This window comes from Sapajus apella, unplaced genomic scaffold, assembly GCF_009761245.1.
Source record: "Sapajus apella isolate SASKATOON/1434 unplaced genomic scaffold, GSC_monkey_1.0 scaffold68, whole genome shotgun sequence".
Lineage (NCBI taxonomy): Eukaryota > Metazoa > Chordata > Mammalia > Primates > Cebidae > Sapajus > Sapajus apella.
Genome location: NW_022437008.1, coordinates 8026569 through 8098657, shown reverse-complemented (window position 1 = coordinate 8098657; position 72089 = coordinate 8026569). Strand labels below are relative to the sequence as shown.

The window sequence follows — 72089 nt, the reverse complement described above, 5'->3', positions numbered from 1 at the left end:
GGGTTTCACCATGTTGACCAGGATGGTCTCGATCTCTTGACCTCGTGATCCACCCACCTTGGCCTCCCAAAGTGCTGGGATTACAGGCTTGAGCCACTGCGCCTGGTGGAAGGGAAGAATTTAAGAGAACAAATCCATGGTAAGTCACTGACCTCATCAACCAAGGAATCTGAGATGAGGCCTGCCGTGAACGATACTGGTGACCACCAACCTGATGCGGGGTCTGCCTGTTGACTCTATCCCAGCTTGTACAGAAGTGGATTGCACAGAATTACTGCAACCACCAGCATTACAGGGTTTCGAAGACTTTTATTCTGCATTTAAGAGGCTTACAGGAAATCTCCAGGCAGTTAAGCTGAGGGGCTGAGTGTGCCTCTCAGCTGGCTGGAAGCCAGTCATTGGGAGGGTCGTTCTAATTCCTGGGATATGCAGTCATACAGTCAGGAAGCAGCCCTGACCCCGCTAAGGTCAGTGTCATGGCCAACTACCCTGAGCTCAATTTAGAGACATAACTATGGCAACGACTGTGCCCAATCGGTTATTAGAGGAGATTTATTGACGGATATGCTTGAATAGCAGAGCCATTAATTGCAATTACCAGACAAGACACCTTGTTCATCCCGGGGAACTGAATGCCAAAATGCCCTAACAACTTTAAAATCCCATTTGCTCTTGGGCGCTCTGCTGGTGCCCTGCCCGCACCTGCCCAGCTTCCCAATCCTGAGAAGGATAGAATAAGGGGCTGAGCCTGACATGACACTAGCTGGAAAAATCCACAATCCTGGGTCCTAAAGTCCGAGGCAGAGGAAACTTCAAGGCCCTTCACAGAGGTGAGGGAAGCATGAGCCATCCCACTCTACCCAATGCTGCTTCTCCAGGTTATGTTCTCATACTGCTATAAAGGCATACCTGAGACTGGGTAATTTACAAAGAAAGTAGGTTTCATTGGCTTATGGCTCTGCAGGCTGTTCAGGCTTCTGCTTCTGGGGAGGCCTCAGGAAACTTACAATTGTGGTGGAAGATGAAGGGGAAGCAGCCATGTCTTACATAGCAGGAGCAGAAGGAAGAGAGCGGGCCAGGTGCAATGGCTCACAATTATAATCCCAGCACTTTGAGAGGTTGAGGCGGGCAGATCACTTGAGGCCAGGAGTTCAAGATCAGACTGTCAAAAATGACGAAACCCTGTCTCTACTAAAAACACAAAAACTAGCTGGGCAAGACAGCAAGACTCCATTTGAAGAAGAAGAAGAAGAAAGTGAAGGGGAAAGTGCCACACACTTTCTTTTTTTTTTTTTTTTTGAGATGGAGTCTTGCTCTGTTGTCCAGGCTGGAGTGTGCAATGGCACGATCTCGGCTCACTGCATCCCTCACCTCCCAGGTTTAAGTGATTCTCCTGCCTCAGCCTCTTGAGTAGCTGAGATTACAGGCATGTACCACCACACCTGGCTAAATTTTTTGTATTTTTAGTAGAGATGGGGTTTCACCATGTTGGCTGACCTTGGGTGATCTGCCCACCTCAGCCTCCCAAAGTGCTGAGATTATAGGCGTGAGTCGCTGCACCCAGCCCAAAGTGCCACACACTTTTAAACAAGGAGACAGCACTGGGGGATGGTGCTAAACCATTAGGTACCACCCCTATAATCCAATCACCTCCCACCAGGCCCCACTTCCAACACTGAGGATTGCAATTGAACATGAGATATGGGTGAGGACACAGAGCCAAACCATATCAGGTCTCACCAACAGCACTGAAATACCTTCTGCCTTTGCTCTGCCAATCCACACCTGTCATTTCCTTTGAGATGCTCTGGGTCCCTGTGTGGCCTTGCTGTGTTTGGTGATGTTCGCCCCAAGCTTCAATCACTTTGTGGTCTCCTGAGCCTGGAACAGTCAATCCCTGGATACCAGCCTTCTGGTCTTCCTCAGGGCACCCTCCTCTGAACACCCCATTTCTCTAAAACAGGAACCTCCACCTCCCTCATGTATCTTCTGTCACTTCACTCTGCTCTAATTTCTTCCAACACTGAAATTCCACTTTGCATTGGTCTGCCTGTTTATTTCTGTCTCTTTCACTAGATTCTAAGGTCCAGGACAGCAGAAATTTGGTCTGTTCCTTCCACCACTGTATCCTTGGCACCAAGTACAGCATCTGGCACACAGCTGCTACTCAAGAAATATTTGTTTGGTTTGATTTTTCTCTGTTGTGTTCTTGCTTTTGAGATAGGATCTCATTCTGTCACCCAGGCTAGAATGCAGCAACATGACCATAACTCACTGCAGCCTTGAACTCCTGGCCTCATGCAATCCTTCCACCTCTACCTCCAAAAGTCTGGGATTAGAGGCACGAGCCACTGCACCTCAAGAGAAATATTTGTTGCATGAATGAATGGACTTGGTACATTGTGAAGTTGTGCTTACCTTCTCTATCCAACTAGATCATGGCTTCTGTGAAAGCGGGGATTCTCTCCCTGCTCATCTCTTCTTCCTCAGCACTGTGCACACCTCAGATGCTTTAAAACTTAAGCAAGTAGGGCCAAATGTGGTGGCTCATGCCTGTAATATCAGCACTTTGGGAGGCCAAGGCAGGCAGATCACCTGAAATCAAAAGTTTGACATCAGTCTCGCCAACATGGTGAAACCCTGTCTTTACTAAAAATACAAAAAACAAAAACTGGCCATTTGTGGTGGTGTGCACCTGTAATCCCAGCTACTCAGGGGGCTGAGGCAGGAGAATGGCTTGAACCTGTGAGGTGGAGGTTGCAGTGAGCAGAGATGGTGCCACCATACTCCAGCCTGGGCAAGACAGTGAGACTCCATCTCAAAAAAAAAAAAAAAAAAACAACAACAAACAAAAAATGCAAGCAAGTGAATGACATTGTGAACCACAAACCCTATCCACACATCAGAATAAGAAAAAGCACACATTCCACCTCCTTTCTAAGGAATAATAAGAGCTAACATTTAAAGAATGCTTTCCCTAGGGAGAGCTGTAAGTACTCTCCGAGGCACTCATTCTTAAAATTCACAGGACAATACTGAAAGGCGGGGAATAGAATTCTCTGCTGGTGAAAGGTAAGGACTTGGGGTTACACAGCTAGTAAGTGACAGTGACGGACATAGGTGCAGGAACTCTAGACCGAATCTGTGCCCTTAAACCCCGTGCCAGACTTTCTCTTTCTCCTGACTTGAAAACTAGGATATATTCAAAAACAGCCGGGCGCGGTGGCTCAAGCCTGTAATCCCAGCACTTTGGGAGGCCGAGGCGGGTGGATCACGAGGTCAAGAGATCGAGACCATCCTGGTCAACATGGTGAAACCCCGTCTCTACTAAAAATACAAAAAAAAATCAGCTGGGCATGGTGGTGCGTGCCTGTAATCCCAGCTACTCAGGAGGCTGAGGCAGGAGAATTGCCTGAACCCAGGAGGCGGAGGTTGCGGTGAGCCGAGATCGCGCCATTGCACTCCAGCCTGGGTAACATGAGTGAAACTCCGTCACAAACTTTAGCAGTATCAAAAGGCGTGAAAGATTTTCAAAAACAATTAGAAAAACATCCCAAGAGAGGGCTTTGGGTGCTAACCCTATTCTCCCTTGAGTTTACTTTTTATTTTTTCTTTCTAAGTAGATTGCAAGTTACAAATCCCTGCTCCAAATTAAAATGTCCATGATAATCTCTCCCTTACAGGTAAAACTTCAAGACTATGCTTAACCTGCAGTTAGTGAGGTACATGAAGGTCTTTCCAAGAGACAGTTGAATGCAGCTCTTCCCCGGGCTGTAAGAACACAATCCCAGATTAAATTGGCAGAGCAAAGGCGGGAGCAGGCAGTGACAGCTTGGACTCTCTGCCAAGGGTGTAGAGTACAAGAATTTTCAGTTAACATAGATGAACTTCACTGATGCAAAACTGGCCCCACCAGGTGTTCCTGTGATTTACATCATTTCAGTGTTAACCTGCAGGGGGGCCTTTGCTAAATGAGACCCCTTAAATAACTGGAATTTTCTATACTTAACACTGATGCCCACTAATGTTAATTAAGTATTCACTGAAATCAAAATTTCTGGTTGGTCGTGGTGGCTCATGCCTGTAATCCCAGCATTTGGGGAGGCTGAGGCAGGCAGGTCACTTGAGCCCAGGAGTTCAAGACCAGCCTGGGCAACATGACAAAACCCCACTCTACTAAAAATACAAAAATTTAATCAGGCGTGATGATGCACTCTTGTGGTCCCAGCTACTTGGGAGGCTGAGGTGGGAGGATTGTTTGAGCCTGGGAGGTGGAGGTCACAGTGAGCCAAGATCACACCACTGCACTCCAGCCTGGGCAATAGAATGAGACCCTCTCTCAAAAAAAAAAAAAAAAAAAATCAAGATTTCCTCAGTGGATCCTACAACCCACATAAACATAACCCTTGATAATCCATGGTGCCTACCATCCAGTTCTCTATTTTGCACAGTTTAACGGGGCAATGTGCTATTGGGTAGATGGACCGGAAGCACTACAAGAATCTCAGTCCTTTGAGACAATCTCCATTATATTCCTCATTCATTCATTTATTCCTGCTGGATCTTTATTATTATCTACTAGTACCATGCGAGATGCTGATACAACATTGTGGATGACCCCACAGAATCCACAGTCTACAGAAGGGGGTCGCCATTCATCCCCTCACTACACAGATAAACTGCAGCTATAGCAAGGGGCACTTGGTGTTAAGAGAGGGTAAAGAGATTTTAATCTGCTCACAGAGGTCAATGAAAGAGTCCTTGAGAAAACAGCTCTTTTGTTAAGAGCTGAAGGACGAGTAAGAGAATGAATGGGGAGGGGGGGCGTGATGGCTCACGCCTGTAATCCCAGCACTTTGGGTGGCCGAGGTGGGTGGATCACAAGCTCAGGAGTTCAAGATCAGCCTAGCCAACATGGTGAAACTCTGTCTCTACTAAAGATACAAAAAATTAGCCAGGCGTGGTGGTGGGCACCCATAATTCCAGCTACTTGGGAGGCTGAGGCAGGAGAATCCCTTGTACCCAGGAGGCAGAGGTTGCAGTGAGCCAAGATACCGCCATTACACTCTAGCCTGGGTGACAGGGCGAGACTTCTCTCCAAAAAAAAAAAAGAGAGAGAGAGAGAGAAGAAACGGGGAGTGGGGACAGATGGGGAGGACACGGAGCTTGGCGCAGCTGGAAAACCGAAGTGTACATTGGTGAGGATGGGCAGGTGCGATGGGGCTAAGGCTGGGGCAGTGCCCAGGAACAACAGGCTGGACCTCAAAGACCAGCTAAAGGCCTGAATCTTTAGGAACAGCTACTGGGGACATTTAGGCTCCTTCAGAAAGGGAAAGATTCGAGGACTATGTAGAAGGTGAAACTGACAACCTGCTACGCATCCGTTCTGCATACTACTTGCTGAGGCAGAAGACTGGACAAACACACTGAAGACAGAAAAAGAAAAGTCAACAGCAAGGGCTGAAATGAAAAGGACTTCCTGTCCATCTCAAGGACAACAGAAAAGTGAACACTGAGGGCACACATCTCCAGAATGGTACAGTCAGTCCAAGATTCGCTACTCTCAGCTAACTGCAAATGTACACTTCTGCAAATGGCCCAGAAATGAACCTCAGAGCTTATAACAATGAGAGTCGGCCAATCTGCAACCATGGAGATGGGTTCTATTTTGCACTGCTCTCACTAAAACAAAACAGAAATCTAGGCAGGGCATGGTGGTGGCTCACGTCTGTAAACCCAGCACTTCGGGAGGCCAAGGCGAGCAGATCACTCGAGGTAAGGAGTTCAAGGCCAGCCTGGCAAACATGGTGAAACCCCATCTGTACTAAAAACACACACACACACACACACACACACACACACACACAAAATGAGCCAGGCATGACGGCACATGCCTGTAATCCCAGCTACTCCAGAGGCTGAGGCAGGAGAATTGATTGAACTCAGGAGGCGGAGGTTGCAGTGAGCTGAGATCGTACCACTGCCCTCCAGCCTGGGTGACAAAGTGAGACTCAGTCTCAAAAAACAAAACAAAACAAACAACAAATCTATAATGTAGCTATTATTCTTGTGGTGACATCAACATTATTATGCAATCATAGAGCAGGATACTGGTTTTAGTCTGCACAAAAATCACAGAATGTCCATGCTGGGAGGAACCTTAGACATCATCTGAATATGTGTGCACTTTTCCAGTATGCTCACAGATGTTTCCACTTAGAGTTTATCTTCTGTTAACATGAATTTGGTGTCCTCTAATTAAACTGTGTGTTTTTCATGTGGGCTAACCCATGTACACTGCCTTTCAAGTTACCCTTATTCCCATCTAAGCACCAGTGGAACACACACACACACACACACACACACACACACACACACACACACACACACACACACCTGTACTCAGAGGAATTTAATCAACACTGTTAGTGGATTGACTTACTGACAACAGACCAAACGCTGCCTCTGAGACTGATGCTCAAAGCCATAAAGCCAAGAGATTTATTTAGTCTCCATTTAAAAGAATTGGATTCAGCTGAGCTCGGTGGCTCACGCCTATAGTCCCAACACTTTGGGAGGTGGAAGTGGGCGAATCACCTGAGGTTAGGAGTTCAAGACCAGCCTGGCCAACATGGCGAAACCCTGTCTCTACTAAAAATATAAAAATTAGCTGGCATGGTAGCAGGCATCTGTAATATCAGCTCTCGGGAGGCTGAGGCAGAAGAATCGCTTGAACCCAGGAGGCAGAGGTTGCAGTGAGCTGAGATCATACCACTGCACTCCAGCCTGGGCAACAGGGCAGAATCCGATAAAAGAATCTGATGAAAGAATCTGATAAAAATATAAGGGAGCCAGGCACAGTGGCTCCTGCCTGTAATCCCAGAACTCTGGGAGGCCGAGGCAGAAGGATTGCTGGAAATCAGGAGTTTGAGACTAGCATGGGCAACATAGCGAGACCCCCATCTCTATTAAAAAAAAAATAGCCAGGTGCAGTGGGGTGCACCTGTAGTCCTGGCTACTATGGAGGCTGAGGTGGGAGGCTCACTTGAGCCCAGGAGTTGGAGGCTGCAGTAGCTAGGGTCATGCCATTGCATTTCAGCCTGGGCCACAGAGAGAGGGACCTTGTGTCAAAAAAAAAAAACTAACAACAATAGGGGACAGATGAAATGAACGGCCAAAAACTTGTTCCATCAGCTCTTCCAAGGACGGGAAAACCAAAAAGGAGTTTGAATCTGAGGCCCCAGCCCCTCTCCGTGCCGGATGGCTGGTTCTGTCATTCGTGGGAAGAGTGGACCTACATTAAACAGGAAAGCTGAGAAGGGTGCCACATCCCGGGTTAAAAGGTCAGGGGAAATGAGTATCTCAAGCAAACTGAGAGGTGTTGCAATTTCAGAAGGAAAGTAATTTTCTTAGATGACAGCAGAAGCCACTTTCAGCTTTTCTTTCTTCGATCCATCAGCGTTGCCCTGGCCACCAACCAAGTTCACACAGTCCAAGCAGACATTCTGGATTGCATCAACATGTTAGCACTCTTCGTTTTCAAAATGTAGACCATATATAGCTAAGATTAAACCTGTAGCAAGCAGCCCCTAGATGTCATTGTTGCTTGTGAAATATCAACTCTTGAGTCTTGGAATTTTTACATCTGAAGAGATAGCAGTGTTCATCTGAATAAGCCCCTTAAATAATGCAAATTCAATTCACTTTCGGTTTTTCAAAGCCAAGTCCAAAGTCTTCTGGACTTCTTAACCAAAATGCAACTAAATCTTAGGGTGTTAGCACGCATTCAGTTGCCAACAGAATCCGCATTCAGGAAAAATAGGCTGAAAAACCCACGTAGTCGTATGTGACATTCCTAACGTGCTCACATCAAATTCCACGACATAAGCTGATTATAGAGTCGCTGGGCGATTCTGCCCTTCTTCTTTTCGTGTGTTGTCTGACTTCTGTGCCTGCCTCTGTCATCGGTGTCTGGAGCTCAGAGCCGTCTGTGCCTTATGAACAGCAGCTTCCAATCAAGGGCGAATGGAAGAGCAGAAGAACCCGCCCTGCTTCCAACAAGCCATCGAATGCGACATATTCTTTGTTCACAATGTCCTTCAACTCCATCTCTTCCTTCCATTGCATATCATTCCAGTCCTAGTCTTTGAAATACAACATTTTATTGTTTATTGATTGCTTCTATGAGTCAGGCATACATTCGGTTCTTTAAACTTTTCAACAGCCCTGTAAGGTAGGCAGGAAGTAACCCAGGCACAGAGAAGTACAGTAACTTGCCCAGGACACACAGCTAGCGAGTGCTAACAGGTTTTGAAGCACAGGGTAAATGAAAACCAGTCCACAGAATGGATTCTTAGGGCCTCTCTGTGACCAACTCCCTGTCTCTAACTGGATACCACGTTTATTCTCTTTCCAAGCCTCTGGCCCTTAATCTCACGCCCTATCTTCCCAAAAGGTGCTTTTGAGTAGCTCGTCCAATAAACTTTATGCCTGGGAGAGTGTCTGCTAAATGAAATCACTTTTTTCTTTGATTGTTCAGTGTTTACTGAATGTAGCTACATTTTAGGCCCTGTTCTAGGCCATGAGGGCAGGAAAGATATTGATGAACAAAACTGACAAGCTTCCCTGGGCTCTTGAAGCTCATTTCCCATCAGGGTAGACAGATGTTGAGGCGGTGATTACACACAGAATTCATGGCAGAAGAGTAAAGTTCACAAAGACACGGGAAATCACACAAGCAGAGCCCCTAACATGGGCCCTCCATCAGAAGGCCCTCAACAGACGTTTGCTGCCTGTCTGCCCGGCCCAGTCCCAGCCCCAACCTGCCTCTCTGGCCAGAGCTCTTCCTGATCCCCACACTGAGTCCTCCAAGCCAGGTAGAGGGGTCTCCACAATCCAGATAGATCCCCCGTGTCCATGTCCACCTCGTTCCTCCATTCAGGTTGCTCCATTTTCTTCCACGTACCAAGGTGACCATTCTTGAACTCAGCTAGCTTAGGTTTTGATTTCCATTACCTGGTCCTAGGGATGTCTCTGCAAGTGGCCTAGAGGCATGAGCTGAAGGAGGAGGCCTGATGTGAGAGGGATGGATGGATGGGAGCCTGGCCACCTACTCATGAAGCCTCATGCACCCCACAGCTCCACGCACGCCTAATTCTGGATGCGTCACTTACACCTGGTGGCAGATTTCGGCTGGGCCCTCCTGCCTGTGGCTTCATGGAGCTGATGATGAGGCCAGAAGGGGCGTGCAATTTGCTATCGGCAGTGTGGATGACATGATTTGGCTCGGTGTCCCCACCCAAACCTCATCTCAAATTGTAATCCCCATGTGTCAGAGAGGGTCCCGGTGGGGGTGACTGAATCATGAAGGCAGACTTCTCCCTTGCTGTTCTCATGATAGTGAGTGAGTTCTCACGAGATCTGGTCGTTCTCGAGTGTGTGGCACTTCCCCTCCCCTCACTCCCTCTCTCTCTCCTGCTCCAACCATGGTAAGATGTGCTTGTTTCCCCCCCACCTTCTGCCATGATTGTAAGTCTCCAGAGGCGTTTCAGTCATGCTTCCTGTTAAGCCTGCAGAACTATGAGTCAATTAAACCTCCTTTTTTCATAAGTTACCTAGTCTCAGGTAGCTCTTTAGGGCAACATGAGAACGGACTAATACGGTGAACTTTCTCTGGGTACGATATGCATTTTTCCTTTCCTTTCTCACTCATGTCTCTTTCTCAGTAAAAGAAACATCCCAGGCTTGCCACGGTGGCTCATGCCTGTAAGCCCAACACTTTGGGAGGCCAAGACGGGTTGATCACTTGAGGTCAGGAGTTCAAGACCAGCCTGGGCAATGTGGTAAAACCCTGTCTTTACTAAAAATAAAAAAATTAGCCGGGCATGGCGGCACATGCCTGTAACCCCAGCTATTTGGGAGGCTGAGGCAGGAGAATCATTGGAAACCGGGAGGCAGAGGTTGCAGTGAGCCGAGATTGGGCCACTGCACTCCAGCCTGGGCGACAGAGCAAGAGTCAGTGTCAATAAATGAATAAATGAATAAATAAATAAATAAGAAACCTCCCAGCAGGTCAAACACTATATCACGTTCCCTCTGCTTGGTCTTTCCCGGTATATGAGGAGCTCAAGCTGGGAATCTTAGAAGATACACTCCTTGCAACCTACAGTCATCCATTTACTGATGTCTTAAAGAAGCAAGAAGTGGAACTCGCAGCCAGTCAGTGATGATGCCAGCAGCTCCTCCTAGTCTATCACCTCAAGAGGAACTGTCAAAATAACAAATGACATATTTTTAAGTTGCAGGATTACCCCTTAGCTGGGCTCTCTTGGTTTGATTAGCAGTTACTTTTTCCTTTTAATGTCTTTCTTCATCTTCACCTCCTTCTTCTTTTCATTTTCTTCCTCTGCTCCACTCATCCATAAAGACCACTGCTTTCAGGAAACGGCTTCTCTAGGAAGAATTCAGCAGTATCCTATTACAATCGCATTGTCTTCTTGACAGGTATTACCTGTCAACAGGGGTTTGGGACAGAGCAGATAGCCCCCACCCAGCTCGGCGGAGCCACTCCCTGGCTCCTGGGTAGAGAAAAATGGCCAAAGGAGAGAGCTCTTTGGAGGCCTCAAAATCTCATTTTCATTCCCCTTGCAGAGAAGAGACTGACTTTATTGACAACGACGACTGAAAATTGCTTGAGCGTTCCAATAACCAGTCTGCGTTGAGGCAGAAAGACAGTCTGGCGGAGGCAAGCTCCCTGCTCCACCGCGAGCTCCGCCGAGCCACACTTTCCTGCAGCACCAGTCTGTGGCATATGCAGACTAGACTGAGAGGAGCCTCCTGTCGGCCTCAAAAGCAGCCCCCCTCCACCTCCACTCCCAGCCTGCTGCTGCGTTTCCTGGATCCCAATCGCAAATCAACATGAATGCGGGGAATCTCTGCCAGACACCAAACTCTCAGGCTGATTCAGGAGCTCGGGGTCAGGCCTAAGTCGGCTTGGACCGGGCACAGGCCCCACTTTCCACTGGAGTGCCCTGTGGCTTGGCTGCACGTTGCACGTGGGCCACTAGATGTCACCATTATTGACTCTTGTCCTTATACCAAGGTCCTGAGTCTAAGACAGGGTCCCAGGGCTAGGGGAACTCTGGGGAGAATTCCATCACAGTGTTGACTGCAGGGCTGCTATGTTCACTGTGTCTGAGTTCCTCGGTGGGCCTTTTCTAAATAAATTAGCATCTCAGACCCAAAACAACTGAGCTGCAAATTAAGCAAAGACCAGTGTTAGTTAACCAGAGCCAACCCTGACTTTCACAATGACGTCTGCTGACTTTTCTCCTCCTCTTCGTTGTCGTGGTTGGTCATGATGTACCTTTATCCTTCCGGTTTACTCGGGCCCCAATAAGAAATAAATTAATATGTATGCCTCATAGCACCAGGGATTTTAGATGTCAATGTGCTGTTGGAAAAACGTAGGTCTGTGGCTTTTAGCAGAGAATGAATGACAGATGGATAATTTATGATGGTCCTCGAGACCTGAACTATAATTATGAAGTATTTCTAGGTGCATATTCAGGATGCAAAGTGTGAAGAACCCAGAGCTAATGTTAATTTATTACTGACAGCTGTATATAATCATATAGCACGTCTTTTCATCTTACATTCCTTCTGACTTACATCAAGCAATCATTTCATTCATTAATAAAATCAAGTCTTGCCATTATTCTTAATGACGAAGTCCCATCCTGAACCCAGAGGACTCCTATCATTAAACTCCGTGCTTCCATATACCAGTCATCTGAAGCTCAATAAAAGGATAAATTGAACTTCTTATTTTACAAGCAAAGTGAAAACACCGGAAAGACGGAACCCACTTTCTCACAGTCCCACGAGCGCTAAGCAGCAAAGTCAGGGACAATTTTTGGGTTTATTTTTCTCAGCTCGTACTACCACATCCTTTTTTTCATTTTAGCTCTCTTGCCTCCTCTCACCCTTCCACAGTCTTTCCTTTTTTAAGGCAGTATGTTTTTTAAAGGTCATGATAAAAATTACAGCTTAAAGAAATACGGGCCGCACGTCTCGTCCAATTTTCTGTGCTGTGCCAAAGACTTACATGATTAATCCCTTCAAAAGAAATCTAATCTAATCTTATCACATCAAAGACGAGGCGTCCTTCATAAGTATTGTGGCTGGAAAGAAGTAGGTCTTCCTCCAGTTTCAACTGGTTCGATGTCTCATTCGGTTTGCAACCAATCATCACCTTGGCAACCTACTCGAGGCACTGTCTGTAGCTTTCCCAAAATGTAAGCAGTGCTCCAGTTCAACTTGTAAAGCACTATGCATCACCAGGCTCCCTGGTCACTTTAGGAGATACAGAGACTCATGATACTTGTAGAAGAAGCGAAACCTTTAACCTCATCGACTAATTAATGGCCCCAAAGTAAAATAACAAGGTGTCCATGGAGGGATTCAGTTACTGCGTCATCTCTCATCTGGAGGCGGAATAAGATTCCACCGAATAGGCGCTAGATAACTGAGTAAGCAGGTTTCCTATCTACAACACTACATCTTACTAGGACTGTTTAATTAAATCATGATAAATAACACTGTGGCAGGTGAGAGCTGCTGAGAAGAGTTTAGGTGAGATGTCCACAAGTTCAATGGAACTACATCTGAATGCCTTTGCATTCTTCTGACTTAAAAAAGTTGACTGTCATTTCCTGGAGAGTTCTTTTCTAAGAAACAGAAATACTGAGGTTCTGTGTTCCAGGCTTTTTGAAGTTTTCTTGGTTTTCCTTTCGGATTCTGCATTGTATACCTTCTCAGTCTTCAGGAATGAAGGTCTCGATTTTTTCATCATCATTTTTTTCTGCCTATAATGATTTCTTCCTAATGGCTCCGGCTGTTCCAGGTACATCAGCGTAGGGAGGGGGTATCAGTGGCTGTGTCATCCTGCAGTAACAAACGATTTCTCAGAGAACTAAAATTAGAATTACCATTCCACCAACAATCCCACTACTGGGTGTATACCCAAAGGAAGATAAATCATTCTACCAAAAAGACACCTGCACTCATATATTTACTGAAGCACTATTCACAATTGCAAAGACATGTAATCAACCAAAGTGCCCAACAACCGTAAAATGGATAAAGAAAATGCAGTACATAGCCGGGTGCAGTGGCTCACACCTGTAATCCCAGCACTTTCGGAGGCCAAGGCAGGTGGATCACCTGAGGTCAGGAGTTCGAGACCAGCCTAACCAATGTGGAAAAACCCTGTCTCTACTAAAAGGACAAAATTAGCTGGGCGTGGTGGTACGTGCCTGTAATCCCAAGTACTCGGGAGGCTGAGGCAGGAGAATTGCTTGCATCTGGGAGGTGGGGGTTGTGGTGAGCCGAGATCGATCGTGCCATTGCACTCCAGTCTGGGCAACAAGACTGAAATTCCGTCTCAAAAAAAAAAAAAGAAAGAAAAGGGAAGGGGGGGGAGGGGAGGGGAGGGGAGGGGAAGCTAGGATTCTTTGTGCCAATAGCCCATATTTCTTGTTTGTTCTCCCTTTGAACATTTTGTATTTCCGGTTTTCCTTGATTGTTTTTCCTTCCATCCTTCTATGCCAGCCTCCTGCTCAATCTCTCACCTTTCACTGAAAACAAAATTACTCAACATTTCATTTTTACTTCTTCATAGTTATTGGGTCTAATTGGAATAGCAGAATTATAACTTTGCTGCCGGGCGTGGTAGCTCACGCCTGTAATCCCAGCACTCTGGGAGGCCTAGGTGGGCAGATCACTTGAGGTCAGGAGTTCGAGACCAGTCTTGCCAACGTGATGAAGCCCTGTCTCTACTACAAATACAAAAATTAGCTGGACATGGTGGTGTATCCCTGTAATCCCAGCTCCTGGGGAGGCTGAGGCAGGAGAATAGCTTGAACCCAAAAGGTGGATTTGCAATGAGCCAAGATCGTCCCTCTGCACTCCAGGCTGGGTGACAAGAGTGAGACTCCAACTCAAAAAAAAAAAAAAAAAATCTAACTTTGCTGGTTTCCTAACCCCCAAATTCAGATGAATGTGTACCCTAATATACAGTAACAGGAATTATAAGCCTGTCTGATTCTAAATTTTGTTGGATCTTCCTCCCAGGACAGTGGACAGCCCAGCCAGCTGTAAAGGCCTCTCAAAGATCTGGAGTAGAGGTGTCTCACCACATTCCATTACAATGACCAGAACCTTCAGCTTTATTCCCTTGCTCATGTCCACAGCCCACCCGCTGAGTCCAGACCAGAGCACCATGCTGCATAGTTCCTAATATAGCAAAACTATTCAGCATTTTTGGTGAAATTGGCTGTAATGCTTCACCTATTCCCTTTTTCACTGTTAGCAGGCGAACCACCCCGGAATCTTTCACAAAACAGATCCGAATGACAAACACCGTGGTGCCCTTGGAGGGCTGAGGCTGTGTTACTGGGTCTGATCCTACAAACCTGAAAATTCTGAATCTCTCAAGCAACAAGATTTCCCAGAGTCAGCTCTGGCCCTTAACAGGCACCACTTAAAGCCGTGAGCCCGGCTAGGATCGCTACATTTTAGCCAAGAACACCTTAAAATGTACAGCCCTACCAAAAGAACTAATACAAATCCAGAAGCCAGGCTAAAGAAAAAAAAAAAAAAAAAGTCGATGTCCTTTGTTGAAAGCCAATTGCGGAGTGAGTGGGGTGGTGAGGCTAGCCCACAGCGGATTTAGGTGACGTGGGGAGATGCAAAAGTGAATACACGGTGACTTCTAAACGTAGACGTCTGAAAGGGGCCGTGAGGGCCAGGCAACTGGGCCCGAACCCCGCCCGGGAGCCGGGGTTTGCAAGAAGCTAAACCCGCTGGAGAACCTCCCTCTCGCAGGTCCAGCCCGGCCGGCCCGGAATGCCCGTGGGCGGGGCCTGAGCTTCGCCCCGCCCCTGCTGCCCGCCATTCGGGTCACCTGACCCACTCGCGGCTCACGTGATCCGTCCCCAGCGCCGCCATTTTGGAGCTCCGGATGAGGAGGGGGAAAGCGGGGGAAAAGAGGGAAAAGAGCCGGGAGAGAGGTGGGCAAGGACAAGGGCGAGGGCACGGCCGGGTCCTGGCTGGCCAAAGGAGGCTCGCGGAAGCAGCAGCCGCCGCCTGACCGCAGGTACCGCGTCCCGGGGCCGCCCCTCTGCCGGCTGTTAGCGCCGCCGCCAGCCATGTGCATCCTCCCCTCAGGCCTCTGCCGGCGCTTGCTTCCTCCTCTGCTGGCCGACCCCCGCCCGGTGCTAGCCACATGCCCCAAGTTCCGTGTCCCAGTTCTGTCGTCTGTGCAGCAAGGCCTGCGGAGACCCCGGGCTTGCCCTGCAGCTGGGGGTGGGGGGAACCTGCTGCTCCACGCATACTGTCACCAGCCCCGTGCGCCCGCAGGCCCGCCCGCAGGCGTTGCTTCCTTCTGCAGACGTGAGATCGCTTAGGCCAGCGGGGATGGAGTCAGCCACGATGTTCTCACAGCATCTTTTGATTTATTTCCCAAGCCCCCTCATTCCCCATCATCTTAGTCCTTTAGCCAGTGCGTGGTGTAGAAAAAGCTAGTAGAGAAACGCAGTGCTGGTCTTCGCATTTATTACCATCCTCTTCAATAGAATAAACATCTCCAGAGATCACGGAGACCACTGGGGAAAGTTCCCACCTCTTAAGACCTGGGGACACCGGAATGAATGGTTTGTTAGAAGGCCGGGGAGATTAATAAGGTGGAGGCTACTTTCCCAACCCCAAGGCGGTCTTTTTAAGTTTCTGCAGTGGGCTGTAATTTGCTGTCAGTCTGCGTCGCTCTTCTCAGGCGATTACTGGATTTATCACCTCTTTGGAGTTTGCACTTTCTCCAGTACTGCGCTCTCACTCAGTGTATGGGTTGCGTTATTGATTAAAAGAAAGCCTGGCCGGCCCTTCATTCCTTTACCTCACTAACTCGTTGAAAATTAACTTCAGGGGAGGCCTAAAGATGTTTTTTCTGCCCTGACAGTGAACTATTTTATTTAACCGTGATCGATAAGGTAGTTGCATTCTAGGTGAAAAGAATAAGCATTTTTTATCTTTTAGATTTATTCTAGCCAGTATAAGAAACAGTGGCAAAGAAATGTAGGACCAGAGTAGGAGACTGCATTGGAAGATACATAGGTCACACCACTGTGTCGTGTCTTTTTATGCTGCTCTTCTGCCTACTATGCTTGCAGAATTTGCAGAATCACTCGTTAGATTGTATTTTTAGTTTAGATTAAAATAGCTATGTGCAATTTATTGTTCCATTCTCATTAGAAAATGATGTCAGTAAAACCAATAGTGTTGAGTCCAATACGTAAATTCTGAGGTAAAACAAAATATACAATTATTGGGAGAAGTTTCCAGAGCTAATTTTTCCTAACTTCTGCAAAATCCTCAAGTCTGTTTGTTAGATAAATTATTTAAATTTGCATTATGTAATGAGATTGCATGAACATTCCTCTGAATTTCTTTTTACATGGAATATTGAGAAATTTTTCGCTGCCAAAAAAATTCATTACTTTGTTTCACCAAGAAAGAGAAATGTTTGATACTATATACTTTCGTTCTTGGTCACAGCTGGATTTTGAAGATTGATCCAAGGGACTGTATTAATTTCAGGAATTGATTTGAAAGACACTGGCTCTGCCACTTAACAGCCATGTAACCTTGGGTAAGTCACTTAAACCACACTGAGTGTTTCCTTATTTATAAGATTGTATAACACCCACGTAGCCCGTCCCAAAGAGTTACTAGGATCAGATACCACTAACATGTTTGATTCAGCCTAGCTGTAAGGAGCTGTTATTCCTTTCAGTATTTATATTTTATACATTTTTGTTCTCATTGAGAATTAAAAGGAGAATTGGTACATTAGAGAAAGCATGGTTTTAGAATCAGATTGGCCTGGATTCCTGTTCTTAAACCAGTTACCACTTTATGAGTCTCAGGTTCCTCATCTGCAAAAAAAAACAAAAACACCATAATTTGAGTATTACACAAAATCTACATAGGCATTGCTCCCTAGACTTGCACCTCATGGGCGAGGATTTCCTCAGTCATTTTTGTAGTCTCCAGCACCCTGGTTGGCACATTATAGGTGCTCAATAAATGATAGTAAATCTGAATATTGGTTAATGTTAGTTAGACCTTATGTCTTCATTGCAGCTGCCAAATTAGAATGTTCTCTCAGGCTATGTGCCAACTAAGAAACTCCAGACTATGAAACTCATATACTTGTGATATTTATACTCATTTTTTTCTTAGTGGTAATTAATAATTACCTTGAGCTCAGAAGATTTTAAATCAAACTATAGCCAATATAGTGAGGTAAATCTATAAATAATGTATAAGCAGCTTCCAGATAACTTTATAAACAGTTGATAATTCAGGGACCTGAAAGTTCATCTAGCTTCACCGTCTTGTTTTACATCTGACAATCTAAAACTCAGAGACAGTGACTTGCCTAAGGTCACACAGCTAATTGAGGGTACTTTAGGGGAGGGACCCTTGAGCTTACATCACCTGCCTGCCTTTGGCTGGAGCAAAATAAATGCGTCATATTTTAGAATCACGATAATCTGGAAGAATGGGGAATTTAGTGGCCATTACTTCTATAGCACATTTTTTTTTTTTTTTTTTTTTTTTCAGTTTTGGTATAGCACAAAATTTTGGAAAAAAACAAATTCTTATTCTGAAAGAGAAGGTTCTTTTGTATCATATTGTACTGTCTTTATATATACACAGAAAATTATAGCCTTTTCCCCAGGCCCACATGAATTGTTCAACTTGATTTTACTCATGATAACCATACTGCTGTAACTGTAAGGAACTAATTAGATACCCAGATAAACCAAATAGCAAATTATAAGGAAGTAAAGACAACTGAAATAATTTGGCTCTTAACTTTTCGTGAGAAAGATATTAATTAGAAGCGTTTGCCTGTGGAACACTGTTGTCAAGGAAAGATTTGAGAGACTTGGTGGAAAGGGTTATGGAACTTTTCTGGTTTGAGATACAACTTTTGTTTACTTATTTGTAACAGTTTAATATATTCAATCTAACATTGTTATGTCTGAGCATTCCAAACAAGGAATCTCCTGTTTTGCTAATGCTTGAAGTCTTCTTTCCTCCTAGTGAACTTTCCTATTCAGCCATATTGATCTTTTCACTCACCCCTAGATAGCATGCTTATTCTCACTTCTAAAAATATAGTAATGTCATGGCTGCTTTTCTTGTCACTGCTACCCTCGCGGCAACTTGTATCAGCAGTATTCCAAGGAAGCAAATGGCACGTTGAAATGAGGATAATTCAAGGAAGGCATATTTACAAAGATATTAATAATAAAGGTATTGGACTTAAATAAGCAAACCACAGCAGAATGCAGTTATCTGGAGCTGGCTGCATCAGGAGAGGGAGAGGTATCAGAATCAGAAGAAGGCTCTTGAAGAGCAACCTGCCTGGAGAGAAATAACCTCCTGTTGAGAAACACGGCCAATCCAAGGTGACCTAGAGATTGTGAACCAGGACAATGAATATTCTGATCTCACTCTGCTACCTCCCTCTGGTCTGTCTTCATTAGCTGACCTCAACCAGAAACCACAGGGCAGGGGAGCCTAGTGATGTAATCCCTCCTGAGACAAAACAGAATGGAGAGGAGGGTACAGTGAGCCTAGAGGGGAAGCAGATGATGTCTGACCTGCTGCCCATCCTTTGGGAACCAGTGGACATCTTACCTCTCCGTGAAGCTTTTGCTTACCTTGCTAGCCCAAAGGAGCTCTTCAGTCTCAGGATTTGGTCATTGACTGTTGCCTTTTCTTTTACCTTGCGTACCATTGCATTGTTAAAAGCTTTTACTTATTAACTTCCTAATGTTTGCCTTATCCACTCAACTCAGTTTTAAACTACAAGTATTAAGAATTTAAAATTTTTCTGTTTGTCTTGATACTTTGCCTTGCGCTTCGTACGTAACAATTTTTACACACACACACACACACACACACACACACATACACACATATTTGTATTTCTGCATTAGTGGTCTAAGTAAAATTTCTGTGCATGTACATAAGTAGAAAGAACAATGAATTCCTAGGTACTTGTCATTCAACTTCAATCACATAATTAGTCATTGTTACTTTATTCTCATTCTGTCCACCCCACCACTGCACTATCACCATGGTAGCTGTTTTAAAGCTGTGTTCATGTTGATCTCTTGGAGGCCAGGGAGAGTTTGCAGCTTGTCCTTGTTTATGTTGTCATTATTGAGCCACTGACGTTGTAGGTATACTCCTTATTTCATCTCTTGTTCAGATTTACTTCACTTGACATGCAGTCCCATATATATGTATTTTTGCATTAGTGGTCTAAGTAAAATTTTTGTGAAAATTTGAAGAGCTGGCCTTACAGTAACTTCCCCTCTGTGTGTACTTTATTATCAGCTATTTATCTAGCTTTTTTTTTTTTTTAACAGAGACTCGTTTTTATTAGATTAACCTGTGCATTGATTTTGCATGTGGACCCAAACTGGTTTTTCAGGTGTTTCTTGATGTATTTTATGTTGTCATATCTGTTTTATAGCTGCCATTACTGTATTTATCCCCAAATGTATGCAGCCTTTAAAATGAGACACTTACATAAATGTTCAGGGAAAATTGGAGCATCTGCTGCAAATTTCCATTAGCTCTTAATGCCTGAGCAGACACTGCTTTAAAAATCTGAATGTTTTGTCAGATTCTTTTGTATTAGTCTTTTTCTTGAGTTAAGATGAACTCCTCCTTCTCTTCATTTCACTCTCTTTTTAAGGTACACACTGAAATATCCACAGGGAGCAATTTGCACTGGTCTCTGTCACTTCTCTTATATCATTAAGTAGAAGAAAGATAACATGAGTCACCTTTGTAACCCTATGTGTGTGCAGAGTCTCTTGAACAAACAGTCGCTTGTTAACCTCCAGATGATTAGTCAGCCTACATGAGTGTTACATTTCATGGGGAAAGAGACCTTAGATCTACAGTAGAGAGCCATATCGTGTCCAGAAAATTGAATGTTTGAGGATTCCTATTATTAAACTTACTATTTAACCAATTTGCATTTAACCATTGAACTGAAAGAAATAAAGCCTTAAGTTAATCACCTTAAAGGGAAATCAGTAGTCACATGAAGAGCCACAGCTCCCCTTGGCCTAAAAATGCAGAATTCTAAGACAATAAAGCGACTTAGGAAGTCACAAAAGGGTTTTTCCAAGGAAACAGATAGTTCCCCCATTGGTCTTTTCTTTAATGATTTACAGCTGTGTATAGAAAGCTAAAAAACTTTCGTTCCTTCTACCTGAGAAAGATAAAACAGAACTAGTCTTTTGAGAGATTGTTTAAGGGAGAGGGCTGAAGGACCACGGGCCTTTGGGAGCCAGGGTAGGTGTCATGTTGGAATGGCCATGGAATGTCTATTCTGCTGTGAGGGCAGTTAGAGACAGTGGCAAAGAGAAAAGCTGATCCCATAGGGCAGAGTAGTAGGAAGAAGGGAAGACGTAGTACTGAAGAAGCCAAGAGTAAAGTGTTTGCGTTTTTGCCTCATGTGGACCTAGATCTAGAAAGCTGGCTTGCCAGAAGGAGTAGAAAATGAGGAAGAAAAGCCAAAGCTGCTGCCCAGAGTTGTGGGCGACCTGGCGCTGAGGCTGGTCAGAGCACTGTGTGGGGGAGAGGGGAGGGCGGGGCCTGGCAGGACATTAGGTATCATCTTGGCAGGGGCTGAACTGATTCAACCGTGCAGGGAAGAACAGCCATGATTCACCACCTAAAATAAGAATTCAGAGCCTGGGACTGAAGTTTAAGAATAGTGTGGTCTTTGGTCTATAGCTAGTGCCACTAAAAATTTTGTTGGCATTTATTGAATGTTGTGAGTAAGATTCCAGAATGCACCTAAAATGTGGAAAAACAAAACTTGTTGCTGGAAAAAAGCCTAAACTTAAAAATGTGATCCAAGTCAACAAATTAATCTCACTTTAAGCCAAAGGAAATGTTTGAAATGAAAGTACTGCCAGGAAATATAAAGAGTATTCTAGACTTAGGCAGAAAGATTTGTGGGTATTTTATGTTTAGTGACTTCCTTAGCCATAATGCATTATTACAGCAAACAGATAACCCCTTCTAAGGACTCTGTCATAATCTGGACCTAAAACAACTGGGATATCAATTGCTTCCTTCTCTGATGTCCCTTACCCTTTCGGGAAAAAAAAAAAAAAATATATATATATATATATATATATATGTGGATATGAGTAATAGTTGACCACTAATGTGACCTCTATAAAAAAACCACAGCATAATTTGTGGTTTATCTTCAGGAAGATAAAGGAAGTAAAAGTAGGAACTAGATCATTGCTTTTATTTAGTTTCGTATATATAGTACTTTCCCAATTTACTACGCCCTGTACATACTACATGACTGTAGTGTCACAGTTCCAGAGCTGTGGGGAGAAAAAAACAAATTTGAGATTTTAGCAATAAAACTGCAGCTGTATTTGGTATAAGAAATATACCAAAGAATTGTATCAGTCACTGGCTTTACAGAGTGATGTTTCACAGTAACTGGAGAGGGTTTCACATGTCTTGAGAATGGCCGTGCTCCTTTAATCAAGGAATAGGAGCCTCTCTTTCTTTCTTTTTCTTTCTTTCCCCTTCCTTCCTTCCTTCCTTCCTTCTTTTCTTTCTTTCTTTCTCCTTCATTCCTTCCTTTCTCTCTTTCTTTCTCCTTCCTTTCTTTCTTTCTTTCTTTCTTTCTTGACATTGTGCAAAAGGGAGGGAATACTTCTGGTCTTGCTGGATGCTGAGGGCAAAGAAAGTGCAGAAAAATGAAGAAAAAGATCATCATTTGCAAAGAAAAAAGTGATGGAGGGGGGTATCTTCATCATTAGTCTTGATAGAAGATTGCATTCTAAAGAGAAATTCTAGCCAACTTAAATCTATACTAGGGATAGCCAGGCGTGCAGATGTGGAGCTTCCAGCTTAGAAAATACTTAGACACTGAAATTTGCTTATATTTCCTAACTTACATGCCTATAACTATCCTGTAACCTGGTATTTTTGTTTCACATTATCCTTTTTAGATATGGAAGAAAGTAGCAGTGTTGCCATGTTGGTGCCAGATATTGGGGAACAGGAAGCTATATTGACTGCTGAAAGTATCATCAGTCCTTCACTGGAAATTGATGAACAAAGAAAAACTAAACCAGATCCATTAATCCATGTTATCCAGAAGTTAAGCAAGATAGTGGAACATGAGAAGTCACAAAAATGTCTTTTAATTGGAAAGAAACGCACACGTTCAAGTGCTGCAACACACTCTCTTGAAACCCAGGAGCTTTGTGAGATTCCAGCTAAAGTAACCCAGTCACCTGCTGCTGATACTAGAAGAACTGAGATGTCACAAACAAATTTTACCCCTGACACTCTTGCCCAGAATGAAGGGAAGGCCATGTCTTATCAGTGTAGCCTTTGTAAGTTTCTGTCATCATCTTTTTCTGTGTTAAAAGATCATATTAAGCAGCATGGTCAGCAGAACGAAGTGATACTAATGTGCTCGGAGTGCCATATTACATCTAGAAGCCAGGAGGAACTTGAAGCTCATGTGGTGAATGACCATGAAAATGATGCCAATAGCCACACCCAATCCAAAGCCCAACAGTGCGTAAGCCCCTCCAACTCTTTATGTCAGAAAACCACAGAAAGAAATAACGAAACCATTCCAGACGTCCCTGTAAGTGTGGACAATCTGCAGACTCAGACTGTCCAAACTGCATCTGTGGCAGAAATGGGCAGGAGGAAATGGTATGCATACGAACAGTACGGCATGTATCGATGCTTGTTTTGTAGTTATACTTGTGGCCAGCAGAGAATGTTGAAAACACACGCTTGGAAACATGCTGGGGAGGTTGATTGCTCCTATCCAATCTTTGAAAATGAAAATGAGCCCCTAGGCCTGCTGGATTCTTCAGCAGCCTCTGCGCCTGGTGGGGTCGACGCAGTGGTCATTGCTATTGGAGACAGCGAACTGAGTATCCACAATGGGCCATCAGTGCAAGTGCAGATTTGCAGCTCAGAACAGTTGTCATCTTCATCTCCTTTAGAACAGAGCACAGAAAGGGGAGTACACCTAAGTCAGTCAGTTACCCTGGACCCCAGTGAGGAAGAAATGCTGGAAGTGATTTCTGATGCAGAGGAGAATTTGATTGCTGATAGCCTCCTTTCATCGGCACAAAAAATCATCAGCAGCAGCCCTCATAAAAAAGGTCATGTTAACGTGATAGTGGAGCGATTGCCGAGTGCTGAAGAAACACTTTCACAGAAGCGCTTCCTCATGAACACTGAAATGGAAGAGGGAAAGGACCTAAGCCCAACAGAAACCCAGATTGGGCATGAAGGAACGGACGATGTTTATCATGCTGATAAATGTACTGTTGATATTGGGGGGTTGATCATAGGCTGGAGCAGTTCAGAGAAGAAAGATGAGTTAATGAATAAAGGCCTGGCTACTGATGAGAATGCCCCACCAGGCCGGAGAAGGACAAATTCTGAGTCTCTTCGACTGCATTCATTAGCTGCAGAAGCCCTCGTCACAATGCCTATAAGAGCTGCAGAGTTGACAAGAGCCAACCTGGGGCACTATGGGGATATAAACCTTTTAGATCCAGATCCTAGTCAAAGGCAAGTAGATAGTACGTTGGCAGCATATTCAAAAATGATGTCACCACTTAAAAACTCTTCAGATGGATTAACTAGTCTTAACCAAAGCAACTCCACCTTGGTAGCACTCCCAGAGGGTAGGCAGGAATTGTCAGACGGGCAGGTCAAGACAGGCATCAGCATGTCCCTACTCACCGTCATTGAAAAATTGAGAGAAAGGACAGACCAAAACGCTTCAGATGACGACATTTTAAAAGAGTTGCAGGACAACGCCCAGTGCCAACCCAACAGCGACACGAGTTTGTCCGGAAACAACGTGGTGGAATATATCCCGAATGCTGAACGACCCTACCGTTGCCGCCTGTGTCACTACACAAGTGGCAACAAGGGCTACATCAAGCAGCACTTACGAGTCCATCGACAGAGACAGCCTTATCAGTGTCCTATCTGCGAGCACATAGCTGACAACAGCAAAGATTTGGAGAGCCACATGATCCACCACTGTAAGACAAGAATATACCAGTGCAAGCAGTGTGAAGAATCCTTCCATTATAAGGTAAGCATTGGTTCAGGAAGTCTTTCAGAGGACCTTAGCATCTTAGAGTGAGAAGGGCACTTTGTAGATCTAGTCCAACCACCTCGTTTTATTGATAAGGAAACTGGGTCCCAGAAAAGTTTGATAATTTGTCTGACGGGGTCCCAACTTAATCAGTATTAAAGTTGGAACTGAAATCTCGATCTTCCAAATTTCTGCTGTAGAACCCTTTTCTCTGCCTGCTGTCTCCTTAACAGCCTGTGTGTTTTAATGTGTATAGTTTATTTAAAGTGTTGATTTTCTGTTGCATGAGAATTACCAGGGAGTGTACAGTAGAGTCACATCATATACACATTTGACTTACATGAATTTAACTGTACATCATCACGGCCAAAAAAAAAAATCATATTTTTCATCTTACATGGCCCCAAAATGCCAGGCATTCGCTTCGGCGTCTACACAGCCAATAGTGATTTGTATCATTGCAGATGGAAAAATGGGCTACACTGGACCTATGGCTGTGTTGTGGAAATAGAGCCATGCGTGTCGTGTTTTATGGGCAGGGTAAAGGACTTTCAAGAGTTATTTTGACTGTCTGATTTTCATCTTAATTGCTGACCTTACCAAAACCAATATCCTATATGACATGCTATTCTTTTATAAAGGAAACTTGGATTCATTGAGTCATTGGTTAAGAACTTTTCTTCTTCAATGGGCCAGGTGAATCCTTGAAAATGTTTTACAAATGTTACCCTAAGAGCTAACTAGGATGTAGAGTTTTTCCCTTAGATTAATGAGAGTTGGGGTCTAGCTGTGGTGAAAAGGTAATCAGGAATAAGAAAGCTCTGGAGTCGGAGGTTCACTGCTTCTCAGATTACACTCATGAAATTCCAAATAGCACATCCACATAGGCTGCAAAGGCGAGAAGTCTCCAGGAGTTTCTTTTGCTGCTGAGCTCTTGATTCATGGGAATGGAAGTAGAAGAGACAATCCAGTCTCTAATTGGAGGAGCACTTTTAGGTCTTCTACACATTTTGATATTTAAGTGAAAAATTAGGAGTCCGGTGATTACTGATTAGATTTATTTTTTTGAAGTTGCATTATTCTGAACACTCTGCTCGTTCCTCTCCTGGGCATGCCAGTGGTTCAGTAAACATGGACACACCATGCATAGTCACCTAGAAAGCAGTGACTTCCTTTCGGAGAATACGAAGAGAGGAACTGCCCTTTGCATGAGATTATGATTTGCTAATTTACTTCTTTCTATAAATTGTCAAATGTGTCAAATGATCTTTTAGCAGACTTAATTTTAAAATACGGTCATGTGTATTTAAAATACAGTAATGTTGTAGGTACTAGGCTATGAAAGCAATGAACCCATTCTTCTGCAGCCTCCTAAGATTTGGACATGTATATTTATTGAAAATTACATATTTCTTTTCATTTTTCAGAGTCAATTGAGGAATCATGAGAGAGAACAGCACAGTCTTCCAGATACCTTGTCAATAGCAACTTCTAATGAGCCAAGAATTTCCAGTGATACAGCCGATGGAAAATGTGTCCAGGAAGGTATCTATGTATTTTGTTATGCAGGCTGCAGTGACTCGCACATGAAGTAAAAGTGCCCTTAGTTGTCACAATTGGTTATTTTCAGGGCAAAAGCCTATATTCTCCTGTTTTTGTACCATGGATGCGAGTGAATCTGATCTCTGATTCTAAGGAAATGCCAAGTACTGAATGAAGCAGATGATTACTAGGTCCTAGGTGAGAAGCCGTAGATTAGTAAGGATTCATCTTCAGTTGTGTAGGTAGATACTGCAGTTGAAACTTAAGGGCCCCTTCGAAGGTGATGTACCAGCAAGGCAGAAAAGCTGCAGCATGGAAGCAGGCCTCCCCTCCCTCTCTCAGCACCAGTTGACCTACTGAGAACAGAGCTTTTGCAGATGGTGGGCCCCTACCCCAAACTTTAACTGGGCTTCCCGCTGTGATCTTACTCTTACCCAAGTATGACTGCCAGATTTCATCTGCATTATTTTAAAAAAAAAACACACAGAGATACACAAGATCTTTTTATGTACCAGTTAGGTAGCAGTCGACCGAGTTTCTGGTAATAGGAATATTAGAATTAAAAGATTTAATTAGAGTTCCATGAAAAGGCGGATGCCACATCCGGAGAATTAAGGATAAAGTGTACTAAGCTGTGCCGCTTTGCTTCAGCTCACTTAAATTGATATACTTTAAATGTCTCCAGTGTGGCACATAATGTTTATGGGAGATAAAACATATTGGGGTGACTTTCCTTTTTAGATTTGCTAAGAATTAAAGTTAGAAACGACTACAGAGTGAAATGTTTTACCATAATGTTTCATTAAATTATACCCCAGAAAGCATAACTGATTCTAGAATGTTTCTGAAAGAACTGATTTTGACACCACTGTAGCACCAAAATTCTCATGTCAAACAGATGTCATCCCTGTAAAACTCTCCAAAACAAAAGGAGTTTATGACATAGCATCTGTTTCTGCAGTAGATGGCTGAGCTAAAACAGTTTTGTTTCCTTTTTACAAAATATCCCTAAATGCCTCCTTTTATTTTAATTCATTATGTTTCCGTATCCCCTTTAAAGGAGGCATTAAAACGTTTGATATGATTGGACCATAAATCCCTAATGAAGGGATGAAGTAAATACTACTCAGTAGCACCACCTGCAGTTAATATCAGTGTTGGAGATGTCTTTTTTAGCACTGTCCTAAAAAGCAAGCATTTCAAACTATCCAAATGAGTTAACAGATTAAAATTCATAATTTTAATAAAAAGATTAAAGTGTCAGCTCAAAATTAAAATAACCACTTCAGATTTTACAGTGTGAGCGTATGTTCACTAATTTTATGTTGCAGCATCTTTTCTTTGTGGCTCATGCCTTTTTCTTAGGGTGAAATGTATGGATTTTTAAATTGCCTGCCCTGCCGCTTTTCTCCCACCTGGCTCTGTTTGCTTTTTTTCCCAGTACTATAGCAGTTCAGATGGCTGCATAGTTACACCTGGTTGGGTACTTTATTAATTCAGTATTAGATATTTTGAAATTTGGTTGTCAGGCCAAAGAATAAATTTTTAGCTCACAGAGAAAGTAATAATAATTCATGCTTTGTTAAAACTTCTTTAACCATTTAGTAAACTTATTAAACAAGAAGAGAGATATGTGCCTCTGTGATCCCCAGCCTCTGCCATTATGATAGCACAGATACCTTAGGGCGTGTTTTAGCTTGACATTTCCTTTACCAAAAGGCATGGCCTGCCTGTCTTGAGCTAGATACCGTGTTAGGTGCTGAGAGTACAGTGAAAGGCATCAATGCCCTTTAGGAACCCACCTCAGTGAAGAAGACAGAATGAGGCTGATGGGTATGTCAGCCAATGCCACAGGAGCTCAAATAAAGCCGCAAGCAAAGCCCTTTCATAGGGTGTTACTCCATGAAACCTAATTAAATTGTTTTTTTATTGGAAACCTATAATTTGCCAAGCCCTAGGATTCAGTCTAAACAAAACAGACAGATTCTTATCCTCAGGGAATAGACAGCTTCGTGACAGGGCAGAGATTTTACCCAGACATGCAGGTAAAGTACAGACTTTGCTAAAGGAAAAATATAGGACTTCCTAATATGCTGTGAGGTTCTAGCAGTTCCAGTTTGTAGATGAGAAAACTGAGACTTCAGGAGGCAAAATAATTTACCCATGATCATGCTGGTAGAAAGTGGCAGAGCGAGGACTAAGCCCAGATTTTTGAACTTTAAATCCAACATCCTTTCCATTGGAAACAGTTGCTTGACGTAGCACAGGCTCTCATTCTGTGCTATATTAAGTTTTTCCATCTGTCAGTTTTATTAGTTGTCATTGATCTGTAATATTTCTCACACAAAACCATTATCCAATATTTCACACTTCATTTTTTAGGGTTTTTTAAAAAACTGTATTTGGAACAGTGCCATTTATAATCAAGTCCAAGATTTTAACCTAGCAATTAAGAGCAATACTTGGATTATAATTATGATTAGTGTATATATTAATGCTATAGATTTATACCATGAAATTAGGACATTTTGTTCTGCCTGGCAGTAGTTATTAGCAAAAGAAAATTTCAATTTTAGGAAGTGTAAATTTAACTTAAGGATTTTCTTTGTTGAAATTTCAATGTGGGTTTTCTTTTGTGTAACACCACAAATTTTACTTTTATGCAGCGTATACAGGTGTTCTGCCTAAGCTTTCTTCCTGCCAAGAAACAGAGTTCTTCCTGCTCTGCCTTTTTCTTGAGCTTCCATGCTTGCTCTGTTTCTGAATATAAAGCAGTCAGAGTGTGAATAGCCTGTGGACTGTATGCTGACAGACAAGTACATGGAGCATTGACTGTCTTCAGGAAATCATTTTATATGAGCAAGTCACTCAACTTGTGTTGACATAAGCTTACCCCAACTTGAATTACTCAGACCTGTTGTTGCAGAGTGAGTTTAGTAGCATGGCTTCTTTTCATTGGATCCATGTTTCCTGCATTTCAAAGAGCTGCATATTCATGTCAGTCATAACCTTTGTCCCTGTCACCTGTCAGTTAACTAGATAGAATTATGCATTGCATAGCACTTAATAATTTGCAGCTGCTTTTCCTATCATGTTGCACTGGTAGCTGATATTTAGTGGTAAACAAAGAAAATGCACTGGGTGAAAAGGCCTTAGGCTTTTTTGGGGATAGAATGGGGTGGGGAGAGATTTCATGCTGTGTTGCCCAGGCTGGTCTCCAGCTCCTGGCTTCAAGTGATCCTCCCACCTTGGCCTCCCAGAGTGCTAGGATCACAGGCATGAGCCACCACACCCAGCCAGGCTTTTTATATTGAGTTTGTTATATATGCTTCATAGCTATACTTCATAATATTAGATTATAGTATTGTGGCTTCTTTGCAAATCAGTGTTTCTTTAAGACAGTATATCCAATATTGATTAGAGTAACGCCTGTTTAGTAATACAGATCAACAGGGTGTCTCTGATTAATTTAGCTCCTACACATTCAGCCTGAAGCAAGTTTGTTAGGATTTAGAATACTGTATATGGTTATGCAGAAATCATCTCAACCTATCTGTGTTTCTAGATCATAAGATGTTCAGTTTATATCTGCTGATAGCGTATATGCAGGAAAACCTGTAAAACCACTTCAGACTTGTTAAAACAGCGAGAAAGCCATGATTGAAATATTAATTCAACTGTCTGGTATAAATTTTCATTTACAATGGAATGTAAATGCTGTCATTTGAATCTTGTCAAAGTCTGCCACTAAAACTCTGAATTACCTTGTCTAGGAAATAAGTCTTCAGTCCAGAAACAGTATAGATGTGATGTGTGTGATTATACAAGTACAACTTACGTTGGTGTCAGAAACCACAGGCGAATCCATAACTCTGATAAGCCGTACAGGTAAGTGCTATGATTCTAGAATTTTGATGCTTGTATTAAAATGTGTTATAGTAAAGAAATAAAATGAAATAATTTAAAATGTATACCGCTTATTAAACACAGGTTAAGAATGAAGAAACTTTCACTAACTGGTTTTATTTTTTTTGGTTTTTTTATATATTTATTTATTTTTTGAGTTGGGGTCTTGCTGTATTGCCCAGGCTGGAGTGCAGTGGTGTGATCATAGCTCATTGCGACCTTGAACTCCTGGCCTCAAGGGATCCTCCACATTGGCCTCCCAAAGTGCTGGTATTGCAGGGATGAGCCACTGCACCTCACTAGTTTTATAAGTCTTGTTTCGTTTGTTAAGGAGTGTGAACTTTAAGCTTTAGTCTTAGGACAGTAGGCATTTTGTCTAGTTGATATATAGGAAGTTGTCTATATCTGTCAGTTTTATGTTTTTATTTCATATGGGTATAAATTTCATAGCAATTTTTAGTGCCTTATAGTGCATTTCAGTAATTTGGCAGTAAAGTACTCAGTATTCCAGCAAAAGATCGTTAAAACTTAAAAGCAGTAAACTTTCCTATGAAAGAGTCCATTTTTCAAAATTAAGCTAGTATGTATAGAATAAGTCATTTAATTTTGTTACTTGATTTTTCCCAAAAGCAAATTCAAATATGTATTTCAGAAAATACAGGCATTCGCAGTCAATTCAGATGAGCTGATAAATAAAAATCATTCTTTCTTAAATAAACTTTGCCTCTTAAGAGTAAATTGCTTGTTGTTTATGTAGAGTCAATGTAGATGTTTTACAGAGTTGGTCCAGCTGTCACTGAACAGTTTATTCTGTTTGCAGCTACAATGGAACATCAGGTTCCGACATCAGACCTAACCTTGTTACTATGACTTGATAGTGCTAGGCCATGGGCATGAACTCTTTCACCCCCTTGTCAAAACTTTTCAGGTTTTAACTCTCTCCCCAGATTTATAGATATGATACAAGTAAGTATCAAAGATTATTCTGTTAATCTTACTGAAAACCTGACAGACTGTCATAAAAGGTCATTGTTTAATCCCATAGTGTGGTGATCTATGTATGGTTTTGAATAGTTAATATGTGCTTAATTTTCTAACCAGCAGGCTTACCTAGAATCACTCTTCAGACAGTACATCTGTTTGTAGAGTTTTTTTTTTTTTTTTTTTTTTTTGAGACAGAGTTTCACTCTTGTTCCCTAGGCTGGAGTGCAATGGCACAATCTCGTCTCGCTGCAAACTCTACCTTCCGGTTTCAAGTGATTCTTCTGACTCAGCCTCCTGAGTAGCTGGGATTACAGGCATCCGCCACCACGCCTGGCTAATTTTAGTATTTTTAGTAGAGACAGGGTTTCATCATGTTGGCCAGGCTGGTCTCGAACTCCTGACCTCATGATCTGCCCACCTTGGCCTCCCAGAGTGCTGGGATTACAGGCGTGAACCACTGCGCCCGGCCTGTAGAGTCTTAAAACTCTGTGGAAGGTGTTTGACCTCTCAGTACTCAGTGTCTCTGTTTATTATTTTTTTTTTTTTTTCATTTATTTTTCTTTTTTTGTTTTTTTTTTTTGAGACAGAGTCTCACTCTTTCGCCCAGGCTGGAGTGCAATGGTATGATCTCACTTCATGGCAACCTCCACCTCCCAGGCTCAAGTGATTCTCATGCCTCAGCCTCCCAAGTAGCTGGGACCACAGGCATGTGCCATGACTAGCTAATTAGAGACAGGGTTTCGCCAGGTGTTGAACTCCTGGCCTCAAGTGTCCGCCCGCCTCAGCCTCCCAAAGTGCTGAGATTACAGATACGAACCATCATGCCCAACCAGTCTATTTTTATTTCAAATATTTTCAAAACTAGAATCCCTAAGAAATTTGTTCACAGAGCATAATGAAGGCCGTTATTAACCATAACTCAGTGCCATAAATTACTAAATAAGGAATAGTAAGTGGAACTGAGTATATATCCATTCGTGATTTACACTGGGAAATGTTTAGGAGAATGTGATGGAAACAGGGAATACTACCTGATAGGAGGAGGAAGCTTTGCCTTTATATTTTTGGTATCCTTGAATTTAGGCATGCTGTGCCAGATTCATGTGATAGAGGTAACAAGAAAATAGCATTTCTCTGGGTCCAGAATTAGATTGTTCTTTCATTCAAGGATAAATATTTATTGAGCAAATATTATACTTCAGGGGCCGTGCTAGGTTCTTGGACTACAGTCATAACAAAACAGACATCTTTGCTCTCATGGAACTTGTAAACAAGCGGTGAGCAAGTAAACCCTCAAATACTTAGAATAAATGTCTGAAAAAGGTTGGTGATTCTGGTTTTGTAGAGGAAGGTTTTATATCTGCTTTATTAGATCTGTCTTGCAGCTTAAAGATTCATTTTGATAGCTGTCAGTGTCTCAGGGATGTTTTCTTACGTTCTTAAAATATTCAGACTCAGGATTTGTTGCAGTTGTCCTGGGGTCTTCCTACCAGTGGGCAACATCATATGAGAATCCTCTTTGTGTAACATCAAAGAAGTCTCAGTCTGTTATTTTCCAAATTTATTCACACTCCACTTTGTCACTGGGTTTGGTGTGTTTATGCCTTAGAAAAAAATTTCGTCATACCTCCCTCTTTGCACTTATTATCAGTTTTTCCTCATACCTCTTATTTTCTAATCTCGTGGCTCTCCTTTTAACCTTTAAATACTCACCATCCTTTGTCTTCATGGGATTTGTGGTCATAGAGCATTATGGATTAACATGTTCTATACCAGGATGTTTCAAGGACTTGCTCCTCATTGTCCTATACCGTGTGCCTTAAGCTGAGCCGGTAAGCATAGGCTTCATAATGTCTGACTTAATCCAAGGATCACAGGAGTTTTTCTGGCTCATTTCATGTCTGCTTCATTCAGTTTCGTTACCTAGTGCACTTACGGTCAGAGTCTGGACTTGGTTTCTCAGAGTTCCTGCCATACCCTATGCATTTCTCATTCCCTACATTTCGTTATGAAACATGCTTACAATTAGTGAATTGAATTCTTACAGAACTAGAAGGCCCTTTGCACAACTTCTAAACTTTGTACAAGGGCACAAAAGGTTTATTTTACTGTGGCTGTTACATCATAGGTTTTCTGTAGTGGTGAAACCTGTTCCTTTCTCTTGCCTTTATTTTCATGCTGTCATTCCAGTCCTTCAGTAACCCCATTTTTGTGGTCTGAGCAGTACAGCTTCATGGATCCCTGATTCTGGGGGCAGATAGTCCTGGGATTGAATCTGAGCTCTCTCACTTGTGGGATTTGTGACCTTGGGCAAACTGTTTCACCTCTCTGTGCTTGGTTTTGTCATCAACAGAATGAGGATATTAAGCTTATGAAGATGAAATGAAATACCATATAAGGTACCAGCACATAATAAACAGCCAGTAAGTGGTAGCTGTCTGGTAGTTACTGGGTCCAGCTTTTACCTTCTCAATAATTCATTATCTAACCAAAGAAAAGTACTAAAAGGCTATGACCTCTAAACACTAGGGAAACAAAGAATTAATTCTGTCCTAGGGTAGGCAGACAAAGCTCATTTTACAGGAAAGATGCAGGGCCCAGGCAGAATGCTGTCACTGTTGAGGTCCCTGTGCTATGTCTGGCTGCTTTGGAGTCAGTCTAGTGCCTTGGGAGCATCCCAGGCCTGGACCACACATTTCCTGTGCCCCACTGGTGACCTTGGGAATGTTGTGCCACAGTAAGCCTCTTTCCTCATATGAAACTGAGGTGAATACTTCCCCACTCATAAGGCTTTGTGAAGATTAAGTGAGATTATAATTATGAAGCACCCAGCGTGTTACTGGGTGCATGGAAGGGGCTTGTTCCCTTTTTCTGCTCATGAAGTTGTCAGGTCATCTCAGAAACCCTGTTCTTACCCCGAAGGAAAAGAGCCATTTTCCGTTCCTATGGAAGGACCAGGAAAGATTAAAATGACATCATTCCATCCCAGTCCCTACCACTGCAGCTATTAATAACTTTGTTTTTATTCTGTGTAAACCATACACCAATTATAGTTACACCTGACATTTCTTTTTTCTTTTTTAAATTTTGTTTTTCCATAAGTTATTGAGGTCCAGGTGATGTTTGGTTACTTGAGTAAGTTCTTGAGTGGTGATTTATGAGAACCTGGTGCACCCATGACCCGAGCAGTATATATTGCACCTTATTTGTTGTATTTTATCCCTTGTCCACCTCCCTCCCCCAAGTCCCCAAAGTCCATTGTATCATTCTTACGCCTTTGCGTCCTCGTAGCTTAGCTCCCATGTATCAGTGAGAACATACAATGTTTGGTTTTCCATTCCTGAGTTCCTTCTCTTAGAATAATAGTCTCTAGTCTCATCCAGGTTGCTGTGAATGCTGTTAATTCATTCCTTCTTATGGCTGAGTAGTATAACATTGTACATATATATATACCAGAGTTTCTGTATCCTCTCATTGATTGATGAGCATTTGAGTTGGTTCCACGATTTTGCTATTGTGAATTGTGCTGCTGTAAGCATGCATGTGCAAGTATCTTTTTCAAATAATGACTTCTTGTCCTCTGGGTATATCCCCAGGAGTGGGATTGCTAGATCAAATGGTAGTTCTACTTTTAGTTCTTTAAGGAATCTCCACACTGTTTTCTATAGTGGCTGTGGTAGTTTACATTCCGCAGCAGTGTAGAAGTGTTGCCTGATCGCCGCATCCACACCACATCTACTGTTGTTTGATTCTTTGATTGTGGCCATTATTACAGGAGTAAGGTATCACACTGTGATTTTGATTTGCATTTCTCTGATTATTAGTGATGTGGCATTTGATTTGCATTTCCCTCATCATTTAGTGATTTTTTTCATATGTTTGTTGGCCATTTGTATATCTCTTTTTGAGAATTGTCAGTTCGTGTCCTTAGCCCACTTTTTGATGGGATTGTTTTTTTTTTTCCTGCTGATTTGTTTTTGTTGTAGATTCTGGATATTAGTCCTTTTTCACATGTACAAATCGTGAAGATTTTCTCCCACTATGTGGGTTGTCTGTTTGCTCTGACTGGTCCTTTTGCCATGCAAAAGCTCTTTAGTTTAATGAGGTACCAGCTATTTATCTTTGGTTTTATTGCAATTGCTTTTGGGTTTTTGGTCATGAAATCCTTGCCTAACCCATGTCTAGAAGGTTTTTCCAAACTTATCTCCTAGAATTTTTTTTTTTTAATGGAGTCTTGCTCTGTCGCCCAGGGTGGAGTGCAGTGGTGCGATTTCAGCTCATTGCAACCTCCACCTCCCAGGTTCAAGCAATTCCCCTGCCTCAGCCCCCTGAGTAGCTGGGATTACAGGTGCACACAACCACTCCTGGCTAATTTTTGTATTTTTAGTAGAGAGGGAGTTTCACCATTTGGCCATGCTGGTCTCGAACTCCTGACCTTGTGTTCCACCCGCCTCGGCCTCCCAAAGCGCTGAGACTACAGACATGAGCCACCGTGCCAGACCATCTTCTTGAATTTTTATAGTTTCAGGTCTTAGGTTTAAGCCTTTAATCCATCTGGTGTTGATTTTTGTATAAGGTGAGAGATTATACCTGACATTTATAACATTGACCCCAAAGTTTTACTGAAAAGTTCCACTCAAAAGTTTTCATATTATTAGATGGTCCTTGGTTTAGTTGAATGTTGCAGTATTGGACCTGCCCTGACTGACATCTCCCACTACCACTTTTGTAGAGAACAAGATGGGAGAACAAAGCATTGTCCTGAGGGAATCAGTTTATTTCTAACCATGTGGCATGGAACTCATTTTCCCTTAGAAACATAGCTATACTGTGCTTAGGTTCTGAAACTACGCTGTGGCGGGGGACAGCATGATGTCAAGGAGAAGTACATGGGCTTTGGGATAAAGTACTCCACACGCTGCCTGGCGCATAGTAGGTGCTTAGTAAATATTGACTGATAGTTGTCCACATCCCTCAGTTTTTTCCATCTATAAAATGGGTCTGATTCTATAAGTTTTTTATGTAAGTTTTATTCTTGAAAATAAATATGTAGTGGTATTATTATGCTTTTTCTTTCTTAAATAGAATAGCTGCCCAATGTTAAGTTGAATTTTTTTAATGCCCAGTCCAAAAACACCCATTTTTCCCTAATTGTTGCAAAATATACTTTTAGAGGTAGCTTTTTCATATCGAGAACCAAACAAGGTCCAGCCACTGTATTAAGAGAGTCTCTTAAGTCTCCCTCTCTCCCTCCCTCCCTCTAAATTTTTTTAATAGATTTTGTAATTGATATTAGCATAGCTCCTGAAAATTGCGTAAATCCCAAAGGTACAGCTGATGAATAATCACGAATTAAACCTCTGCTTGTACCACAAGCCATTATCAGCCCTCAGCAACACCCCTTCTTGGGCCGTCCTGTCATTAACCACCCCTCCCCTCTTTCTGATAACCACTGTATTGACTTCTAACATTATCAATTAGTTTTTCCTGGTTTTGAACTTAATAAAAATGGAATCAACAGTACATATTCTACTTTATGTTTAGATTTTTTCACTCAACGTGTGTGTGTGTGCATGTATATATAATTCAACATAGCACAAATGCATTTCATTGCTGTATAGCATTCTATTACCACAATGTTTTCAATCTGCTGTGGATAGACAGTTGGGTTATTGCAAGGTTTTCCTCCCTGATATGAATTGATACCATTTTGAACATTCTTTTACATGTTTTTGGGCGCATATATGAAATGAGTGCATTTCCATTGGGTTTATACCTAGGAGTGGAATTTCTTGATAATTGGACCTTTATATATGTTCAGCTTTGGTAGACAGTGTCAACAGTTTTCCCAAATGGTTGTACCCATTCATATCCTCACCAGCACTTTGTGTTGTCAGTCTTTAATCTTTATCAATTTGGTAGATGTATAGCAGTGTATTATTGTGGTTTCGTTTGTGGTTTCCTTGCTAATTTATGAGGTTGAGCATCATTGCATTTGTTTATGGGCTATTGCCCACTTTTTTGGATTGTCTATTAGTTAGCATTATTATAAGGGAATACCTGAGGCTGGGTAATTTATAAAGAAGAGGTTTATTGGACTCATGGTTCTGCAAGCTGTCCTCTGCTTCTGGTGAGGGCCTCAGGAGGCTTCCAGTCATGACAGAGGTGAAGCGGGAGCAGATGTGTCACATTGTGAGACACGGAGCAAGAGAGAGGGAAGGAGGTACCAGGATCTTGTTAACAGTCATATCTTGCAGTAACAGAGAAAGAACTCATTATTCATGAATGGCTACACCAAGCCATTCATAAGGGATCTGTCCCTATGACCCAGTCACCTCTCCCCGGGCTTTACCTCCAACATTGCGGATCAAATTTGGACATGAGATTTGGAAGGACAACTATCCAAACTGTATCATCTGCTGTTTTCTTACCAAATTATGTATTCTTAGTACAAGGCTTTTGTGAGCATATTGCCAATGTCATCTAAACTATGGCTTGCTTTTCTATTTTCTTAATGATGTATTTTGATGAACAGACATTTCTAGTTTAATATAGTCAAATGCATTAATCTTTTCTTTGTGTTTAGGACTTTTGTGTCTTTATATTCTGAAATTGGTTTTGATTTTTTGAAAGTCTGTTGAGTAAGGTAGACGATGGATGATACAGAAATAAGAATGTGTGCTGGGATGGTACATCAACTGTGTGTGCTTAGGTATTACTGAGCCTGGTTTACTAATATGGCACTCAAGCTAAAAAAAAAAAAAAAAATCTAACAGAAAGCATTCCAGAAAGGCTTTCATCAGTGGGAATGCCAGTTTGCAATGGAAATGATAAGGTTGCCTCTCAGTGTGGTCAGTCATTGTATGGGATTTATATAAATGTAAGTATATTAGAAATGATGGTAATAGCTGATATTTTTGAGAAGATTGTTTGCGGGCCAGGTGGCGTGCTGAGCACTCAATATGTGTCAGCTCAGTCCTCACAGCAGCCCTGTACTTAGGAATATTACTACCCCAGTTTTGTAGATGTGGAAACAGAGGCTGGGCCAGCTCAAATAAGTTTCCCCATGTCTAACAAGTGGCAGAACTGGGGCTTGAACCCTTGCTCCTAAAACTGTGCCATCCTGCCTGCTTGTGCTACACCAGGAAGATCTCTTTATGAAGTGTACTGCTGCTGCATGCCAGCCCACCTCACATCAGGGTGTGAAACAGCAGCGATTTCATTATGCTCAGGGATTCTGTGGGTCAGTCAGCAATTTGGAAAGGACATAGTAGAGATGGCTTGTCTCTGTCGATACAGTCTGGGGTCTCATCAGGGAAGGCTTGAAGGCTGGGGGTGACCCAGACAGCTGAGAGCTGCAGTCTCGGAAGGCTGCCTCATCATAGGCTGGTGGCTGTGCTAGCTGTTGGTTGGGCCTCAGCTGGAACATATACATGGTTTCTCCTCGTGGATTTTGCAGGTCTGCTAGTTCCAGAAATGAGCTTCTTAGGTAAGAAGTAGGCAAAAGATGTGTTGCCTTTTATGTCCTAATCTTGGAAGTCACAGCCCATCACTTCCACAAGAGTTACAGGCTTCAGACTTTTTTCATCTGTAGGCATCTTGAGTCTTTAACCAGTGTGTTGGCTGGGGGAAAAACGTAAGTCTTTAAAAAGCCTGAATTTGTTTAAGGAAAATAGTGAAGGAGATAGTTTCATCAGGAGAAAAAAATGTATATTTTGTTTTGAAGAGATGAACTGAAAGAGTTTGTTTTTCCCAGTGGCATAAAGATCTCTCAGGTTCATCACAAAATTTGAAGTGGCTGTTTGCGGGGGTGAGGGCAGGCCTTGGTTATTTCTTTAAAAGCACAGAAAATGAATATTGTAAGATAAGCTCTATTGTAAAATTTCTGTTCAAGTCATTGTGTATGTGTTCAAACCAGACTCAGGTCATACCAAATCTTGTAGACATCCAGCTGCTTTCTTTCATCTATGCCCTCAAGGCAGTTGACCTAGAAACTAACCAAGTAAAGTCCCAGGCCAGGGAATGGGTGTTTATAAACCAGCATCCTTATCTCCTTTGGGTTCTGAGATGAGATAGCTGACTTACTAGCAGTAGGAGAAAGTCTGTAGAAAAATTCGGTCTCAGACTTTTTAGCTGAGTTGTAAGAAGCCTTAGGTTTCTACATTGGCTTTCTTTGGGTTGCCAAAGTAGCTTCCTTACACTGGGAAGAAATCATTTTTTATACAAATATGGGTAGGCTTTTATTGGTTAGCACAGAAATTATGCTGCTTTGGGCATTCCAAAGCCTGGGTCCAGCATCGGCCGTATTTGTAAGCCACTCTAGGAGTCCAGCGGTCACGCTGTTAGGGTGTTCACTTCTTTCCCCATGTCATGTGTATGACTTTGCCTTGATAGGCTTGAATAACTGAGTCCCAAATGGCCCTGTCATCAGGAGTAGCCAGCAGTTCCACCAAGGAAGCAAAGCAGAATCGTGACAGGTGGTGTGATAAATGCACTCATGCCGTGGCAGTTCTTTTGTCAGTGTGGTTTCGTTTTGGTGTAGACTTTTTTTGCCCAATGGATGGGGCAGGATGGGAAGGAGCAGTTTATCCTAAGTGGAAATATGGTCGTTGCTGGTCTGTTGTTGAGGCTGTTAGAAATGATTTGTTAGACATAGCCTCTGTTTCAAAACATATTTTTTTATGTTTTTGTTTTGTTTTTTAATAAATTCTGTTGTTTATATTGGAGGTTAATAATATGATGTAATAGGATATAGAGAGTAAAATGGTTGCTATAGTGAAGCAAATGAGCATATCATATATACTTTTTTGTGGCAAAAGCAGCTAAAATCTACTTAACAAAAATTCCTAATACAGCACAATTTGATTGTAGCCCTCGTGCTGTGCATTAGATCGCTAGACAAGTTCATCCTAAATACCTCCTGCTTTGTATTCTGGAATCTTTTCTCTCCTTCCCCACCCCAAGCCCCTGGTAACCACTCTTTCTCTCTCTCTCTTTCTCTCTCTCTCTCTCTCTCTGTGTATTTGACTTTTAAGTAAGATTGAGCAATATTTGTCTTTCTGTGTCTGGCTTATTTCACTTAGTATGAGACCTCCAGGCCCATCCGTGTTGTGGCAAAAGGCAGGATCTCCTTTTTTAAGGTGGAATGAGTGTGTGTGTGTGTGTGTGTGTGTGTGTGTGTGTGTGTGCGCGCGCGCGCGCGCGCGCACGCAAGCGCATGCACGCCACATTTTCTTTACCCATTTATCCATCAGTGGACACTTAGGTTGTTTCCATACCTTGGTTGTGAGGAATGCTGCACTGAGCATGGGAATACAGATACCTTCGTGAGCTGGCGATTTCGTCTCCTATGCAGAAGAGGACTTCTGCGTCATGTAGTAGTTCTATTTTTAATTTCTTTAGGAACTTCCATACTATTTTTCATGGCCTTACCAATCAACACGATAGTGTGATTTCCTTTTCGCTACACCCTTGTCAACATTTTTTCTCTCTTTTGTCTTTGATAATAGTCATCCTAACAGGTTATCATTTCATAGTAGTTTTAATTTGTATTCCCTGATGATTAGTGACGTTGCACACATTTCCATATCGCTGTTACAGTTTTTATGTCTTTGAAGAAATAATCTGTGCAGGTCCTTTGCCAGTTTTTTAAATGGGGTGATTTGTCCTTCTGCTATTGAGTTGTAAGTATTCTTCATAAATTTTGGATTTTAACCCCTTATCAGATACGTGGTTTGCAAATATTTTTTCGCAGTCCTTCGATTGCCCTTTCATTTTGTTGATTGTTTCGTTTGCTGTGTAGTTTTTTACTTTGATGTTGTCCGTTTATTTATTTGTGCTTTTGTAGCCTGAGCTTTTGGTGTCATATCCAAAAAATCATTGCCACAGCAGCGAGATTTTTCCCTGTATCCTCTTTAGGAATTTGGTGGTTTCTGGTATTCCATTCAGGTGTTTTATCCATTTTGAGTTGATTTTTGTGGATGGTGTAAGATACGTGTCCAATTTAATTGTTTTGCATGTGGATATCCAGTATTTCCAGCACCATTTATTGAAGAGACTGTTCTCTCTCCATTATGTCCTCTTGGTGCCCTTGTCAAATGTTGATTGACTATGTATGTTTAGATTTATTACTGGGCCCTTTATCCTGTTCTATGGATCTGCGTTTCTGTTTTTATGCCCTTACCATACTGTCAATACATACTTTCTATCATTTCTCCTTTTTCTTTGTGCTACATATACAGATCAGAGACTTAAAAATGGCTGTGCCCCATAGCCCAGGAACTTTTTACCTCTGGAAAGAAGGGAAGGCAGTCGAGGTCAGGCACACAGGGGATCTTAAATGTATATTGGTCATGTTCTGTGTCCCAACTAGGAGTGTTCATTCTTTATTATTCTTAAGGAGTCTTAAGGGAAAATGAACTCTATCCTGAAGAATAATCTGCAATGCATTTACATTAATGTACAATTTGTTATAGTATTGTTTATGATGTCAAAAAGATCAAAAACATTCTGGCTCTATGCTACTTAGTAGAGTGGTTAAATTATGATATTTTCATAGGATGGAACATTATACCCCATTGAAAATGCATAATTTTTAACTTGAGAAAATACTCATGGAACATTGTCAAAAGCAGGATTAAAAATCTATAGTATGATTCTACTTTTGCTTCAGATCTACATATGTACATTAAAAAAGACCAGGAAGCTATGCAAGTAATTTTTTAGAATTTATCTTTATACTTGCCTATATTCCATTTTTGTGCAAGGAATATAGATTACATAATCAGAAAAAGGTTTAAATAGAGAGAGAGCATTTGCTGACCAGTTAAATGGACAGGAATTGGCTCAGTAATTCAGACTAACAATCCACAAGCAAGAGGCTCTGATAGCATAGCAAACCAGATAACCCACAACACTCCAAATGAAGAAAAGGCATTTATTCAGCTGTCATTTCTGCAGGCCAAAAAGTTTGAGGGCCTGGCCCTGGCTTCTGGTGAGAGTTTTTGTGCTGCGTCACATGGCAGAGAAGGTCAAAAAAGGGGGGGACACATGCGAACAAGAAGGGAAGAACTGAGGGGTGATCCTGGCTTCGTAACACCTCACTCTCAGGAGAACTAATTCATTCTGAGGACCAGTCCAGTCTTGGGAGAGCAGGAACTAACTCACTCACCACCGAGACAACAGCACCAACATCCCATTCATGAAAGATCCACCCCCAAACACAGAAACCTACCACGAGGCCTCATCTTGCAGTACAGCCACATTGGGGATCAAATTTCAACATTAGTTTTGATGATGACAGACCACATCCAAACTGTGGTACTGTTTCTTAGTCCATTCAGGCTGCTATAACAAAATGCCTTAGACTGGGTAATTTATGAATAACAGAAATGTGTTGCTCATGGTTCTGGAGGCTAGGAAGTCCAGGATCAAGGTGTCTGTCAGCAGCTTTGGTGTCTGATGAGGGCCTGTTCCCTACTTCATAAATAACATCTTTTTGCAGCATCCTGTCATGCTGGAAGGGGCAATAACACTCCCCTGAGCCTCTTATAAGGGCATTAATCCCATTCACAAGGCCTCTGCCCTCATGACCTAGTCACCGTCCAAAGCCTCACCACGTAATACAATCCCTTTGGGGTTAAGTTTCAACATAGGAATTTGGGGTGGAGGGGCACGTACATTCAGATCATGCTACACTATAATTTAAAACTTAGAAACTTTGAGAAATAAAATGTTTTGTCTCTTTGTAAGAGACTTATCAAGTGGTTTAAACGGTGCTTGCCTTCTCGTTAATGTCCTTTACAGTCTAGAATGAGCATTTTCCTATGCCTTGCCAAGTGGTCAGTTGTCTTTTCTGAGTAATTATGGGGTCATCATCATGAAATGTCTCCAAGAGTTCCTTTAATGCAAACTTTTTTGCCAGCCTAACTTCCTTCAGGAACTGCATACCTCCTCATTACATTCACTTTCACTAAGATCCTCTGGCTGCATATCCCAAGTTTTCTTCAGTGGCAGCAGTACAGTATCAACATTCCTGTGGCCAACTGTTTATTTGTTCTACAACTGATTTACATTTGTGTCTAATTTTGCTTCCAGCATGACCACTTTTTGGGTTTTTGCTGCACGTTGATTTTGTTGGCCAGTTCCTCTCTTGTGACTATCGATTTTTGTAACATGTCCTACAGGTTTAACACTGGGAGATAAGGAGGCAGCATAACTACATGTTTTGCTGTCTGGGAGTGAACTGCATAGCACAATGACCAGTCACCAGCTTTGAAAGGCTTGCTTAGTCACTGGGCATGGTGCATCCGTGTTTACATAGTAGACAAGAGCTGCCAGTGAAGTTTGTTCTCTTCAGTTACTCACAGTTCGTATTCCCATAGTAGTTAATAACTGAAATTTGAACCACACTGTCGGGGGACTGATAATGTTTAACTAAGCCATAGTAACTGAAATTCATACAGCTCAGAACCATGCAATACAAGGACCATGCACATGCATGCGCGCGCGCGCGCGCGCACACACACACACACACACACACACACACACACACACACATATTCATTGTAGGCTTGTTTTTGTATATTTTTTCCCTTGCTATTATAAATTGTGTTTTTTCCTTCTTGCTAGCATTTATCTAGCATTTTAATATTGTTTCCATATAGGAAAGTTGTTGATCTGTATGGAATGTTAGTTTTGTGGCTTTGAGTGATTATTTGTAACAGTTTTTAATTTTTTTTTTTTTTTTTGAGACAGAGTTTCGCTCTTGTTGCCCAGGCTGGAGTGCAATGGCGTGATCTCGGCTCACCACAACCTCTGCCTCCTGGGTTCAGGCAATTCTCCTGCCTCAGCCTCCTGAGTAGCTGGGATTACAGGCATGCGCCACCATGCCCAGCTAATTTTTTGTATTTTTAGTAGAAACGGGGTTTCACCATGTTGACCAGGATGGTCTCAATCTCTTGACCTCATGATCCACCCGCCTCGGCCTCCCAAAGTGCTGGGATTACAGGCGTGAGCCACTGCGCCCGGCAACAGTTTTTAATTTTAATAATAATTTTAATAACAGTTAGATTGTTAAAGCGTATCATTAATTATCTGCAAATCATTTTCTCATATTTCCTTTCTGTTTATACCTCTTCTTTCTTTTTTTTTTTTTTGAGATAGAGTCTTGTGCTGTCACCCAGGCTGGAGTGCAGTGTGGTGCAGTGGTGTGATCTCAACTTACTGCAACCTCTGCCTTCTGGGTTCAAGAGATTCTCATGCCTCAGCCTCCTAGGTAGCTGGGATAATAGGTGCCTGCTACCATGTGTAGCTAATTATTGTATTTTTAGTAGAGACAGGGTTTCACCACGTTGGCCAGGCTGGTCTCTAACTCATGACCTCAAGTGATCTGCCCACCTCAGCCTCCCAAAGTGCTGGGATTACAGGCATGAGCCACCACACCTGGCCTATACCTCTTCTTTCTTTCTCTTGTCTGATTGTCCTAGCTGGTACCTCCGAAACACTGCATAATAGTGGGGATAGTAAATGCCCTTGTTCTGTTCTTGAGCTTAATGGAAATGCTTCTGGTGTTTCCTAATTAAGCTTGATACTAGTTTTAGAGTTGAGAAAGTTGTATTTTTATGATATTGAAGAATTATCCATCTACCCTATTTTGTAGAGAAGTTTTATTCAGAATGTATATTGCGTTAGGTGTTGTTGGTTTGCTTTAAGTGCCTCCTGAGTATGGCAATAGGAAATACCCAGCTATACCCATGGTATATACTTGAAAAAAAAGTTAAATCTGACCTTGAATCTAATGAAACCTGTAGATCAGTGGTTCCCAGCTAAGGGTGCTTTTGCCCCCTCAGAGGACATTTGGCCATTTGGCAACGTCTGGAGACTTTACTGTGTTTGTCACAACTGAGTTGGAGAGAGTGCTACTGGCATTTAGTGAGTAGAGGCCAGGGATGTTGCTGGACAATCTGCAGCGCCTCAGACAAGCCCCCGCAGTGAAGAATTGCCCCAAATGTCAAGAGTACAGAGGCCAAGCAACTCTTTTCTAGATCTCACTCCCAGTTCACAAGAAACATGAAGGACATAGGGACATTATGATAAACTACATCACCAGAAAGTCCTCTGTGTAGTCCATGCTATGAGAGATTCTGCAAGGCAGATGGTCTGGTATCTTCAACAGATCATGCATGATGGGCAACTGGAAAGAAAGAAGAGCTATTATAGATTAAAAGAGACTTAAGAGACTTAGCGACCAAATATGAAATGTACATCTCATTTGGATCCTAATTTGAATAAGACATGTCTGCAAAAATCAAGCAAGTTTAAGTTAGGAGAATACATGAAACAAGATTGGCAAGATGCCAGCAATCAGTTATTGAAACTAGATGGTACAGATTCATCACATTTTTATTTATAATTTTGTCTTTGTTTAACAACTTCCATAATCAGAAATTTTAAAATGAATATTGATTTTTTTTTAGATTTAGTCGCAGCAACACCAATAAAAATATGCCTTTTCTCTTTCGATCCTTTGAAATGGTGACTCAGTAATGAATCTCCTAATACCGAACTGTCCGTATTCCTAGAATAAGCCTCTCTTAAAAGAATGAGCACATGCTGGTGCACAAATAAGGTTTATAGAGTGTGTGCCCAAAAGCTTTAAGTGCCTAAAATTTTTATACAAAGAGGATTGTCAATAGTCAGAATTCTATTTTCTGCATAAACAATAGAGAATTCAGTGGAATTCTACTAATTCCATCCAATATGAAACGCTAGGCAGCCTTTAAATATTTTATTATAGTCATTTAATAGAAAGGTTAAATTATATCAACAGTAGACTTCCATGATTCCAATTTTATAAAAATAATATCTGTATTTTTAAATACTGGAAAATAAACATCAAAATAATAATGCTTATATCTAGCGATAAGGCTATGATTGATTTTTTTGTTTTGTTTTTTTCCCTGTGTATTTCTAATTTTCTATAGTAAATTTTTGAAATCAGGAAAAAAAGTTATTTACAAAATTAAAGCAGTTCACCTATCACCCAAATCTTGGTTTCTGATACCTTTCTCTAAGTAAAAGAACTAGAGAAATTATCACTGTAGTCTAGGACTGGGATGGGGAATAAAGTGATCCTGGAATGACTCATAGGGCCGGCAAGTAAAGAAGTGCTCAAGAAATGAAACTTGGGGTGTGGCAGCAGGACATGGGAGCCCACCACAGAGGCTCAGGGGGGAAGGCTGCGGGAGTTTGAGCAACAAAATAAATAGTGCAATACAGAATTATGTCCCAAAGTATAAAATACCCGTGTGTCCACACTGATGTACATAAATGGTTGAGTAAACAGGTGGGTAGGAATAGACACATCCTGTGCAGAAGAATTCCCTGTCATTGACGTAGATGCCCCTCCCTCGGGAGGCAGGTGGTCATTCCAGCTCTTAAGTGTGAGCTGCATGCAGTGACTCCCTTCCCAGTTGTACGCTATGGAAACAGGGTTGAGAAAGAGGAGCTTGACCATGGAGAAACCTGACTGCAGCCAGGTGAGGAAGGTCAGGGGCAAGTCCTCCTGAGACTGGGATGTGGGGAGGACAGTGCTTTTCCTCTGTGGCCTTTCTCCCAAGAACCCATCAGCTCAGTCTAATTGCAGACAGCCCCAACTTGAGGAACATTTTACAAAATATCTGACCCGTATTCCTCAGATCTGTTAAGGGCATTAAAAACAAGGCAAGTTGTCTGGACTTGTTGGTTCAATGCCTGTAATCCCAGCACTTTGGGAGGCCAAAGTGAGCAGATCACCTGAGGTCAGGAGTTTGAGACCAGCATGGCCAACATGGTGAAACCCCATATCTACTGAAAACACACAAATTAGCCAGGCGTGGTGGCGCACATCTGTAATCCCAGCTACTCAGGAGGCTGAGGCAGGAGAATCGCTTGAACCTGGGAGGTGGAGGTTGCAGTGAGTGAGACCTTACCAGCGCACTCCAGCAGAGTGCCGGAGTGAAACTGTTGCCAAAAAAACAAGGCAAGTAGGAGAAACAGTTGCAGTCTAGAAGATCCTAAGGAGAAGTGAGGACTAAAAGCCATGTGGTATCCTAGATGGGTTTGTGGAACAGAAACAGGACGTGAAGTACAAACCAGGGAAATCCAAATAAAATGTGGACTTCAGTTCATAATGATGTAAGGAACATTGGCTCCTGAGTTGTGGCAGATGTACCCCAGGAATGTAAAGGGAAATAACTTTTTGTATATCTGTAACTACATCCGTAACTATTCTAAAACAAGAAGTTTTGTTTTGTTTTGTTTTGTTTTGTTTTGTTTTGTTTTGTTTTGTTTTTTTTTAAGGAAAACAGTAAACAATAGTTCATCACTCTTATTTTTAAAAGGTTAGAATAATATTAGAGATGTTCTATTGGATAAATTTGTAATTTCTGCTGTTTACTTTCGGACCCAGTTTTCTCAGAATTATGAAATTCTTGTTGCATAAGCCTGACTTGTCACTGGGGGATCATTCCGGATAAAGAATTTTCTGGTGAGGACTCAGGACCACAGTCTGATTATAAGTGAGGAGGCGAGTGTCTAAGGAGCCAGCATTTCGTGTCTGTTTCCCCTTTGCATAAGATAAAAATTAATGTATGAAAGCCCGACATACGTAAAGGCACCTTGGTAGAGGCACTAGGTGGAAGGGAGTGGGCATCTCTTGCGTGGCATCAAGCTGGGTGCCCAGCCACCATAGTGGAGGGCAGTTGCCCTTTTCAAGCAACTGATCTAGAAACATTTGAGTAGGGGATTGTAACCACACCACACCACACTACACACCACCATCATGTGACCAGTACAGTCACAGAGGCAGACACTGAGTTTAATGGCTTGGGGGTGGAGAAGTTGCCAGCTGCCCACCCTGTGATAAAGATGTTAGTGAAAATTCTATAGATTTATTGAGGTTTGTCAAAAAAAATTGCTGCATCCAAGATACAAATGGGCAAAATAAAATGAATTAAGGTTAGTTTTTTTGTAGTTAAGAATGAAATGTAGTGATTCTATTGTATCCTGCCAGCTGTAGTAAAGTCTTAAGGGGAATGCAGGCTATAAAAGCTTAAGGAGAATAGGGAAGCAAATTTTTAAATATTTAAATAATGAAACATCAAACATTTTACCACATTTTGAAGAAATAAAACATTGTAGATATAGCGAAAGCTTCACTTTCTAACTTCTTCACCCCTTCTTCCTGAGAGGCAACCCCTTGTCTTGATAGTGATGTGTATCATTTCAGGCATTCGTGAATAACTTTTCTATGTGCATAACATATATGTGTGCATATATACACATATATGCATGTGTTCAGCAGTACATACTGTTGGTTTTGGTGTTTTAACAATTTATTTAAATTATATACCTAACAGATCTTTTTATTTTTCTTTTCACTGATCATTATTGACACCGGTTCCTGGTGCTAAGTGTAGGTCTCGTGGGGGTTTTTTGGTGTGTTTTTTTTTGTTGTTGTTTCCACTTTATAGCATTCTGCTATATGAACATAAACCAATTTGTTTCCATATCCTTGTAGAAAAATAGTGGCTATGGTTTGTATCCTTTTTTTGCTGTTCATGGCTAGGATGATTCTTGTATGTGTGTCCTTGTGAACACCAGATTTGTGGGGCTACGGGTATGTGCCACTTCAGCCTTAATAGTTACTGCCAAATTGCTCTTCAGAGTGCCATACATACAATTTGTACTTTTCCATTTTTCCACATCTGTGAAAAATCTTACCAGATTTATCAGATTCCACATCTTTTCAGACTTACTTATCTTTGCCAGTCTGACGGGTGTGATACATTTCCCTGATCGTTAGTGAGATTGAACATCTTTTCATATAGTTGAATTTCTTAGAAATTCTGTCAAGAATTGCCTTTTAGGCTGGGTATGTAATCATAGGCTGGGTATGTAATCTTAGCACTTTGGGAGTATGAGCTCAGGAAGTCAAGGCTGCAGTGAGCTATGATCGCACCACTGCACTCCAGCCTGGGCAACAGAGCAAGACCCTGTCTTCAGAAAACAAACAAACAAACAAACAAAAACTGCCTCTGTATTGCCTGTAAGTGGGCTGGTGTTTCTTGAGATCAGAGATACTTGGCCTTGGACCTGATTCCTCAGGGTGTGTAATACAAAAATACTCCTGCATGCTATCAAAAAGTTAAATTGGAGGTGGGTCAGAATAACAGTTTAGTCTGCCCGTATTTAATTGCTTTGCTTACTCCTGTGCCGTTTGATTTTCTTTGTGGCTCGTTATTGCTGACTGTGTCTCTTATTGGTGTAGGAAGAAGTTCAGATAAGTTATCTGATTTGTTAGGTTTGTAATTAAGTATTTAACAAAAATGTCTTTGGAAAAGTGCATTTGAAATTTCCTAAAAAGATGACAGTTTTACAATACAGCCCAGCAATTATGCTCCTAGGTATTTGCCCAAACAATGACAGCTTTTATCCTTACAAAAACCTGTGCTTGCTGGGAAGCTGAGGCAGGAGGATTGCTTGAGTCCAGGAGTTTGAGACTGCAGTGAGCTATGGTCATGCCACTGCACTCCATCCTGGGCAAAAGAATGTAAGACCCAGTCTCCAAAACAAAGCAAAACAACTTTGCACATCAATGTTCATATCAGCAATTATTCATAATTGCAAAAAACTGGAAGCAACCAAGATATTGTTCAGCAGGTGAGTGAACGAACAATGGTACATCCACACAATGGAATATTGCTCAGTGATAAGAATGATCAAGCCCTGAAAGACATGGAAAAACTGTACATGCATATTGCTATTATTCCAGTTATGTGACGTTCTGGGAAAGGCAAAACTATGTAGTCAATAGAAAGATCAGTGGTTGCCAGGGATTCAGGGGCAGGAAGGAAGGATAAAAAGGTGGAGTACAGGGCATTTTTAGGGCAGTGAAACTATTTATGTGACACTGGAATGTTGGATTCATGGCAGTATACCTTTGTCAAAACACAGAATTGGCTGGGCATGGTGGCGTGAGCTTGTAATCCCAGCACTTTGGGAGCCGGGTGGATCACTTGAGACCAGGAGTTCGAGACCAGCCTGGTCAACATCTTTACCAAAAATACAAAAATTAGCCAGGCGTGGTAGTGCATGTGTTTAATCCCAGCTACTTAGAGGGCCAAGGCACAAGAATCGCCTGAACCCAGGAGGCAGAGGTTGCAGTGAAACGAGAACACAGCAAAGCAAGACTGCACTCCAGCCTGGGCAACAGAGCAAGACCCTGTCTCAAACAACAACAACAAGAACAACAAAACAGAATTGTACAACACAAATAGTGAACCCTAATGTAAACTATGGACTTTGATTAAAAAAAAGTATCAGTATAGCTTCATCATTTATAACCAGTAGAGCACACCAGTGTTAATAATGGGAGGAACTGGGTACAAGGGAAGAGGAGGCATATGAGGACTCAGTACTATCTGACCAGTTTTTTCTGTAAACCTAAAGGCATCTAAAAACTAAACACTGTTAATTTTTCTAAAAATCCTTCTTTGTTAAATTCAGATTTTACCAAGTGTACCCAACTATGTGAAACAATTATGTTTTTTAATAGAGACATTTTAAGACTATTATTTGTTTTATTTATGAAATCTAAATTGTTGAAGCTTTTTCAAGACAACTGCTTCCATTTTTGGGGAGTCTTTAAGGAGTGCAGAGTTCATGTTGAAAATCATTTCGTTTCTTTTTGCTTTCTCGGTTAAGCACTAGAGTGGTATAAGGTATTAATTTTATAAGTTTTCTTTATGTGTGTGATTAAATAATTTAGAGCAAAGATTTTGCATATTACTGTATCAGAAATCTTTCCAAATATTGTAATAGTTAATCTGGAATGTTTGTCTTGAATCCAATTCTTTATAAAACACCCTCTTTCATTGATTCTAGGACATCCATTCTGAAATCAATGTACCTCTTAGAAATCAATGTACCTCTTAGAATCAGTAACATCTTAGATTCAGTGAATACGATATATATAATAAGGGTTCAGAAGAAGGGATATAATAATTGTTACAGAATCATGATGATTTTTCAGCGATGTTATGGGACCATTCTGATTTTCCCTGTGCCTGCCCGTCTTTCAGATGCTCTCTGTGTGGGTATGTGTGTAGCCATCCTCCTTCTTTGAAGTCGCATATGTGGAAACATGCGAGCGACCAAAATTATAACTACGAACAAGTAAACAAGGCTATTAACGACGCGATTTCACAAAGTGGCAGGTATTTCATCTACCCCCTCCCTTTATTGCTATGTGTGAATTAAAGCCAGGATTAAATCTGCTAGTCCTACATTATAGCCTCCTCATGGTGTGGTGTGTTTGTTTTGTTTTTAAGAGCTCTAGGGAAATCCCCTGGAAAGACTCAATTAAAGAACAGTGAAGAGAGCACGGATCCCATCACTGGAAGTTCAGAAAATGCAGTGTCATCTTCAGAACTGATTTCCCAGACTCCCAGTGAAGTTCTGGGTCCCAACGAGAATGAGAAACTGAGCCCTACAAGCAATACCTCATATAGTTTAGAAAAAATCTCCAGTCTGGCCCCTCCTGGTATGGAGTACTGTGTTTTACTATTCTGCTGTTGTATTTGTGGTTTTGAATCAACCAGCAAAGAAAACCTCTTGGATCATATGAAAGAGCACGAGGGTGAAATTGTAAACATCATCCTGAATAAGGACCACAACACAGCTCTAAACACAAATTAGATGGAATAATTACTCGAACAGGAAAGCAGTAGAAGAGGATTCCTTCACCAGTTTCACCTTTGTGCTTCAAACAACCTAGCCACAGAAGAAATCGCTGATGTGATTTTTGAGGAAGTGACAGATGTGACTTTGGAACCAAACTTGTAATAAAAGGAATTCCAAATGGACGAGCAGTAATGATATTTAAGGATTTTGAGTGAGGGGGAATGGGTCGAAGAGGAAGCAGAGGTGTAATACAATGTTAACCCTCTTTTACCCCTTCTTAGTGTTGAGTGTATTTATTAATAAAAGCTTATATAGTATAGAAATGCAAGCAAAAGAGTTAAGAAAGAGCTTTTCAGGAACTATTCTAAAAGTCATAAAGTGTCACAGTCTTAAGCAGAACTTGGTTTTCTTCTCACTTCTGACATGCAGACTCCAGTGAGAAATGGGAGACAGTTCTGGGAGGGGTTTTTTCAGTGTCACCAACAAAGTCAACAATGAAACATAATTAGAGGGCTTTGAAATGATCTACTGAAATCCCTAAATTGGTAGACATTTACTTAATCTAGGATATGTTCCTTTACTCCTTAATAAAGAAAGAAAAGACAGACCTCTAAATTCAAAACTAGATTGTAAATAGGCATTTAAGAAATAAAGTATTGTCTTAAATTTACTGTGACTTTCTGTGGGCAAATGAGGAAACAGATGAATTCCCACCAGACTCAAACCAGATCTCAATTTATAGTAATGCTAAATTGTCTTGAGTGTTCTCAGAGGTTCTTTTCAGTGTCTGTCAGAACTTTGCATACTTTCTCAGTAGTACATAGACCTTCTAATACTCTCTGCTAACTGAGACCATGCTTGTTATCTGAAAGTGTGTGAAAGAAACAATGTATGAAAATTTACATTTGATCATTCGACATGGGAAATAGTTTGAACTATTTCCAAAAATCCCTTAAGGGATGAGGGGTGAAATTTAGAAGCTCCTGAAAATAAGTACTGCTGTGTTGAACTTTTCCTTCCTAAGGTATATTAATTTACTTATATTTAGCAGAAGTGGAATATATCCAAATGTGACTAAAATATAGCAAAAATTCAGGTTGTTTGTAAAAATTTTAATAACAAACAGCATTTGGCAAGTCTATAGGATTCCTCCTATCTGGAAAATTCTATTTTGTTAGAGTGCGATAGGACATATGGAAAACCAACGCAAAGTGCTTTAGCATTAAAACTCACCATCAAATAGATGTAGTCTTATTAATTACACATTTTATATTTTAATTATTTCCAAGAGTGAAGAAAACAGGGTGTTTTTGTTTTTGTAGTTCTGATTACTTATTTATGCATTGTTTTGTTAAAGTAAATTCTGCTTACAGGTGAAAAGGCCGGTGCGCTCTTCCGTGCACCATCCTCACGGTGCTATTTCCGAATATCTGAATATTGATTTCTAACACCTGAGACGAGGCTGTGACCAATCAGCTTTGAACACTGAAAACAGGTTTTCGAATGGGATACTCTGTAGGCATGTTTTAGGGAAGAATTCCGTTCCTAAAGTCCAGGTATGATTGGATTAATATTTATAAAATTATTAGGAATTATTTAAGTGGGGCCAGGCATCTTGAAACATTGTCTGATTTGTTGGGTTTTTTTTTTTCTTTCTCATCTCATTTTGGTGATATTTAAACAAACATAAATGATTGTAACTTTGCAGCTTTTTTATTTAGGTAGCTTTAATTTATTTATGAAAGTTAATCCATTTCTGGTATGTGGTTTTTAAAAATATGAAATGGATTTATATATACTAAATTATATTCCCCAAAGCCACTGTATGTGGACTTATATTCATTTTCTCCTTTTTTCAGAATTGAAACATTTTAATTTTAAATTCAAATAAAACATTTAAAATAGTTTCATTATTATTACTGTTGCCACTCATTGTAAGTCAGTTTTATCATTGCTGGTACAATGACTTAGTATTTTGTTATAAAAATCTGTTATTCTGAAATTAACAACCTTAGAAGAATTTTGTTTTATAAAATTTCCTTGGCTTTAGTTTTGTATAATATTTGGAAATATTAATAATGAAAAGAATCCCCAAAATTTCAATGATGTGAATTTTTAAATTAATTCTTTAAATTAATTGCATTGATTGTTACTTAGATTTTTCCACTTGGAATCATGGATTTAAAATTTCCCCACCTCATGGGGAAAACTAACCCAGAAGTTCAGAGCCTTTCAAGTTTCATCTGATTCTGGCCTTAGAATTGTCCTTAAAAGCGTTCTCCTGGCCAATAAGAGAAAGCATGTATCAAGGAGGTTCTGTACGTTCCCATTAACATTTGTGGCAAGGCTTAAGTTAACAATGGGTCTACTAAGAACAATTGAGTTTTCTAAAAGTAATAATGAAGATTATGCAATTATAATTGTAAAAGAGATAGCTATTAAAATAATCAGTAGCGTGGGCATGGCAGCTTACACCTGTACACAACACTTTAGAAGGCCAAGGCTGGAGGACTGCTTGAGTCCCGAAGTTTTAAGACCAGCCTGGGCAGGCCAGGCATAGTGGCTCACGTCTGTAATCCCAGCACTTTGGGAGGCCAAGGTGGGTGGATTATGGTCAGGAGTTCAAGACCAGCCTGGCCAATGTGGTGAAACCTCGTCTCTACGAAAAAATACAAAAATTAGCTGGGCGTGGTGGCAGGCACCTGTAATCCCAGCTACTCAGGAGGCTGAGACAGAAGAATTGCTTGAACCTGGGAGGTGAAGGTTGCAGTGAGCCAAGATCACGCCATTGCACTACAGCCTGGGCCACAAGAGTGAAACTCTGTCTCAAACAAACAAGAAAAAAGACCAGCCTGAGCAACATGGGGAGACCCCATCTCTACAAGAAATCAAAAATTAGCCAGGCATAGGTGGCACGTGCCTATAGTCCCAGCTACTTGGAAGGTTAAGGTGGGAAGATCACTTGAGCCTGGGAGGTGGAAGCTTGCAGTGAGCCGTAATAGTACCATTGCACTCGAACCAGGGTGACAGAATGAGGTCCTGAAAAAAAAAAAAAGTTCAGTTAAGAATTACTTCATAGGAATAACATTTATTGGTATTAGACTCCTTATTAGGCGAAGCTGATAGTATTTGTTTTCTGCTCTGAACACTTAGATGTGATAGTGAAAACAGCTTTGAAAAGAAACTGTATATGACAAAGGTGGGGGGGAAGATGATGCATTCTGATCATTATAAAGAATACTTTTCAGGGCTCTATCATTTTTCCCTTTCTCTAATCATTCAGAATACGGTAGGTGTCCCAGTGTTCCAACAGTATCACGCTAATATTCTATGTGATTGGTAGTCCAAGTTCATTGGCCAGATAGTGCAATGTCGTGACACCGACCCAAGCCCTTGCTCTGGATCTTTCTTCCTGTTGAAGGTGGCTGCTGGTGGCTTCATAATTATTTTCTGATTTTTTTCTCACAAAGCAAATGGTGGGCATCCATGTTTACACTGCACCTTTCCGTGCTGTAATTGGCTTGACAAAGGCAAGCAGGCTTTTCTGTTGAGACTTACTGTATTTTTAGTTTTCATAGACACTTATTTAATCTTTTTAAATTGTACAGCAAGGTGCTCTAAGTAATATTCGATAAAAATATATTTAATAGAAATGTGTGTTTGATATTCATGGACATGAATACATGTATTTTTTTAAGAAATAAGTATTGTGTAACACTATGGCATTGCTTCTATAGCCAAAGTATAAAAATTTCTGGAATACTGACATGTAAAGACTACAGTTAATTCTGACACTGTATCTTATTAAAATAGGATGATTTGCATTTTGTAAAATTATCCTGCACATCAAGCTGCATGCCTTAAAGCTGAAACTCTAGGATTGTGTTCATGGTAGAACAGTTCATCTGTTCAGAACAGTGAGGCAAGGTCTGTAGTGCTTCTTTAACTACCTTTGGAAATACTGTACAATGTTAGAATAATTTATTTTGCTTTACAGGAGTTTGTCATGTATTGACTTTAATATTGTATTTTGGTAATAAATTTTTTGTTAAAAAAATTTGCCTCTAACTTTTATTAACCACAGGTTGTGTCCATTCTTTTCCTGGAAATGACTTTATTGCTTAGAAAGTCACATTTAAATAATTAAAAGCTTCCCAAGGATTAAACGAAGTCTATCTTGATAACTTGTTAATCTGTTGCTGACTAGCATTAGACCATTAGACGAAGATAAACTGAAAAGGCATTTAGCTGTTTAAGTCATTTTAAAAATTCAGTATAATTTTGAAGCTTTTTTCCTTGCTACCCAATTCAGTTTCTCTTCCAAATGTGACACGCTTATATGCTTTCAATTCTTGATGTAGTCAAAGTGCTAAAGACTAGTTCTGCTATTGACAATTAGCATTCTTTAGTGAAGGCCAAAAACTACAGTGATGTGATCACACCTTGATAATTTTGTAGTCTATACAAATAGCTGTTGATGTCATATCTGTTGCACTGACAATTGAAGCTAACATCATCTGACTGTATTGTGGGTCTGGTTATCAATTTGTGCCCCAGAATCCTGGGCCACTTCAGTTGAAAGTGACCAAGGCCAAATATTTCATCCCATGCTTCCCAGGGACACATTAATCATATCCCCTGTCTTTCAAGAACCCAATCTGAAATGTGTCACCAATCTCCAAATTAGAGAAATCCTAGCATGGAAGCTCCAGAACATATTGTCCAGTGTGGCAGCCACTATAATATGCTCTAAGTGTAAAATATATAGCAGTTGCAAAGACTTAATAGAAAAAGGAATTATATTAATAGTTTTTTTATATTGATTACATGTTGAAATTAGTTTTACTTGTTTTTTTAATGTAGCTACTAGACAATTTTAATTGACATGTGACTTACATTGTATTTTTTTTCTTTTTTTTGAGATGGAGTTTACTCTTGTTGACCAGGCTGGAGTGCAATGGCATGATCTCAGCCCACCGCAACGTCCCCCTCCCGGTTTCAAGAGATTCTCCTGCCTCAACCTCCCGAGTAGCTGAGATTACAGGCATGTGCCGCCACACCAGGCTAATTTTGTATTTTTAGTAGAGACAGGGTTTCTCCATGTTAGTCAGGCAAGTCTCGAACTCCCCACCTCAGGTGATCCGCTGGCCTCTGCCTCCCAAAGTACTCAGATTACAGGCGTGAGCCACCAAGCCCAGCCTACAATGTATTTCTATTGGACAGCGCTGGCACAGAAGAGAGATTAGCAAACTAGGGCCCTCTCTTCAAAGCCAGCCTGCCACCTGTTTTGGCAAATACGTTTTATTAGCACACAGCCAAGCCGGTGTGTATACGTTTCATGTATGGCGATTTTCAAGGTACAACAGCAGTGCTGAGTAATTGCGACAGAGATTGTATAGCCCACAAAGCCTAACTTACCGCCTATTTGATAGAAAACATTTGCTGACTAGACCTCTGAACTAGAACCACGATATAATTTGTGATCTAGAGCTACCAGAAAGCAAACGGCTTTTTACAAAGGAAGCTTTTTATAGTAGTGCTTTATAACTAAATTAGTTTGTTTCTTCCTTTGTAATTTTTATAGTCTGTCTACAGATCTTAGCCATATTTTATTACTTTAACCTATTTCATCTCTGATATTTAAAGCCAAACACAATTTGTTTAAAATAGCAATGCATAATTAAATAATAAATCAAAATGCAGCTATAAAGTCTCGTTTGTCTCCTGACAACTTTATACAGTGTCGATGTTGGTCCCCACGGCTTCACCCTGTCAGTGCTGTGGGACTATAGCACACGGCCTGCAAGTGTAACCATGGTGCAAGGTAACCCCAGTGACTAATCCACTCGGCTGGGGTGACAATTGACTTGAATAATCCCGGATATAAAGAAAAGAGTCTTCAGTGCGCCTCTTTATCATGAATAGCATGTGCAACTCCAAAGCCAACTTCAAAGGTAGGGAGGAGGTGGTAGTTGGCTTTGGTCTAGAGCTGTTGATTAAACTGGCAGAGCTAAGAAAAAATTCGTACTCCTCTACATAGATTTCTTCCAAGTCAATCAGGGAAGATGGAAAACGAGAACGTTTTTGGCCCTGTAAATTCAGAGAAGTTTCTAATTGGTGCCATATGATAGACTGACTTAGGTAGTGTGTTTTGGTGTATATCTCAGAATCCAAATCAGCAGAGCATAAGATACTGAAACCATCTTCAAAGGCCTATGTATCTGTGCAGCACAATCCAGTTTGCATGCTGTGTTGGAGGACTATAGACCTCGTTTTTCTAGTGGCACGTTAATAACTATACTGTTCTTAGTTTTATTTGAACTAAGAAGTGTTTATAAGATTACGACAGCTTTAGTTTCTCTAATCTCCTGATTTTTTTTTTCCAATAATGGGTAATTAGTTTAAATTGTTTGCCTTACCAAAGTAGATTATGTAGGTAAGAAGGTTTTCCTTTGAATTAAAAAGTTTAATGTCAGGCATCTTATATAAATTATTACTGCCATATAACAGAATCATGTCACATGTTGGTGGCTTTTTGCTCCTTAACCAGATTTACACCAGTTGTGTTACTTAATCCAGACAGAAAAGGTGCCATTCTGTAATAATTTGTAAAAATGCATATAAAACATACTTCTAGGTAAATGAGGTGTTTGTTTTAAAATGATTCTATCTATTAGGTAGATGTAGAAAAAAACAACTTTAAAAAAATTTTTTTCACCTGACCCAGTGACTCACACCTGTAATCCCAGCATTTTGGGAGGCTGAGGCGGGCAGATGACTTAGGTCAAGAGTTCGAGACCAGCCTGACCAACATGGTGAAACCACATCTCTACCAAAAGTACAAAAATTAGCCAGTTGTAGTGGCACACACCTGTAGTCCCATCTACACGGGAGGCTGAGCCTGAAGGACCACTGGAACCTGGGAGGCAGAGGTTGCAGTGAGCCAAGATCACACTACTACACTCCAGCCTGGGTGACGGAGCGAAACTGTCTCAAGAATAATAATAATTGCACAAATCAGAAAATCATGAATCCTCAGCCATGAGCTCAGACCCAACTATTTCACCTTGCTGATTTCTCAGCTTGGTACTTTGCTAAAAGGAAAAACAAAAAGAATATTTATAATTACCCATGTTATTACCATGGATTGATCAGTAATAAGTATCGTTTTAAAATGAGAAAGTATATTATCTTAAATGTATACACAATGGAAAGCTGCACCTGAACAGACCCTCAGTAAAATAAAACGTTCATTTTTCAGGACTTGTATTAGCACCTACTAGTGCTATTTAAAGGCTTATTGTCACTGCTGTGCACATCTCCAATTTTTTTCTACTTGTCATTAATTTTAGTATCCATATTTTAGAAATAGTGTGGCTGTGTTTTACTGAAATAGGCACATCAATCCACATCTTGTTCTTTTTGTTTATATCTGCAGTCCCATTTAAATTCAGTATTTCCAACCACAAACGGTGTTGGAAAATTCTATTTCAGGCTTATGAGAAAAAGTACAGCAGGATATAGTTCAAAGCTTAAGCTGTATTTATTTCTGTTCCTCTAGAGCTAGCATTCCACAAAAAATAGTTATGCTGAAATAAACAGTGGTAGGAAACCAGTGGTTTCAAGGCTATCTGCATTTTCTAAAGCCCTTCTCCACGTGAAGCCTGAGAACACAGTTGGTGCGACAGTGCCTCCCTGGAATGATGATATTTGGAGTCCATCACAGTTCCACCGCAGAGGTGAAAAACTCTTAACATGAGGCTTTTCAGCATTTGGGACCACCTGGAGCGACCCTGTGCTCAGCCAAGAAATGCAGACAAAAGCTCCAGTGTACTGTCTGAGTGGTTTTTTTTAATTTTTAAGTTCCAGGTACATGTGCAGGATGTGCAGGTTTGTTGCATAGGTAAACACGTACCATGGTGGTTTGCTGCACCTATCAACTCATCACCTACGTATTAAGCGCAGCATGCATTAGCTATATCCTGGTGCTCCCTCTCCTCTCACCCCGCCCAAGACAGGCCCCAGTGTGTGGTGTTCCCCCCGCCCCGTGTCTGTGTTCTCATTGTTCAGCTCCCACTTATAAGTGAGAACATGTGTTTGGTTTTTCTGTTGCTGTGTTAGTTTGCTGAAGATAATGGCTTCTAGCTCCACCCATGTCCCTGCAAAAGACATGATCTCACTCCTTTTTATTTCTGCATAGTATTCCATGGTGTGTATGTACCACATTTTCTTTATCCAGTCTATCACTGATGGACATTTGGGTTGATTCCATGTCTCTGCTATTGTGAATAGTGCTGCAACGAACATACACATCCATGTATCTTTTTAACAGAATGACTGATCTCCCACTGGGTATATACCCAGTAATGGAACTGCTGCATCAAATGGTATTTCTGGTTCTAGATCCTTGAGGAATTGCCAGGCGTGGTGGCGCTTGTAATCCCAGCTACTCAGAAGGCTGAGCCAAGAGAATCACTTGAACCCAGGAGGTGGGGGTTGCAGTGAGATACCAAGACCTCGCCATTGCACTCCAGCCTGAGCAACAAGAGCTAAACTCCCCCATCTCAAAAAATAAAAAATAAAAATGAAAAAAGTATACCTGCAAACCAGTCCAGATGCTAGCCTCTTCACTTCAGATGCCATCCTGCAGGCCCAGGGAATAGCTTTCTACTTCAGTCCAGAGGCCTTGTGATCAGGTAGAAAAACAGCAAAAGTGGCAAAAAATAAAACCAAATCAGCACTCGTCTTTAACCATAATCCACGGATGAAATTTACTCTTGAAAGATAAAGTGGAACAAGGCACGGTGTGGTGGCTGATGCCTGTAATTCCAGCACTTTGGGAGGCCAAGGCAGGTGGATCATTTGAGGTCAGGAGTTTGAGACCAGTCTGGCTGACATGGTGAAACCCCATCCCTACTAAAAATATAAAAATTAGCCAGGCATGGTGGTGGGCGCCTGTAATCCCAGCTACTTGGGAGACAGAGGCAGGAGAATTGCTTAAACTCAGGGGGCGTAGGTTGCAGTCAGCCGAGATCGTACCACTGCACTCCAGCCTGGGCGAGAGAGATGGAATCTCACTCACTGGACTGAGATTCTGTCTCAACAAAAAAGATAAAGTGGAACAAGAGCTTCAAAGCCATGTTCCTAACTAGGTTATACCTTATAAAACTAAAAAGAATACGTATGGACGTAAGATACAAAGGGCATGATCACTAATTAAAACCCTAAAACAGTAACAGCTGTCTACTGTAAACAGGCATAGCAGCTGCACCTATACATTGTATTACGTACCTTACGTGTTTCTGAAATTCAAGAAGTCATCAGGCTGAGTATGGTGGCTCCCTGTGATCCCAGCACTTTGGGAGGCCAAGGCAGGAGGATTGCTTGAGGCCAAGAGTTCAATACCAGCCTGGGCAAAATGGTGAAACCCCATCTCTACAAAAATAAGAATTTAAAAAAAAAAAATAGCCAGGTGTAGTCACAGCTTTGGGAGGCTGAGGTGGGAGGATCACTTGAGACTGTAATGAACTGTGATTGCACCACTGCACTCCAGCCTGGGCAACAGAGTGAGATACTATCTCTAAAAACAAATTAAAAATACATTTTTTTAAAAGAGACTAAATGAATCTAGGATCACAGAGTTCAAATCTGGTTGCAAAAATATACCAGTTGTCCTTGAAACATTCACTGTATTTGATGGCTATCTTTTCTCTAAGTATATTGTAATACAAATATAAAATTGTTTTGTTTCAGAAAACAATAGAATACATCAGCTGAAGTTACCCCAAAAGAAATGAAAAAAAGTTCTGGGTGTGCCCTTAAAATTAAAGGGAGTTCCACCTCCCCTTCTTTCTCTGTTCTGCCACCTGTTATGCAAATGTTATAATTACTGACTGAGAACAAGCACAAGACAGAGCTTCTAAAACTCAACAACAAAACCCAATTCAAACATGGGCAAAGGACTTGAATAGGCATTTCGCTAAAGCAGATATACAAATGGCCAACAAGTACATGGAAAGATACTTAACATCACTAGTCATTAGGAAAATGGAAATCAAAACTGCAATGAGATATCACCTCACACCCATTAGGATGGCTACTGTCAACAAGCAGAAAACACTAAAGTGTTGGTAAAGACGTGGAGAAATTGGTACCCTTGTGCACCATTGGTGAGAGTGTGAAATGGTGCAATCACTGTGGAAACAGTATGGTGGTTTAATGGGCACAGAGTTTCAATCTTATAAGATGAAGAGTTCTGGAGGTCTATGGTGGTGATGGTAGCACAACATTATGAATGTAATACCACTGAACTGTACCTTTAAGAAGAGTTCAGATCAGTCGGGTGCAGTGGCAATCCCAGCATTTTGGGAGGCCGAAGGGGGCAGATCACTTGAGCTCAGGAGTTTGAGACCAGCCTGGCCAACATGGTGAAACCCCGTCTCTACTAAAAATACAAAAGTTAGCCAGGAGTGGTGGCGGGTGCCTGCAGTGCTAGCTACTCGGGAAGCTGAGGCCGGAGAATCGCTGAGGCACGAAATCACTTGAAATTTTACCCAGGACGTGGAGGCTGCAGTGAGCTGAGATCATGCCACTGTACTCCAGCCTGGGCAACAGATCAAGACCCTGTCTCAAAAAAAAAAAAAAAAAAAAAAAAAAAGGTAAATTTTATGTATTTTACCACAAAAGAAAAATTAAAACACACACGTACACACACACACACAAGTGTGACACTTTTGTTGGAAGGACCCTGGGTCCCTGGCATTGTGGAACTGGACTGCTTATGTGACAGAAATAAATGTCATTTCAGCCACTGTCTTTTGGGTCAATAATGAACCCTCAGCTCTTATTTTCAGTCTGCCCCCCACCTTTTACATATAGAGAAATACATTAAAGAGAAAAGTAAGCCACCAGGATTCTGCAAGGATCCAACCACCAAAACCTAGTCTACATCGGTGTTTCCACCTTTATTTCACTACTATCCTCCTAAGAAGCCCTTTGAGAGGTTTTTCCCAATTAATTTCCCCATCCATGACACAAAAGTACTGTACAGTTTATCTGTCTAGATACTGTAAGTATATCTATGCCTTTTTGTTTTTGATGCGACAGAGTCTCGTTCTGTCACTCAGGCTGTAGTGCAGTGGCATGATCTTTGCTCGCTGCAACCTCCGCCTCCAGGCTTAAGTGACTCTCCTGCTTCAGCCTCCTGAGTAGCTGAGTCTACAGGTGTGTGCCACCACACCTGGATAATTTTTGTATTTTTAGTAGAGACGGGGTTTTGCCATGTTGGCCAGGCTGGTCTCTAACTCCTGACCTCAGGTGATCTGCCCGCCTTGGCCTCCCAAAGTGCTGGGATTACAAGCGTGAGCCACCATGCCAAGTCTGTGTATCTGTGCTTTATACATAAAAAGAGTAACTTTTTTAACCCCTAGAGACCAGTTTTTCCCCACTGGGGGGGTCATATTGCCATAGGGAATTCATCCTTGCATATAAATGAATTGGTTGAATAAAGACGGTTATAGGAAGAGAAAGCTATTTCAAACCTTATTTCCTGGGACCTTGACTGAACATCCAAAAGGTCATCAGGAGATTGTGAGGAAAACTCTGGAGGAGGCTGGATTTGTTACCTCCACCACGTGGAGAATCACTAAAGTACAGAATCGACTCAATACAGCTAGACTCCATCTAGCTGTTGGGATAGTTTCAGTCTCAGAGCTTTCGGACCTGCACAGCTGCAATCAAACCTGTAGACTTTATGCATAAGGAATCCTTTGGTTTATCTCATCTTTGTCCATGGGTTGATTCAGGAAAGTTTGTGGGGTGCACTTGATAAGTGTTAGTGAAAATCCAGCCCTGCACTAGATTAGCCCTAATTTAAGGCATGATAAATGTCTGAATTCAAGAGTGTTAGAAACACATCCTTTTCTGGCTGAAAGTCCTGCTTACAATAGGAAAAAACAAAACAAAAAATGTCTCAAGCCTGACAACACGCCTTGGCATCTATTAGTAGGAAAAACCTTCTGCTGGGATTTGTGGGCACATGTACATGGCTGTTTTGCAGGAAATGACATTATAGCAGTCCAAGGAAACAAACTAGGACCAGCCAAGGACACTGATTCTCGGACTAACATCTAAAGAATCATCACATGTGGTGAAAGCTTATGTAATAAAACATCATCATCTGCTTTAATTGAATACCTTACCTATTCATGTCCTCATTCAAAAATACACAAGTTATTCTAACCATGGAAATGAAAAAAAAGTGTAGGTGGTAACCATGGGAATGAAAAAAAGTACAGACAAGTAGAGGTAAGCAGAGAAGCAGGTGTTAAAGAAGAAAACGAGGCCAGGCTCAGTGACTCACCCCTGTGATCCCAGCACTGTGGGATGCCAAGGTGGGAGGCTCACGTGAGGCCAGGAGTTTGAGACCAACCTGGGCAACATAGCGAAACCGCACCTCTATTCAAAATCGACCAGGCAAGGTGGCTCATGACTATAATCCCAGCACTTTGGAGGCCAAGTTGGGTGTATCACCTGTGGTCAGGAGTTTGAGAGCAGTCTGGCCCACATGGTGAAACCCTCTCTCTATTAAAAATACAAAAAAAAAATTAGCCAGGCGTGGTGGTCCATGCCTGTAATCCCAGCTACTTGGGAGGCCAAGGCAGGAGAATCACTTGAACCCAGGAGGTGGAGGTTGCAGTGAGCCAAGATCACACCACTGCACTCCAGCCTGGGTGAGAAGAGTGAAACTCTGTCTCAAAAAAATAATAACAATAATAATAAATTTTTAAAAGAAAATGAAACAAAAATTCGGTAAATACTTTGCTAACTTTACATTTTATAGAATCCTTGGATTTGTGCACCTATGCTAGTCTACCTAAAAATTTCACTATTTTAAAGCACTACAAATCTAGTTAATATAAAGTTAAACAAAGAGAAAAATACAGACTATTTCATAATGCTTTTTCTGAACGTTCTTTGACCAAACCGAAGGTCAGGCTTCTTATTCTCACAGTCCAATAATGAGATGCAGATGAACTGGGAAAGGAAGGAGTTTATTTCTGTAACTGGTTACAGGGAGAAGCCCTAGGAATTACCCCTAGACTAACTCAAAATCATAAAGTTTGCCAGGGTTTATATACCTTCTATGCAATATGTCTGTACGTGTGCATTCATCTAAAGATATAAGTGATTGACTTCTCATCTATAACTAATATCTGAGTCCTGAAGACCTTCCTCTGGAGCCTCAGTAAATTTACTTACGCTAAATGGGTCCAGGTGCTGGGGTGATTATCCTTATCTTGTTTCCTGCTAAATCATGGAGGTTTGGGGAGTTCCTTCAGACCCCAATAAACTTGTTTGTGGAGGTCTGGGGAGTTTCTTCAGACCCCCAGTAAAACTTGTTTAATCCTAAACGGGTCCTGTTGAGAATTCCTCGTCATCTTGTCATGCTCCAAGGCCCAGGAAAGGGCTGGGCAAAACTCCTGGTGGGCTTTTGTTTCATTCCAGCCTTTGTATAGGGCACTGGCTCTATCACCTTTTAATATTTAACTTAACCACTCAGTCAGTACTGAAATGGTTGTTATGGAGGCCTGTGTCAGTGAGACCTGGCCTGCCACATGAAGACACGCAGAGAATCAGCCATCTATTGACAAACGTTTTAAAGGAGAGAAAGAGGAATCCAGTGTGATGTCAGTGGCTGTGGGACACTGGAATGATGCAACCATCGAGGAAGCTCATCCCTGGCGCTTGGCCTGGGTTCCCTAAGAACCACGCGTGCCATGCCAATCTCAGAGGACTGCCATAGACGTCCAGCTCTGTGGTCTCTGACATGAGTCATATAGAGTGCGTAAAACAATCCAATGGGATGTATGCAGAAAACACTAGGATTTCCTGTGTAGTGACTTTGTTTAAAAATACGTTTATATGGGCTGGGTGTGGTGGCTCATGCCTGTAATCCCAACACTTCAGGAGGCCAAGGCTGGAGGATCACTTGAGCCCAAAAGTTGAAGACCAGCCTGGGCAACATGGTGAGACCTTGCCTCATTTTTAAAAAAAAAATGTTTATATGTATACAGAAAGAGAAGACACAAAATTTTTTTCTGATTAAAGTTTGGAGGCTGGGCGCAATGGCTCATGCCTGTAATCCCAGCACTTTGGGGAGACCAAGGCAGGCAGATCACTTGAGGCTTAGAGTTTGAGACCAGCCTGGCCAACATGGTGAAGCCCCATCTCACCTTGAAGTACAAAAATTAGCTAGGCATGGTGGCACACGCCTGTAATCCCAGCTACTCAGGAGACTGAGGCATAAGAATCACTTGAACCCAGGAGGTCAAGGCTATAGTGAACTGAGATGGTGCCACTGCACTCCAGCCTGGGCAACAGAGTGAAACACTGTCTAAAAAAAAAGAAGTTTGGAGACCATTGCTTTGACTTCTACCAAGACACTTGAACAGTCAACCAAATTGGATGAAAGCACCGTTGGATAAAAAATTTATGTAGTGTACCAAACTGCCCCATACATGGTTCTGTAAGGGAATACTCAGCATTGTAATACCTCATTTCTCCCAAACATTTCTAAACATTTTATATAATTCTAGTAAAAATTTCCATGGATTCTCTTTTGGAATTTGGTAAATGGTTATAAAGTTTATCTGAGCAAATAAATAAGCAGGAATTGCTAAAATGTGTGGTTAAAAGAAGTGTAATGAAGGGTCAGTTGCCCTCTCAATATCAAAGCATTCTACAAAATAATAATTAAAAACATGTAGAACTGTTTCAAGACTAATTCCTTTTAAAAATAATTTAAATGTAAGTGTGATCTTATAATACAAAAACGAGGTCGGGGCTGCAGCACTCCAGCCTGGGCGACAGAGAGCCTCATCTCTAAAAATTAATTTTTAAAAAGGTTCTGTCTAGTGTTTTTCGTAGTGTGACTAAGAAAGATATATATCTAGAGGCAAAGTACAGTCAGTACCTGCTCTCAAAAGACGGCTGCCCATCTAGTTTGGAGACAGAAAATATACCCGACTGAGAACACAGAGGAGCCTATTTTCGGGAGAAGGGCGTCTTTGGGGACGCAAAACCCTCTCTGCGGGACGCTGGCAGGTAGTCGCTAAAGGACTTCAAGCCCCAGTCAGTGGCCACCGGGCGCTGGGGCTTTGCCAAGGCCCGGGGGTGGAGCGCCAGGCCAAGCAATGCCGGAAGCGGGACAGGCCCGAGTGGCCCGACTGCTTCCGTCCCTCAGATCGTCCCTACCGATCCCTGCGCATCCGCCACAGAGCAGGGGACGGCAGGAAGGAGGAAGGAGGAGTCCTGTAAACCAGGCCCTCGGAGGCTCCCAAGCCCGTACCGATCTCAAGCCCCGGGGGGCATCGCTGAGCCACTGCTCTGAGCCTTGCGGCTCGAGGCGATCCCTCCTCGGAGCCGCCAAACTCTCCTCTCCCGAGCCGCATCTCCAGCTCTGGCTTGGGGGTGACCGGCGCCTGAGTGCATAAAGACAGGATGTGCACCCCGCTCCCTACGACCCGGGCTCTGCCGACCAGCTCTCCGGAACAGTTGGGACACAAGTCGGGCCAGGCAAGCGGAAGTGCGCCGCTTCCTTCCGGCCAGCGCCGCACGAGACAGGGCGGAGCGCCGCGACAGAAGGCGGGGCCTGGCGTTGACGAACAGCTCCCGGAACCTATGGGCGCAGCCACAGCGGCCCGGCCTCCCCGGCGCGCCCCCTCCCCGGGACTGTCGACGCCCCCCAGTCCCTCATTTCCACAAAGCTCCGCGGCTGCCCTGCCCTCCCAGTCCCCGCGGCGCCCTGCGGTCGGTGGCGCGGTCCCGCCCCCGCCTTGCCCGGCCAGCCTCCTTCCCCGCCCGGAGCAGCGCGTGAGGACGGCTGAGGCCGCAGGTCTGTGGCGGCGCGCGGGGACGCGCGGGCAAGGGTCCCCCGGGAGGGCGGGCGGGCGCCGGTAGAACCCACAGCGACTGCCCCGAGCCCCTCCGGCCACCCCGCTCCGCCGCGTGGCGCAGTCGGGGGGCGCGGCCGCGGCGTCGGGGCGTCGGGAGGGGCGGAGCGCGCGAGTATCCGCCGGGACGCGGGCCGGGCTGGGCTCGGGAGGGAGCAAGTTTGCAGAGCGGCTTCTGCCCGTCGGCCGCGCGGCGAGGCAGGGCCTGGGCTGCGACCCCCACGGCCGCTCGCGGTCCTGGGAGAACTGGGGCGCGTGCCCGAACTTCCCGGCTGCCCCTGTCCTGGGAGACCTATCTGATGGGGACGCCAGGTGTGCAGGGGCGTGGCGCGCAGGTAAGGGAACCCGGTGCCTGCCTCGCCCAGGGGATGTGCACCAAAGCGGTAGACCCAATTTTTAGAGCCCGGGCCTTTCTCGCCCAGGCTGGAGTGCAGTGGCGCGATCACGGCTCACTGCAGCCTCGAACTCCTGGACCCAAGCGATTCTCGCGGAGTAGCTGGGACCACAGGCATGCACCACCGCACCCGGCTAATTTTTTTTTTTTTTCTTTTTCAGAGATAGGGACTCACTCTGTTGCTCAGGCTAGTCTCAAACTCTCGGCCCGAAGCGATCCTCCTCCCTCAACCTCCCAAAGTGCAGGGATTACAGGCATGATCTGTCTTTCCCCGCCAGCCCTAATTTTCCTTATTAATGAAGAATCGCGTCTGGTCCTTTTTTTTTTTTTTTTTTTTAAATTTAATTTTCTGGCTCTGTCTCCCAATCTGGAATGCAGTGGTGCGATCTCGGCTCACTGCAGCCTCTGCCTCCTGGGTTCAAGCAGTTCTCTGCCTCAGCCTCCCAAGTAACTGGGATTACAGGCGCCTGCCACCACGCCTGGATAATTTTTGTATTTTTTAATAGAGATGGGGTTTCACTATCTTGGCCAGGCTGGTCTTGAACTCCTGACTTCATGATCCACCAGCCTTGACCTCCTAAAGTGCTGGGATTACAGGCGTGGGCCACCACACCCGGCCACCCTTTTCAGTCATTTGCGATGGGACTCCTTTTTTTTTTTTTTTTTGACAGAGTCTTGCTCTGTCGGCGATGGCACTCCTTTTGATCTGATGAAGGAACTTTTGTTTCATAGTTCATGGGACTGTTGCAGTGTCCGGCACATAATTGCCACTTAAATATGTATTGACTTTCTGCTTTAACATACTGGAATATATGAATTATTTCAAAAAGTCCTCTCCCACTCAGGGAGGGCAGGACTCTAGGATGAGGTCACTTGGGGGATAAGCCCATCTGTGGCTATAGGACTTTGCTAAACACTCCTCTTCTCCCTCTGTGTTCCAGATTCTCTACTTCCAGTGCTTGAAAGCACAGTACTTAAATCTGGCTTCCTGCTTTTTTTTTTTTGTATGAATGAATACATGAATTGTATAATGTTAGTTGGTTTGTTCTGTAGAGCAAGTTACTTACCCTTAGGAATTAATAAACTGTGGAAACAATCATGTCAGGCTACTAGTCATATTTGAGAAATAATTAGTAAGAGAGGCTGTTCATTATTCAGAGGAGTGAAGCAAGATGTTCTGGAGGACTGGAACCCGCTTACTCACTGCCACCACTCCCCCGCCTCCCACCTGCTGCTGCCAAACCAGGCTCCTGCTCCCCGCGGTTACTCCCACCAAAGCTCCCTGGGATAGCAGCTGCCCTGATTGGCACACCCCCGCAGTCATCACCACTGAGGCATATTCCTGAAGCTGCCAGTGTGAATTGTTTTATAGAACACTGGTGTTAAAATTCAGGTACCTGAGACGAAACAATATTTTAGTTCTTCAAAATCCGGTTGTCAACACATTTACTATGGAGTATCTCCCACGTGGCCAGTTCTGTGGGAGATACAGAAGACCTACTACCGCCTATGGAAGTAGAAAATAATATACAACTATGTAATTACGTGACGCATTGCATGGTAATTGCTGTGGCTCAGGGAGAAGATCACCAGGAACTGGAATGTCTCGAGATGTTCTGGAAGGAGAGCAGTGGCTCGTGTGTGTTGTTCACCTGTATTCCTGACTCCTGGCAGGGCCTGCTGTAAAGCACACACTTCATGAATAAATATGATTGAGTTAAATAAATATTTGAATTGTGTCTTGAGTGTAGCTTTGAAGACCAGCAACAGTTTGGATGGCAAGATTGAGGGCAGGCTGGGCACAATGGCTCATGCATGTAATCCTAGCACTTTGGGAGGCCAAGATGGGAGGATCGTGTGAGGCCAGGAGTTTAAGACCAGCCTGATCAAGATAAGGAGACCCCATCTTTACAAAAAATCATTAGGCAGGTAATTATTAGCACATGCCTGTAGTCCAGATACTCAGGAGGCTGAGGTGGGAGGATCACCTGAGCCTGGGGAAGTAGAGGCTGCAGTGAGCCATGATGGTGCCACTGCACTCCAGCATGGGTGACAGTAAGACCCTGTCTTAGGGGGAAGAAAAAAAAAGATGGGAGGGCATGGTAGTCAAGGAAAATGGCACAAGTAAAGGCATTTGAGCATAGATGAGCACATGGTCTTTTGGGAAGAAGGCACTGACATTGACAGCCCATTTATTTCAATGTTTGTAGGAGTGATTGGGAGAACAATGCATGTAAGTCTGACATCATGATGTCCATCCGGCAAAGAAGAGAAATAAAAGCCACAGAAGTTTCTGAGGACTTTCCAGCCCAGGAAGAAAATGTGAAGTTGGAAAATAAATTGCCATCTGGTAGGTGATTTAAACTAAAGTAGCATTTTGGGTTGCTTTTATTTCTGCATATTAAAATGTCATTCACCAATAGGGTAAAAATTTGGTGGGACCTAACAACTGAAACTGTTTCTAGTCCCCTTTGATTTGATTGATTTTACAGTTATGATATGACAAAAGATGAAAGAGCTTTGATCAGAAGCCTTTGTCAACTGTCTGTTCATTAACTTATGGTTCTGCCAGGATCATCCTTTGACTCTCTAGAGTAATGGTCCCCGACCCATACCCCAGATTTTAGTATATCTCAAATTTTTCTGACCGTGTACTATTCACACACCAGGCAGCCTTACCTTGGATGAGTTTCTCATTTCATTAAAGTAGTGAAAGGTGGATCAATATATTTTTTTAATTCTTTATAATTTAGTCAAATTCCTGAAGTTCTGTCTTTTGCTTTTTTTTTTTTTTTTTTTTTTTTTTTGGTGGAAAGAGTAATCAGAACTTGATCAGTTGTTTGTATAATGGTAAAGATTTGCTAAGTGATGCATCAAATAGCATTAATTACTGACTTCTTGCTTTCTGAATAGCTTTTGTAACTAAAGGCTGGTCAGGATTTGAAAAGTTAACATGAAAATCTTCATACCCCTCAACCATTTTGGATATCTGACAGAATTTATGTTATTTCCAGCCATGTTAATTCTTACCAGTCAGGCTAGTAAAGCAATTCAGGGAAACAGTTTAACAAAAGTAATCTGTAATGGGAGGTCATGCCACCTGGCCCAGTCATTTGAGAGTAATGAATCCATTTTGGATAACAGTACTTTCTGAGCACCTTATACAATGCAAAGAAAGAAAAATATCCTCCCATCCTGAAACTACCACCAGTGGCACTGTCTTGCTGTCTAAATGTCATATTCTGCACATATATACTCACAAGCATTTGTATACAGTTTTGCAAAGTTGGGATCTATGTGCTGTTTTGTAACTTGCTATTTTTCTCTTATTATGTTATGAACGTGTCATAAGCCAGTTGATGTATTTTTGAAATATCATCAATGTAAAGTATTTTTATAGCTGCCACTGTAGAAGTAAAAGGTTTTCTTACCATTTACTAATACAGACAGAGTCGTGATAAATTTCCTTGTGACCATATGTTTGTTTAAAACTTTATTTCCTGGGGCATGTCTTAGTCTATTTGTGTTGCTATAAAGGAGTACTTGAGGGTGGATGGTTTATAAAGAAAAGAGGCTTATTTGCCTCAGGGTTCTGCAGACTGTACAAGAAGCATGGCGCCAGTATCTGCCTCTGGTGAGACCTCAGGAAGCTTCCAATCATGGCAGAAGGGTTAGGGGAGCCAGTGTTCAGAGATCACATGACCAGAATAGAAGAAATTTCCAGGGAACATGGGGTGTCAGGCTCTTTTCTACCAACCAGCTCTCCTGAGAACTCAGAATGAGTTCTAACAGAATGAGAACTCAGTACTGCTAGAACCTTGCCAAGCCATTTGTAAGGGAACTGGTTCCATCACCACACCACCTCTCATTAGGCCCCACCTCCAACATTAGGGATCACATTTCATCATGAGATTTGGAGGGGGCAAATAGCCAAACCATCTCAGGGTACGTGCCTAGATTTGGAATTACTGGCCAAATGGGATGCTCCTTTTGGTGGCTTTTACTCACTGCTGCCATGTTGCGTTCCGGAGAGGCACCAATTTATTCTTCCAGCAGCAGTGCTTGAAGATGTCTATTTTTTACCAAAACAGAGTATTAGCATTTTGAAAGCTGTCAAATTGGCTAAGATTTTTAAAAGTATAACTCGTAGTTTTGATTTGCATTTATTTAACATTAATGAATTTGAACATCTTCAGTCTGTTATTGTTATTGGCCACTTTTTTCTATTGTACATTGCCTGTTCATGTCCTTAATTTTTTTCCTACTGCAACACTCATCTTTTTAAATTGTCCTGAAAGTATTCATCTTATAT

The 72089-nt window shown here is 42.1% G+C and overlaps 2 protein-coding genes across 5 annotated transcripts in view; both read left to right on the top strand.

The window, feature by feature from the left end:
* Positions 1-14972: 14972 nt before the first annotated feature.
* ZNF507 (zinc finger protein 507) lies at positions 14973-53111 on the top strand. 3 transcript variants are annotated; one of them, XM_032249159.1, is made up of 7 exons: positions 14984-15157; positions 16612-16705; positions 22140-24271; positions 25702-25819; positions 29590-29704; positions 50830-50964; positions 51079-53111. In XM_032249159.1, exons 3-7 carry the CDS (start codon positions 22142-22144, stop codon positions 51443-51445), a joined length of 2865 nt encoding a protein of 954 aa, XP_032105050.1. In that variant the 5' UTR covers positions 14984-15157; positions 16612-16705; positions 22140-22141; the 3' UTR covers positions 51446-53111. The 3 variants fall into 3 exon arrangements, with proteins under 3 accessions (XP_032105052.1, XP_032105050.1, XP_032105051.1); XM_032249161.1 differs by lacking the exon at positions 16612-16705 and having other exon boundaries at positions 14973-15157; XM_032249160.1 differs by lacking the exons at positions 50830-50964; positions 51079-53111 and adding an exon at positions 44557-45227.
* Positions 53112-67103: 13992 nt separating this feature from the next.
* Positions 67104-72089, top strand: part of DPY19L3 (dpy-19 like C-mannosyltransferase 3) — an 81876-nt gene continuing 76890 nt past the window's right edge. Inside the window, exons 1-2 of one of the 2 annotated variants that reach the window (XM_032249162.1) lie at positions 67104-67325; positions 69988-70127. In XM_032249162.1, the coding sequence (XP_032105053.1) occupies positions 70025-70127 (103 nt within the window). In that variant the 5' untranslated portion in view covers positions 67104-67325; positions 69988-70024. Of the gene's footprint in view, positions 67326-67518; positions 67719-69987; positions 70128-72089 lie in introns of those variants that run through there. The other variant, XM_032249163.1, reaches the window with a different exon arrangement.

What these genes read in the sequence shown, in the direction of transcription:
- ZNF507 (XM_032249161.1), top strand. Translation starts at nt 22,142, where the DNA reads ATGGAAGAAAGTAGCAGTGTTGCCATGTTGGTGCCAGATATTGGGGAA. An exon ending in AAGAATCCTTCCATTATAAG is followed by an intron (nt 24,272 to 25,701) that starts GTAAGCATTGGT and finishes TTCATTTTTCAG; the next exon opens with AGTCAATTGAGGAATCATGA. An exon ending in GCGATTTCACAAAGTGGCAG is followed by an intron (nt 50,965 to 51,078) that starts GTATTTCATCTA and finishes TTTGTTTTTAAG; the next exon opens with AGCTCTAGGGAAATCCCCTG.